The sequence below is a fragment of the Euphorbia lathyris genome, chromosome 4, assembly GCF_963576675.1.
Source record: "Euphorbia lathyris chromosome 4, ddEupLath1.1, whole genome shotgun sequence".
NCBI lineage: Eukaryota > Viridiplantae > Streptophyta > Magnoliopsida > Malpighiales > Euphorbiaceae > Euphorbia > Euphorbia lathyris.
In genome coordinates, this window is record NC_088913.1 from 53,780,203 (window position 1) to 53,841,150 (window position 60,948).

General features: G+C 37.9%; 2 protein-coding genes and 1 long non-coding RNA gene across 3 annotated transcripts; 1 reads left to right on the forward strand and 2 right to left on the reverse strand.

The window, feature by feature from the left end:
- The first annotated feature begins 4,430 nt into the window (after positions 1–4,430).
- Positions 4,431–6,077, forward strand: LOC136225823 (uncharacterized). Its single transcript, XR_010687333.1, has 3 exons — positions 4,431–4,695; positions 4,832–5,087; positions 5,772–6,077. It is a non-coding gene; the product is annotated as an uncharacterized lncRNA (long non-coding RNA).
- Positions 6,078–19,742: 13,665 nt separating this feature from the next.
- Positions 19,743–22,141, reverse strand: LOC136227604 (transcription factor SRM1). The gene is made up of 2 exons (XM_066016303.1): positions 21,692–22,141; positions 19,743–20,399 (listed from the first exon to the last, which is right to left on the reverse strand). Exons 1-2 carry the CDS (start codon positions 22,099–22,101, stop codon positions 20,060–20,062), a joined length of 750 nt encoding a protein of 249 aa, XP_065872375.1. The 5' UTR covers positions 22,102–22,141; the 3' UTR covers positions 19,743–20,059.
- A 29,656-nt stretch (positions 22,142–51,797) lies between these two features.
- On the reverse strand, positions 51,798–60,300 carry LOC136226561 (uncharacterized). Its single transcript, XM_066015124.1, has 4 exons — positions 60,065–60,300; positions 59,404–59,493; positions 52,950–53,217; positions 51,798–52,279 (listed from the first exon to the last, which is right to left on the reverse strand). The coding sequence occupies exons 1-4, from the start codon at positions 60,105–60,107 to the stop codon at positions 51,952–51,954; spliced, it is 729 nt and encodes a 242-aa protein (XP_065871196.1). The 5' UTR covers positions 60,108–60,300; the 3' UTR covers positions 51,798–51,951.
- Positions 60,301–60,948: the final 648 nt, after the last annotated feature.

Consider the following 60,948-nt stretch of genomic DNA (forward strand, 5'->3'; position numbering starts at 1 on the left):
ATAGAAAATCAACGTTTCGTTTAATCGCATGCTTATTCGAAGCAGGGATATTACCATTTAGGCACGAGTTTAAGCAAACGTGCATATCGGGCCATATTTCTTGTAGTTTTGGTAACGGTCGAAATGATCGAGTCATTAGTCAAACCCACAGTCTCGTCCATATGGCGCAATTATGTGGTTTAGCTTAATTTGGCTTTGTGATTTTAAACGGCATAATACCGGTTCGAGACACGTATTTAACGAAATTGGTTCATTTTCTTTAACTACCCTCGGGATGGATATACATCGTAGATACAGAATGACTTTGGTCGTTTATTTTTGCTTTTCTTTTATTTTCTTAGTCACTTTTGCGGACACGTCCATTTCTCTTAAGAACGACACAAGGCATAACGTAAGAGCTCGTCTTTTATTCGGAAGAGACGGGCCACGTTTGCGAAACTCTTTACGTTACAACGGGGTCATTCAAAACAGAAATGTTCTTCATTTTCGTTTCGTCATAATCTCGTTTTATCCCAACCTATTTAAAGAATGTGAATAACGGCTACTGTTAATATAGTCTTTTAAATCGAGATATAACTATCCTTAATACCAAACCAATTCATACTAATACGTGCTTACGTCATAACGTATTTCCTGAACATGTGCCTTCTTCGGGACACGGAAAGGGACCAAGCGGGTCGCACAAGTTCATTTATATGAGATGACTAAGTCGTCTTTAGTTCGAATCGTTTCAATGTTTTAGGGTAGTTTGTATATCGGTTTAAGAGTATATATTAACGTATCGTTTCATTTCCTTTACATATTTTAGGATTAGACACATATCATGGCAATTTGAAAACACGAACTGATTCATTTATCACATAAAAAATGGTAACGGGTAATCCTATGGCAACTTCTAAGGCTACTATATGCTGACACGGCTGATCGCGGGACCTCACAGGACCGCACAAATTCGCCCCTAACGAATGGATGGGGACCCTTTGGCGCCTTACTGTAAGGGGGAACTTACGCTAGCCTCTTTCGAGCGACGACTAGACTCTCGCTAGAGGTTTCGCGGAAATTACCCAAAAGGTTTGCAATAATGCTTATGAATGCATACGAAAAGAAATAATACGATCCGTCCCCGTTAAGGGCTTAATACACGCCTTCCAGAATCAAATTTCTCGCTTTCCCAGCAGAGTCGCCACTTGTTAGACGAGGTGTCGCGGCCTAATCTCCCGGGCGGACCGGGGGGTGGACACCTCATGGCGACGTAAGCGGTGATTGGCGCCGAAAGCAACCAATCGTGGAATCAAGCTGCTCGGCAGGATCGGAGCTCGGAGTATGGAAGAGTCGCCACCCATGAATGGGAAAATGAACACCGATCCCTTGCGGGAGACCGGTGAGGGTTCGGGAAACTTAGGTACGAGCCGAGAAGGCTAGCTACTTTCCAGAGAAAGGCTACTAGGCACCCCGACATCACCCGGTTATGAACCACCGGCCTCCTACTCAGCGTGTTAGGCGATAACGGACTAATCGCATATTTCTTTAAGTTTAAAATTCATTTGAAACCTTTTCTTTCTCGTTTTGAAAACCGTTTTGAGCATATATTATTGAAAGCCACTTTGGTAAAGAATCACCCATTTTGCATAAATTTATAAAGGAGAGAGGGGGAGAAGGGGAGAAGGGAGAATTAATTTATTTACAGTGTGTCTTATACCTCGATTCGTATGTTAACTCTACACTAAACTCGCTCCCCGAAAACGAGTTTATTTACATGGTTCGTACCTTAATCGTTGTTGGAACGATTTGGGTACGTTTCAAAACCCCGTTAATTTACATGGCATCTACTCGAATCGCCGTTGGAACGACTCGAGCGTTTGAAGACGTGGAATAAAGAGTTTTAACCCGAAAACATGGTTAAGCATATAAGTCAATTTATTTTGTACAAACCGTTTAAGAAAACGATTCAAAACTCTATTATTTATAATGAAAACAATTTTAATTACAAGGTTCGCCTAATCCGTCGTTGGAACGAATTAAGGTTTTAAAACGTGATGTTTTAAGAAATGGTTTAAAAATATCGAGAAAACGTTATTTACACTTTAGGAATGTCTAGTAAAGCTTTAATTTAAACAAACAACTTAAACTCTCTTTTTTGTGATTTAATTTCCCCTTTTTCACTCAATTAATCCTTACTTGAATATAATTACAACAACTAACAAATTAAATTCAACTTCACCCAACCAAACATGTTTAAAGAATATATACCTATAGGAAATCCAAATGGAGAATAAATATACATATTTATACATATATGTAAGAATAGTAAAAATGGTAATAATATATATATAGATTAAATGTAGGATAAGGAAAGTAGTAATACATATAATACCTTTTTATCCTAATTACAACTATGTAAAAATAAGGGAAACTATAAAAACTAAAAATAACATTTAATTTTCAAAATAGTTTTACCCTATGATAACTAATATAATTCAAATGCCAAAAAAAACTATATATATACATATACACTACTTTATAACATTAAATCCAAACGAATTAAATTTCAACATGAAATAAATAAATATATAGTACATAATAAATAGTTATAGGATAAAAAAAATAATTTTTATAAACATATTACACAATAATATACATTTATATACAAGTAGAAATGTCAAAAAAGTGGGGAAAGGATGGTAAAAATGGTGATTTTCGATTTCCAGCAGATTACCGACGGAAAATCCGTCGCCAATCTGCTGTTAGTGATAAAAAAGGTAGAATTACAGCAGCACTCCAAAACTTTCCAGATTCGTTCAAAAGCTTTAAATTAAATCTAATTCAATCGTTTTGGATCTCCGAACTACCAAAAATGGATCATAGTCTATAACGGAGTTTCCTAAAACGACGTTTTTATTTTAAAACGTTATTCGGAAATATCTTTTCAAAATTTATAATTACAACGTTTTTAATACCCGAACTAACTTTTAATCGAATCACGGTTCGTATTGGGATATTAAAACGAGGTTTTTTATTTTAAAACAAAACCGAATTTTTATTTAACACGGGATAAATAAATACGAAGGATTAAATAAAACATGATAAATAAATGAATAACTAAATAAATAAAATTATAACATAAAGATAAATAAAGAAAATAAAATAAATGAAATAAATAAAACGAGTCTAGTCCTCGGATAATACCTCAAGTTCGGTATTGACGGTTGAAGTCGGTTGATTCCACGAATCGTGCTTTTCCGGTGTTTTTGTATTTTTGGTAAAATTTTAACTTTTAGGAAATTTGGAATTTTTAGGAAAAAAATGTTTTTTCCCAAAAAAAAGATTTTCTCTTTCTAAAAATGTTTCGAGTGAGAAGCTCCTCCCAAAAAGTCATCCTTTCAATGCATGGGGATCCGTGCCTTATATAGGCAAACGGATCCCCGGAACTTTGGGCGACGCCCGAAGAAAATTGGGTGTCGCCCAAAGTCAGTTGGGCAAACGCACAACTTATGTTGGGCGAACGCCCAACATTAGTTCGGCGAACGCCCAACTATTGTTGGGCGTACGCCCAACTTCAGTTGGGCGCGCGCCCAACCAGCGTTGGGCGCGCGCGCCCAACTGACATTGGGCGTTCGCCCGACAATCGCCGGGCGTCCGCCCAACGTCGCTGGGCGCTCGCCCAGCGGCTGCCGAGCGCGCCCGCCCAGCGGCCGTCGGGCGTGCGCCCGCGCCCCACGGTCGTCGAGCGCGCGCCCCGTGCTGCCGGGCATGCGCTCCCAACGGATGTCGAGCGTGCGCCCCACGCTGCCGGGCACGCGTCCTATTGTCGTCGGACATGCGTCGGCTGCCGCTAGGCGCTCGCACCACGTCGCTGAGCACTCGCGAGCCGTCCACTTGACGACCGCGACTCGCATTAATTTTTCTTTTCTTATTAAATATTTTTGTTTTAAAACTTCCGGAATCAACCGCTTCGACCGTCTTGTTTACAGGTTTTCGTCACAGGTCCTCCGACTCGGTGTCTACAGCAGGTAGGGGCGGGTTACGTGCTGCGGGATCGGTTGTTTCTGTTCATTTTCAGGGATGAACACGAGTTGCAGGTTGGTGCCACCTTCCAATGGTATAGTCAAGTGCAACATGGATGCGGCTATATTTGCCCAAGTTCCTTTATTATTAATTAAAGGAATGTTATTTCTTTAGTTAAATATGGATTTTTATTTTTATTTGAATATGTTATCTAGTTATAAAATACTAACGATTGTTATGTTGTAAACCCTCAGTTAAGTGATTAATTTAATAATAGTAAAACCAGTGGGCTAATTATTATTTAGCATTATAAACATTGAAAAAAATTATTCTTAAAATTAAAATAAAAAATGAAAAAGATAGATAAAATAAAAACAAGATAAAAATAGAAGTTTTTAACAAATTCAGAATTACAATTAAAAGCATGAGGCGCAGCCTACAAAATCTATTCCAACAGGCCCATAAAATCGAAATACAGCAAACTCAAATACATGCTACAAAAATACAGCAAGTCTAAATACAAAATACATAGTAACAACACATATAAGTAGCAATACATAAAACAAATACATTTCTTGGCCACCAAGTCTGCTGGCTCTCTATAAATAGAGAGCCAAAACAGACAGAAAAAAGGGGCAGCATGGTCCTCCATCTTCAACTCCTCATTTCGTGTCCTTCAGCTTCATCAAGGTTTGAGTTTCTCCATTTTTAAATTCCTTCTTTTCCTTCTGTATATTTCCTCATTTTCTTCTTGTCGTAATCTCCTTTTCTTCCTCATCTTCGCCATCTTCTTACTACTCTGTTATCTTCACCATCTTCAAGCCAGATTCTAGTTTGAAGGAGTTCTGTCTTGCTTTTTCAGCCAGGTTCTGATACTGTTTCTGGACAGACAAAAGCATGCCAGAAATTGCAATTAACATCAGCGATAGTGAAGGGAGGACCAACGTGAATGAGAGAAGATTAGGTTTTGTTCAATCGACTACTATTGAAAGTGAAGGGCTGTAGTGTTAGGTTTAAGCTAAACTTGAGATGGATCAAGTTTTGGGGTGGACTTCTTGATGAAAGCCCAATCCAGAATAGAGGTAAAAAAAGGGTTTTTTTACATCAATATCATAATTGATTACAAAATTACAACAAAATCATATTATCAAATTTAATTTTCAATATATCATTTTTTCTATATATACCAAATAAAATATACTTTTACATCTAATTTAAATAGTTTAAATCCCAATTCATAAATTCCAAGCTTTTGATAATATATTCTAGACCTCTAATTTATAAACTTTAATTTTTAAAAATAATGATTTTATTAATTTGATATAATTCAAAATTATGACTTGAGATAATTTTAAATAGCTTTTCAAAAATGAATTTCTATGTAAATTTCTCTAAAAAAACAACGTTCTCCTTTAATCCTTTATTATACCTTATTTTTGTTTTTTTGTTGCTTTCCCATTTTTTTTTTAAATTTGCGCAATGCGCTTACATTAAAGAAGAAAGAAAAATCCCCACCAGACCCGGATGTGATTCGAACCCATGACCTCCCAAGGCATAGGTAAGCTCTCAACAACTAGGCTAAGAGCTTCACCACTTGTTGCTTTCCCATTTAATTTCGGTTGACATGAATTGATAAGTATAATGAAGACAAATATTATTTTTTTTTTTTTTTTTTTTTTGATAAAATGCCATATATCATTCCATTAGCTTAATAATACAAATACAGCACGAAAAAAAAAGAGGAATAAAACCTACATCCCATACAGGCAAAGACCCACAAAGGGAAGAGAAGACTACAACGAGCAATACATAGACTACAAAGAGCAATAAAAACCAGAAAAAATACAAATACAACAAACATGGAAGTCATATCCTTCTCATAAGTCGAATCCCGTTGAAAAACCGTTGTAATCCATACTCCATCCTCTAGGCTCTTCCGGACGTTCGGATCTAAGTCCTTTCTGTTTGTGCATCCACGCAGATCTATAGATCTACGGACAAGATAAACCTTTTCCGCTCTTACAAAGACCGAAAAAAGAATAAAAGAAAGAAATATAGCTCACAAGAGTAGATCTGACGGAAAAAGAAGTTCAAGAAGGGATAAAGACTTCAAACTAATAAGAAAGGAAAACAAACTCACACTATAGAAAAAATAAAACATAGGGGAGGAGGAAGAAGGAATTCCTTCTTCCTCCTCAACTATATAGAAGTAACCTTGAACTTTGTTGTTAGATCTGTGCAAGAACGAATATTTGCCAAGGAAAAGGAAATGAAAGAGGGGTCAGATGCAGGGACAAAGGGGGAGAGGGGCGGTGGGGGGTTTACAGGAAAGGAAGAGACTAGAGAGATGAAGACAAATATTATGAAATAATGTTTCAAGTGTCTTTGTAATCACGTGATTAGATTTGGAGTTTCCTTTTTATATAGAACAATCAATTACATTTATAAAGTATAGAATTATGGTATAAAAACTTTGAATTGAACATGAATATAAACATCAGCTAATCTTATATTCATGTTATAAGGATATAAATTCAAAGCGACTTAATTTATGTGTCTATGTTATAGAAATATAAATTAAATGCTACCAAATTAATAAAAATATTTTAAGAATTCGTAGTTCTATGTTATAGAAATACGAATTAAATTTTACCAAAATAAAAATGAAAAGGAAATTGAACGAGTTAATTCGTAGTTCTATGTGATAGAAATATGGATTAGTCGTCAACAAGTTAATAATAATAATATAAAAAATTGAACGAGTTAATTCATAGCTCTATGTTATATAAATATGGATTAGCCGTCACCAAGTTAATAAAAAAAAAAGAAAATTAACCGAGATAGTTCGTAGGTCTATGTTATAGAAATACGAATTGGACGTCACCCAAATTAATAAAAGGCAATCGAACGAGTTAATTCATAGCTCTATGTCATAGAAATATGAATTAACCGTCACCAAATTAATGGAAAAAAGTGAACGAAATGGTTCGTAGTTCTATGTTATAGGAATATGAATTAAAATGTTACTAAGTCGATAAAAATTAGACGAGTTGATTTGTACGTAGTTCTATGTTACAGAGATGTGAATTGAACGTTACTCAAATTATTAAAATTAAAAGGGTACAACTAATGATCCTATGTTACATAAATATTAAATACCTACAACATTAAAATCATGTAACCAAATTATGCAATATATTATAAAAAATATATATATAAAATAAAATACAAATGAAATCTGGATAAACCAAATAAGACAAAATCACGTCTTTTAATGCCAATATTTGGGCGAGGTAAGGTGATTAATTAAGTTTTTCTTCCCTACACGTAACCGACAAATGAACCTAAAATCTCTATTTCACAGACCACTTTATCCTTTAAAATTCAAACATTTTCGCTATCTAATCACGCCTTAATTCTGATTGATGGCAGCTCTAAAAAATAGTTGTAATTAGAAAAAACTATTAACCGATTTAGCCTCCGGCGTTCGTGCCTGAAAAATCCAGTTGTGAAACTTATAATTGATCTGCATCTCTGCCCACGGGACGAACTTCCTCTTCTACTACCTCAGGCTCTTACAACTTTGTGGGAGCTTCAATGGATGGAATTGCGGTTATTACCTCTAGTGAGTTCTAACTGATTTTTGGACTTGTCCCTGTCTTTAAAAAGATAAGAACAATCCCAAAAGATAAGAACGACCCAAAAAAATATGTATAGTAAATAGCAAGGCTTCGGGAAAGGCCCCAAAAGAATGAAAAATTAAACATTCCTTTTAACTTTTCAATTTTTAGGAGTGCCTGTCTCGACTTCTGCTTATTCTATTGAACCTGCGGTGAGTAATATAGAGCATATTGCTACTATTTCGATGTCTTATTTTGTACCTCTTGGCCCTCATGGAGTATAGTTTGCACATGAGCCTACTTTTTTTTGTGGTAAAGCCTTCTATGCCTGATGAGGAAGTGGCCGCAGAAGTGGAAGTTTCTCTGAACGATAAAGAGCATGTAAATAGCAAGGCTACGGGAAAGGCCCCAAATCTGATGCTACAAGGTTGTTCTTATTTTTTTTAGGGTCGTTCTTATTTTTTGGGGGCGTTTCTCGAAGCCTTGCTATTTAGATGCTCTTTATCCTTCAGAGAAACTTCCACTTCTGTGGCCACATCCTCATCAGGCATAGAAGGTTGTACCAAAAAAGAAGCAGGCTCACGTGCAAACTGTACTCCATGAGGGTCAGGAGGTGCAAAATAAGAAATCGAAATAGCAGCAATAGGCTCAATATTACCCATCGCAGGCTCGATAGAGTAAGCAGAAATCGAGGCAGGCACTCCTAAAAAATGAAAAGTTAAAGGAATGTTTAACTTTTCATTCTTTTGGGGACCTTTCCCTAAGTCTTGCTATTTACTATACATATTTTTTAGGGTCGTTCTTATCTTTTGGGGCTGTTCTTATCTTTTTAAGAATGGGAAATCAAAAAATTAGTTTGAAACTCACTAGAGGTAGGAGCCGCAATTCCAACCATTGAAACTCCCACAAAGTTGGAAGAGCCTGAGGTAGCAGAAGAGGAAGTTCGTCCTGTGGACAAAGATGCAACAGATCAATTATAAGCAGCCTGCTTCGCCTCCTCAATAGCTTTCTGCTCAGCCAATTGGCGAGCTAGTAATGTTGTCGAGAGAGTACTGATGATGTTAGAGCCTGCAAACATAAGAATCAATGAATTAAAATAAAAAGAAGACATCAATACACACATGCGAGCAACTTATCGTGTTCCCTCTTTATAAACTATGTCCCGAGATCTTTGAGCATGAAAGGCATGTTCTCAGCCATAGAAGTCAACAACTTCTCTTGGAGGAAAGTAAATGCCAAGCTTGGTTCGGTAAGTATGTATGTGTTTCTCCTGAGGAGAAATGGAGCCAACTCATAAAAAGTATCCTTTTCATAGTAGCAGGGTTCCAAGAGGTGCCGAAAAGGAATCCCTCGGGATATAGAGCCCCATCCAAAAGCTTTCCTCCATCTTTTAATAGGAAGACTAGAACAAAGAGGGCTTGAAGTTCTTGTTACTAGAAGGCCTATCAGAAACAGAAGAGAGATGGTTTGATGGAGCCTTTGATATCCATAACGCTTCATCCTTTTTTCTAACTGAATGAGTCCAAAATGACAGAACAAAGGTCCAGTCAGATCAAAGTTCAAATCCTCACATATTTTGACCAGCCTAAGTAAATCTAGCCATCCATTAAGAACTCCAAAATGACTGTGTTTGCAAATCAGGTAAACCAAAACTTTTTATATACTTTATCCTTGACGTTAAGAGTGAAATTGTGAAATAAATTTTGGAGTGCTCCTATTATGTTATTTTTGCTATGAGACGATGATTGAAAAATGTTAACGTGTGTTGTCGATTTTCAATTCCATTTTAGTTGATTATGTTATGTTTTTCTAGATATGATTGCAATTAAATTCAAATAATAGATTATAATTATTTACGTACATAATTTTTTTTTTGAAACATTTACGTACATAATATTTAACAATTAAGATCTAAAATTATTGTAATTAAAATATATTTAGGACAAGAAGCCCCTTAAATGGGATATTATAATTGAAATATATTCTAGATTGAAGGCCTTTTTAAACCGGAGGCTCCTGGCAGGCTTCTTCTAGAGCCGACTATATAATTGTGTATATTAAATACATGGATAAGGTACTAAAATGAGCCTATGGTTTTTAGGAAAGTATCAATTTAGGCTTCACGTACAAAATAGGATTAACGTTTTAAAAAAAGTACCAATTTAGACATCGACAACGGAACATGACACATCATTCATATTACTCAGTTAAGTTCTATCAATTATACGTGGAGAGAGAAATAAGAACTTAACAGAGTAATATGAATGACGTGTCACGTTTCGTTGTCGAGGCCTAAATTTGTACCCTTTTTATTTTGTAGGTGAAACCTAAATGAATACTTCCCCAAAAATCATAGACCTATTTTGGTTGATACCTTATCTCTTAAATATATAAAATATTCTATCATTTTATTCCCTTATATTTTTATTATCATTTATATATATATATATAGTTCTATGTCTATTTTGGAATTTTTTTTTAAATAGTTTTCATTCATTTTGTTTAAAAATAATTTCTACACTACTATCTTAATAAATCAATTACTTAATACTACTAGAGAGACTATAATTATGTCGAAAATTATAAAAAAAAAACATAAAATCGGAAAACTAGTTGTTTAATTATTAATACATAATGACATTTCAAATTTTATTTTATTTAATTTTGATTATTAACTCAAATATAAGAACTAAAGAGTTGAGAAAAAATAAAAAATTAGTTTTGAAAAACATAAAAAAAAAATTTAAAGTAAAAATATAAGAATTTATAAACGTGATAGGTAAAAATATAGAAATTTTATAATTACTTATACTATTTTTTAATTGATACAAAATTATAGAGTTTTTTTTTTTTGATACAAATTTATAGAGTTCCTTTGTGTTTAATTATAATAAATGCATATAATTTGGGTTCAAAGAAATAGTTATGCACTTATGTTAACGTTTTCACACGGAATAATTATGTACAGGAATATAGTTAATTAAGAATATTGTTCAGACAAGAAAAAAAAGCCAGTAATCTAACGATTAATAATTAAATTAAACTTGTGTATATATTAAAAATAAGCTAGTATATATATATATATATATATATATATATATATATCATACCTAAAAATAAATAATTTATTAGTTCTTATTTTTTTTTACATAACACATTATTTAGTCTTTATATTTTTAAAATACATTGTTTAATTCTTAACTTTTATTATGTTCTATTCAAAAGTTTAATCGTACAAATACTTGAATAATTAAATAGTTTAGTCCCGCTATAAGAGACTAAACTATTGAATAGAACAAAAATTGAAATCTAAACAATGTGTTATTCAAATACGATAACTATTGAATTGGTTTCTTGTTTTCGATTTGGAATCAATTTAACCAACAAGAACCTAAAAAACGTGTTAAGAGTTTGGACAAACATCATATAACTTATCAATTACAACAAAAGAGGTTAAATACTATAACAAAATCAAATTAATTACGAAAAAAAGTGAATATTCTTATTAGGAATATAAATAAATGGAATTAGATCATTATTTGGTATAAATCAAAATAATGTAGTTACAAATTCAATTAAAATGCTTAAAAAAATCAATTAAAAAAAAGAATGGATTAAAGCATTAATTGCATGAAGATCCTCTTCTATCTTTTTTTACGTAAATCCTAATTTGTCAAAAAAAAAAATACCAATAATAAAAATATATGGTAATGTGAAATTGAATTAAAAAAGAAAAGTGAATATTCTATTTAGGAAAGTGAATATTTAGGAAAAAAAAGAAGAAGGAATTAAAGCATTAATTGCTATAAATCCTTGAAAAACTTTCCATCCTATTATTAAAAAAAAAAATCTAAAACTCTTGGAATGTAAAATTTAAAACACAATACAGTAAAAAAAAAAAAGTTTGTTTCCTATATTGCGCATGAAGATCCTCTTCTACGCAAATCCTCTAAAACTCTTGGAAAGTAAAATTCAAAACAGAAGAAATAGATTTTGATTAACAGAAGAAATAGATTTAAAAGTTTGTAGGCTCAGATTCCCCTTTTCTCAGAGAAGAAAAAGCAACAAAAACGACCATGGCTGCTATACGGGACGATCAACTCCGTATTACCCCGCCATTGAAATCGATTCGTTCCTTTTTACAGTCTGATTTCGAAAATTGAAAAGAATCATCACTGCCAATAAATCGAAAAAGATCTAGGGGAATCAGATTGTAAGGCGGTTTATTTGAAATAGATAATGAATCCGCAGCAGTTCAGGGAGGGGCGGCAACCACCCTATAAAAACTCCCTTCCGCCTCCCTGAGCAAGGCCTCATATTCCTAACTCTAATCATAAAAAATGTAAAAAGAACAAGTATAACAGCCATGTACCGTAAGAACATAGAGTCGATCGAGCTTCTGTCTTCTAGTCGGAAGCTTTTCATTCCCTTTGCTGCCGGGAAAAAGCTTCCAGTTTAGCCATTCAAGCTTCCACCTGTTCTTCTAAGGAGGGAGGGAGTGAGTGAGTGAGTCTAATCAAAGCCTCCATTTTATAGTCGCAAGATTTTCTTTACTTCCCCTTCATTACCCTTTTCTGCCCATAACAAGGTCTGTTCACACAAGGGTATTTTAGTCATTCAAATTTCCAGCTCTCTATTTGGTAATTGGGGATTTGTCCGACCACCCAAGAGGATAAAAATCAAATTCTGTTCATGCTCCTTCAACTTTCATTTTCTTTTTTCTTTTTTTTTTGACAACATTTTCTTTTCTTTATACTCTTTAAACCTTCAAATCCCACATCAAATTCTTTTTACCTTTATTATTCACTAACATAACATCAAACTTACTTATAAAAATTAATATCCTTAATATACAAAGGTCCACGAAGCAATTTTTTTTGAATCACAATTTTATGAAACGTTGCTCTAACCAAACAATACCCAATTAACATTTTTTTTAATCAAATATCCAATTAACATTAAAATCAACAAATTTAACAATTAAAATTATTTCAACTATCATTTTCATCCTTCCACAATGGCTTAATCTGTTATTAAACCCTTGGTCTATTCAAAAAAAAAAATTTAATTTGGTCTCTAATCTATTATTCAGTCAAATTTGACTACTTAACTATCTAAATTGGTGAAATTTCATCCAATTTAGATACAAACTTGACAAAACTGTTATCATTTCTCATATATATTGATATTTTGACACATGAATTTGATACGTCACATGTCTTATTTGACACATAAACTCTCCCATGTGAAGATAATTAATTAGATTAAAAATAAAAACAAATCCCTAAACTAAAATTTATCAAATTTAAGTGTCAAAATATTTTCACGTATAAATAGAATAACAATTATGTTAAGTCTCCGTTCAAATTGGCTGAAATTACACCAATTGGGATCGGTTAGGGGCCAAACGTGGCCAAATAATAGATTAAGAGCCAAATAATAAATTTTTGGATAGTTCGGACCCAAATAATGGTTTAAGCCTTCTACAATTGAGGATTACCCGCTCTTTCAGTCGTTAAAAGTTAATTGAGTTTCTTACTTAGACCTCTTGCGTTTTCTTTTCTTCTCGAAATGATCTGTTCGTGGGTCGGGTTGGGCTATGCTCAAGCTAGGCCCAACGGGCTTTCGACGAAAAATGCCCAATTCAACCTGCTGTTAATTTAAGTGGGATCGGGTCGTGTTAGGTTTGGATTTAAAAATAAAATCTCAAACTCAGCCCATAAATCCCTTTAACAAAGAATCTATATTGTTTAATAGTAAAAAATAAAAATATATACTTACAAATAAATATCTAATATATAAATATATATACTTAAAAATAAATATTTAATATATAAATATATAAAATTTAATAAGTAATACCAATATGGCGGGCCAGGCCAGCTCGAACCGTGTTATCTTTTTCAAATTCCAACCTCACCCAAAAAAATGCAGGTTTCTCTGAGCTTGATCCTAATATCAAATTTTCTCGTTGAAGACCAATCAGGGGATGCGGGCTTAAATAGGCTAGACTAGTACTTGGTCCCATGAGCAACTCTATTAACTAGTTACAAACAACTTGTCAAAATGCCAAGAACAATGTCTATCACTTTGATATAATAACCTTAAAATACGTAATTGACCCTCCATGTAATTCTTAACAATTATGACCAACCTTTACACTACTCACGTTCTTAAATATGCAACTATTGTAATTCAAGGTAACTTTCAACATTAAACCTATAAATAACTTATCATTTTTTTGATCACCCATAGACCCCGTCCAGGTAAGTATAAATAACTTATCATTTAGTATTACAGGAGTTGGATCTTTTTTAGAGAGAGCAAAGTCTATATGTTATTTGACTTTAGCATCAGAATGCGTGTTTGAAGAACACTGTCCAAGAACATCATAGTTGTCTTCAACTTAGACCATAAGGATATTACTCTCACGATTTACCTTCGCCATAAAAAGTTCAACGATTGCCCAAGACTATTAATCTATGTAGGGGCGTATCCAGTAATTTATAGGTAGTTTTAGTACTTCAAACAAAATTTACAAATCTAAAATTTATAAGTATATTACTTAATTTTTAAGCGGATCAAGAATAACCAAATAAATATCAAAACTTTTGGGGAATATAAAAAGAAAGAAGCAGTTACTTATATTATGGTAAAAAAAGTACAAATTTAGTCACATGCATATTGAAAAGAACAGAATTTAAACCCTATATATGTACAAAATATTGCAATTTTTAGTTTAACATTAGTAGATTGGTCATTATTAAACCTCATTAATAAAATGTGAGTTTTTTTTATCTACCCATTAACCTCTAGCTGTAACGACCCGGTTCGGAGTGGGTGGCGCCAGGGTAAGAAGGCCTGAGCAAGGAGCGGCCCTAAGGGATGGCGATGGGGGCAGGAATGAACTGAATCCCATATCGAAAATGGAGAGGGAGTGATTGGGGCTTATTAGTAAGATGTGAATCCAATACATGTAGACGCGTTTTAAAAGCCGTGAGGCCCAATGTGTTGGAATTGGGCCAGAGCGGACAATATCTACATGGTATTGGACCAGGGTGTTACAATTGGTATCAGAGCCGACTCTCCACGTACGATGTGTGGTTCGGGGACGAACCAGGCGGAAGCTGGTGGGCCTGTAACAACCCGGTCCGGAGTGGGTGGCGCCGGGGTAAGAAGGCCTGAGCAAGGAGCGGCCCTAAGGGATGGCGATGGGGGCAGGAATGAACTGAATCCCACATCGAAAATGGAGAGGGAGTGATTGGGGCTTATTAGTAAGATGTGAATCCAATACATGTAGACGCGTTTTAAAAGCCGTGAGGCCCAATGTGTTGGAATTGGGCCAGAGCGGACAATATTTACATGGTATTGGACCAGGGTGTTACACTAGCATTTTGATAACTCGATAAAGCTTGAAATTCCATATCTTCTGTTAATGAAAAAACTCATATTCCATTGACAAGGATTGAGATTGCACAATCTCATAAGTATTAAGTTTAAAATTGTACTGTTTTATTCTTAAAAGTTAAATTTTCTTTCATCAAATAAGCATATGGCTAAATTAATAATTTATTCCTATTATTACTAATAGTGAAATTGTTAAAAAATTTGGAAGTCTCAGTTATGTGATTATTATGAAGAAAAGACAATGTGTGTTATCATTGTCTACTTTTGACTTTACTTTAACAAGTTATTTTTATTACACTAGTTAAATAACTATCCAATCAACTGTTCAAATTTTCTGTTAAATAATATGAATTTAATAGTTCTTCTAAGAAAAATAAATTAATATTATACTATTTAGAATAGATTTATACTTCTCCAAATTAATATCATCAATTTGGAACTTACTCATTTTTTTTATCAAAATTTTTTTGGTTACTAAAATTTGAAGAAATTTGTGATTATTCTAGGAAGCTAAGCTGGATCGTAAATAATGCTTAATATGTCCATGATTTCTCCACCAGACTTAGTTTCCTTTCTTGATTGTAATCGGGTACGATCCTAAAGAACAGATATTGTTCAAGATATCTAGGTCGTTTTTTTAATTACACATGATTTAGCTTCGATGGTGATGATTTAATCTTACACACCATGTACATATTTATATACATTATGATCTTAAATAATTAGAGACTCGTGTACATATAATATATTATGATCTTAAATAATTAGTTTTTTTATTGAACGCGGGGAGGGGGAGACTCGGAAGTAGGACATCCCAACTAGGTTGGCACCCCCTAACAACCATGAGACCTTGACCCAAACATTATTCAAAAGGAAGAGAAAAAAATCGTACAGAAAAAGGACATAATAAAACAGAAGATGAAAATAAAGCTGCTATATAAAGCGGTAAAACAGACAACCATGAGCATTGGCCTGTACCAAGTCTAAACAGCACGGTGGAGAAGTGTCCCACCAGATTTCCGAAGAGCTCGTCCTTCCTATGTTGGCTAATTTGTCCGCCACTTGGTTTCCTTCTCGGAAGACATGACAGGTGAGCAAATCGAGGCAATCCAACCAATCTGTTCGCAAAATCCAAGGGAACTGTCTCGTGCGGGAGCGTAACAATGTAACTACGAAGGTTGAATCACTCTCAATCCATAATTTGTGCCATCCTCTCGAATAGGCATGCCAAATTGCGGCAATGGCAGCCTGGAGTTCTGCTATGTGAGGGAGTGAGAGATCAGAAGGAAATGCAAAAGCTCCAATCGGCCGACCCTCTGAGTCCTGAAAAACTCCTCTACAGCATACCGCGTCCAAAATGGAAGCATCAGTGTTGACTTTAATCCATCACTGGGGAGGAGGTTGCCATCAAACTAGAAGAATATGAGGAGCCTTTGGAGTCTTGGTTTTAACGCAAGGGAGTTGAGGGTCAGTCGTTCTACCACTGAATTCCACACCGTTCCTTTTCCGAAATCTTAAATAATTAGTTGAAAGACATATTTAATATACATTATGATCTTAAATAATTAGAGACTCCATGTAATATAATATATTATGATCTTAAATAATTAGTTGAAACATAAATATATGCTAAAAGTAAAGCCTTCATTGCTAAAAAAAAATTCCCAAGTATAAAATGAAGTTCCAATTCAAATCAGTAAATTAAATAGATATAATTAAGCGCTTGATTAATTATTTTAAAGGATATATTAAACCCCAGACAGGAGAGGCTTTAGGAGGAGGTCGTATAGGCGGCCGCCTAGAGCCTCCCAGTTAGGAGGGCATCTCATGAAAAAAAAAACATTTAATTTTTTTTTTATAAAACTTAAAATTAATTTCATTTATAATATAATAACACAAATTATTATTTTTTTTGTTGGTCATCATCTTTTAACAACAATAACATAATAAAGGTTTCCAAAATTTATTTTACAACTTTTCTATTAACATTAATAGGGATACGTTACAAATTTAGCTATATGGTTATTGGAGAAAATAAATTCAGCATCTGCTTACAAAATAGTATAATTTTAAAGTCAAGATACACCAGACAATACTATTTCAATGTCATTAATAGAGGATGCGTTCTTTCGGTAACAGAAAGCCTTATTGGATAGTCAAAATGTTAGAGGTTATAGAATAGTTATAACATGAAATTGCAAATGAAACAAAAAAAAAATCAACTTTCATTAATGATGCTTGAAATTGGATTATTTTGTACATAAGGGTTAGATCAATTTTCACCTAATAACCATATGGATAAATTTGTACATAGTCTAACAATAATATATCAATTAATTGTTTTGTTCTTTGTAAATTGCCAAAAAATTTTGATCTTCAATTGGTTTTTTTTGTTGAATAAAAAATTAATTATATTTCATATTATTAGATTTAAATTTTGTTGAGTATGGGAGCTGTCAAGGGCCATAACCGGCTCTGAACAATAGCCAGGAGTGCGACCGCCTAGGACCTAAACCAAAATGACCCAAAATTGTTTTTTTATTATATATATATAGTAATTTGTTTTAAATGTAGTTATAATACTCATTCATATCTAGAAAATAATCAAATGGTATGATATTTTAGATCTAAAATAGACTCTAATTTCTATTTTAGATTTTTAAGTACAATCTTTTATTAAGAGCTTTTTTTTTTTTTTTTTTACTTAAAACCCATAAAAATGTTAGGATCTAAAATACTGGATTGGCCTCTAAAAATTAAAAGGGAAAAGTAGAAAATATAGAATAGTAAAAACATGCTGATAACCTTATTCATGACTTAAAAGAAAAATATGAAATTAAAAAATAAAGAACCAAAATTTTCGCTAATAACAAAAACTTTCCTTTTTCTTTAACAAGGGAATTTCCTCTAATTTAATTTCCTTTGGATTAGCATAGTCTTATCTTTTTTTTGGTAGGAATTAGCATAGTCTTATCTAATTTTCCTTTCCTTGTATATTTTTTTTAATGCAAAACTTATCAATTTAATTTCAACAAATAAAGAGGTTAAATATTATACTAATTCTGATATTACATCAAAATCATATTAATAATTATGAAAAAAGTAAATATTCTTTTTAGGAAATAAATACAAGAAATTAGGAGAAGAAAAAGGAATTAGAGCATTAATTACTATAAATCAAAATAGTTAAATATTCAATTAAAATAAAAAAACTTCCTTTCCTATTGCATGAAGATCCTCTTTTATCTTCTTCTAAGCAAATCCATTTTATAATCTCTAAAACACTCAAAAGTAAAATTCAAAAAACAAAATAGATTAGAAAGGGAGGCTTAGATTCCCCTCTCTCAAACAAGAAAAACAAGCCAGTATATATATATACATATATATTTATGGGTAAATAATTTATTAGTCCTTATATTTTTACATAACACACTATTTAGTTTTTATATTTTGAAAATATATTATTTAATCTTTAATTTTTATTATTTCCTATCCAAAAAGTTTAGTCATACACATACTTAAATAATTAAATAGTTTAATCCCACCATAGGAGAGTAAACTATTGAATAGAACTATTTCGAAAAAAACTATTGAATAGAACAAAAATTAAAATCTAAACAACGTATAATACGTAAAAATATTGAATTTGGTTTCTTGTTTTAGATTTAGAATCAAGGCCATAAAAAATGGTTTAAGAGTTTGTACCAACATTACATAACTTATCAATTACAAACGTTAAATACTATACTAATTCTGATGTAATACAGCAAAATCATAAAATTAATTACGAAAAGAAAAAATCGTTACTCAGCAGATTTATCCTGGTTCGGCCTCTAGCTCCTCAGAATGCCTTTGTCTGAGCTTTAATTCACTAAAGCACTCTTTCACGGATAGAGCACAAACCTTTATACAATAGACATAGCCTCTCTAAAGTACTTTGCTTTAACAATTTCACTCAACTATCTATCTCTCAGTTATTATTTATAACCGAAGCAAACAACAGAGCTCTAAATATTATGAACAAAAAATAATTCTAATGTAGAACATAATGAAGATCTAAATCTTTTTTTGGACGAAGACAAATATTACAATGATTGTGTATCATAAATATTGTTCTAAAAATACTTGAAAGTTTTTTATCTCTTTTGCAACTTATAATTAGTCACTTGGTATTTATAGTAGAGACTGCACAGAAGTTCGCGTTTGGAGGGAAACGACTCCTTTTAACATCAGCTTCCCACTTCTCTGTCATTTAATCCAAAAGTTTTCCCTTGCAAAAAGGATGTGCTCTTCTTTTTTGAGCTGCGTTTCTGTTTTTGATCCTCTACTGTATTCAATGAGTCTTTTGTAGAGGATCCAAATCTCAAATCCGCCACATTGAATACAGTAGAGGATCAATGGCTGGTCAAGAGGATGATCAGCCACATTGGAACCGATAATTTAAACTAGATTCTACACGGCATCTACCAATCTGGGATCTATTTTGTTCGTTGATTGTTATATAATATAAACATGTTCTAAATTAATCATTGAAGAATTTATAAAGTTTTAAAATATAATACAAAAATTAATAAAACAATCTATACAAAAGGTTTTTTTTTTTTTTTTGTAAAAAGATAATAACAAGCTAAAGCAGCTTCAAAAATCAGAAACAAACACCCGTATGGTCTACTCCAACTAGTTCAAAAAGATTAACTTGGAACAATAACAGATTCGGAATAGTAGTTATATTTCATGATCATAACTCAGCAGGATTAAATTTAAGCACACAAACAAAAGCAAGCCTTGCAAAGGCCATCCATCCAATAACATGGAGCCTATGTAGCTGAACCTCAAAGATATAAAGTTTTCAATTGCTATATAATTGTATATATTCATTCCTAAAATTTCTATCTATCATTACTCTGCTACCAAACCTACTTCACTAATGACTCTGCAGCTAAAAAGAACAATAATACTAATAGGCTGTACAATTTGACTTGAATGGCTGCATCTGCATGTTATGTATATACAGATATTTTGTTATCTCACATTGGGGGGAAGTTATAGTTTTGATACTGCATTGAAACTCCTTGATTAGGCAGATGGCTTACCATAGTCATCTCTTCCAAACTAGTCTGTTGCTGAACTTGAGTTCCATGTTGCGGGATCCAACTTTGATCAACAGGCAGGGAAACAGGGTTGCTCTCCACACTTGTAATGTCGTGAATGCTTGACCTTTTCCTTTCTTTCTTCACGGAATTCTGCCGAAGAAAGTACTTCTGGGCATGGCTAGCTACCTGTGTTGGAGTTCTTGTCACCACCACATTCCTCGAAATGCTTCTCCAGTCCCCTTTCCCGAAACTTCTCAGTCCGATCAAAAACAACCTGCAATAATATCACAACTAAGTCAACTACAAATTATACATTTCAAAACCAACACTAATTTATCATGTTTGCTTTGAAACTACCACATGATTGGCTATGTGTTCAGAATATTCACAGGTGATAATGCAAATAGCAAGCAAGAACTAGAACCAAAGTGAGTGATTGAAAATCATATTTCAAAAGTTGCTCAAATACTCACGCGAATATACCCTTGACTAGTGAAGTGATTTAATGAGCAGAACATTTAATTTTTTCTACACTAAGTAATTTTAAACCATAAAGAAATAGTTGTATAGTAGGAAATTTACAGTCAAGAGAAGCTGTACCCTATTTCATGGGACACCGAAAAAGTGAATTTGCAGAGATAGTGATCTAATGACGAGTAAAAATCAACGTTATATGCATGGCTTACTCAACTTGAAAGCCAACAGCAGTAAAATCTCAGGAAAACAGAAGAAACCTGTCTTTAGAGTGAATATGTCTGAATCATTGATACAAACTCTGAACATCCTACACATTTACTAAACTTACAGAGACGTGAATTTCAAAAAATTGAATCTAAATGGCAAGCTATATATATACATCTAAGCCTTGGGATTATTTTAATGTCCACCTGAAAACCACCAATCCTATTAAGATCCAACCACTAATTTTTTTACCAAGAAATAACTCAAAAAACATTCAATATGGGTTCCAAGTTCCAAATAAATTCACACTTTCAAAATGTCAGTCATTAAAAATAGCCAATCAACTGGTGCGGTTGCAAATTACAATAATATGAATTCTTCCATTTCTAGGGAATGAACCTCTTTAATTACAGGTTCAATCATTGTAGGAAACAAAGGAAACTAACAATAAATGCTAATATAAGGAGTTAAGGACCATTTGCCATCATTTCCAGAAATTCAAAATTTCTTAAACAGGGATAGCGATATCAACAAACAAAACATTACTAATGAATTTCTAATTTCTTCGAGGGATGAGGGGAGACAAAAGTCTATCCAGGCGAGAGATCAAATAAAATTAGTAAATGAACTTCAAAATTCTTTCACGAGCTGTACTCTGAATACAACCCAAAATTCTTTCAGCTTATCAGTAAATCAACACAGCAAACAGCAATTGGATTGACAAACAAAAAATTCTATGGAAACAAATAAATTAGAAGAATCAATTTTCAAATCAAATAGATTTCAGCAAACCAAGAAGCCCGCACAAAATTCAAAAAAACTCCCAACAATTTCAAAAAAAGCAAATAAGCTGAAAAGGAACAATTATAAAAGTAGGGAGTTTACCTGTGTTCTTCCTCAGTCCATGGAGTTCCTTTCTTTCTTTCAGCCTCAGAATGTTTGGTTTTGGCAGCGAAAGAAATCTCATTGGACAAGGGCGCAGTAGAATCCCAAGTGGACCCTAATAAATCATCGTTATAGATGGGCAACTCAACTCGACCGGAATCAATCTCCTCAATATCATGGATTAAATCATGGTAATGGTCCATTACTTGAGGAATCGACTTGCCAACATGATGAGCAACAAGCTGCCAGCGATCAGGTAAATCATCGGAAAATATAACGAGAGCCCTTTCAAAGGTCTTGTCTTCAAGGCGAGTCCAGCAAGCGGTCATCGGATAGGATAGGATAGGATAGGAAGGAGTCTTGATACAATGTTTTGCGGTAGTAATCGCTTTCTTGAAGATTTTGGTCATGGGTTTGATGGGGGAATTTGAGGAGGTTTTTATATTATACTAGGAAAGAAAGGGCATGGATGTAATTAAGCATAATTTAGTTGGAAGGAAAGGAGAGAGAAAGAGATTTTGAAAATAAATTTAGTAAGGGCAGGGCAGGACTTGTTTTGGTTTGTTTTGGACTTTTGCTACACAACAACAACGAAACAGCGAAGCTGAGTTTCATTTTGACACGATTTTGCTTTTATTGGCGGCTTCGTCGCTTCAAATGTTTTCTTTTAACTAATTATGTGTTCTTTTATATTTCATTTATTTTAGTTTGTTAATTATTCGCCAAAACCCAATATTCAAAATCAATTACCATTTTTTTTTTCAACTAAATAAAAATTGAGTTAGGGTTTGTAAACTGTCTTTTGCTAATTGATATTAAATAGGAAAGTGTTTACTGTTTGGTTAAAATTTAAGAGAAACTGCTGATTAATATTTTAATAGAAATCAGCAAGAAAACACTGCTTATTCAGTTTGCCTTTTAACGTTTATTTTTTTCTGCCTTATAAAACCAATCACGTAAAACCCTCAACTTCTCCTTGTAGTCTCTCAATGTAAACCTCCATTATCAAAACAGGTTATTATCATTTCCAGGTTTAGGTTTTGTTTTTGTTTTTGTTTTTTCTTTTTTCTTTTTCTCTTCTTATAATGTAATAAAATTTTGTTTTGGCCTAATGCTTCCCCAACCCTCTTAACTTGTCCAAATTAGTCATTTTACCCCTCAACTCATCTAATGTTCTATTTACCCCCTTAACTCTATAAAAGTGGTATTTCTCACCCCCTCAACTTGTCCATTTATCCCCCAACTCATAGAATGTTCTATTTACCTCCTTAACTCCATAAAGGTGGTATTTTTCACCTCTTGTAATCCGTTATCAAAGCCTAAATTGATAACTTTTTTTAAACGCTAAACCTATATTTATGTTATTTTATAAGTGCAACCTAAATTAATAAATCAGTGGTCTATTTTGGTACAATATCCCTACATATAATGTATTTAACTTGTTTATATTAATGTTCTTGTTATTTGTATTTTTTTATTCGTTCTTTCTCTTTTCAACTTTTTTACTACTATAAAGGGATAAGAAATACTATTTTTATGGAGTTAAGAGGGTAAATAAGATCATAAGTGGTGAGAAATACCACTTTTATGAAGTTAAAGGGGTAAATAGGATATTCGATGAGTTGAGAAGGGGTAAAATGATAAATTTGGACAAGTTAAGGGGTGAGAAATACCATTTTTATGGAGTTAATGAGGTAAATAACACATTCGATGAGTTAGAGAGGTAAAATGACCAATTTGAACAAGTTAAGGGGGCTGGAAAAGCATTAAACCTTTTGTTTTCTAATTTGCTTCTTTTTTAACTGAATTATTTTCAACAGTGAATTTTGTTTTTTTCTGCTATCTTATGGTTTTATTTAACAAATACTATAACATTTTTTTTTATAACAGTTAGATTTCAATATACATATATTTTTTTCCGAAAAGATTTCAATATACATATGTTTATGAAAAATTAAAGTTATTTATAAATTTTTATTATTATTGTAATTTGTATTTAATAATTTAAATTATTTTTATTTATTTTAGAATTAAATTTACATATTATTATTTATTGATTAATTTAAAACATGTACATATTAGTCATTTTACATACTGATTCGGAAGATCACTCAGGCCCAATAAGCCCAACCGGCCCAAGGGCTAAAGAGCGAGAAGCCTCAAAGGCCCAATGCAACTCACTATAAATAGAAGGAACCAAGAAAGGCAAAGGGATCGGGTAACATACTATCTATCTCATTTTCAATAGATTAACAATACTCTCGAGCGACTAACTATCTTGATCGTCGGAGTGTTCCCAGGGACCGCTCCCCGCACAGAGATGACCCCCAAAAGCTCGGAACTCCCCGAAGAGAGCTCGGATCACTGTTTCGCATATCCTAATTATTTGGTGCGGTGAGTGTGGAATACAAGTGACCTCGGAGCCTCCAGCGAGATGCAAACGCCGACTGGGTCCGCCCCAATGGAAGCGCCGGAAGTTGGAGCAACTAGTTCTATGACGAACGTGGAACGATTCGCACCGGTCATCCCTATTTCCCCCAGAAACCTGGCACCACTGATGGAGGAGGTAAGCCCGGAAGAAGAGGAAACTTACAATACCGCACAGCTCCTTAGTGCGATACAAGGTTTTCAAACCACTCAAGCTGTTCATACGGCGGCTCAGATGAAGATCATAGAACAACAGAGAAGCTTGCAGGAGGAAAACGCCAAAATCTGGCAATACCTCAAAGCAGCAGCGGAGACACAAAGAGAAGGCGTGTCCCTGGGGTAGTCCTTAGGACCCGAGATACCCACGGGGAGAGGGGCCGGTGCCGCCACAGCCGGAGGAAGCGGCATACCCCAGGAAGAGACAACGGTCGCGAATAATGAAGACACTTTAGAACTGAAGATCCAGCGTTTCTTAGACAAGAGAGCCCTCGGAGGCGTCATAGGAGGAAGTATCACCTCCAGCAAGACGCCGTTAGTACAAAGAATTATCGAGACAAGGTTCCCACGAGACTGGAAGGCTCCTCGCCTATCACAATATTCGGGAACCGAAGACCCGAACGACCACGTGGCCTCCTTCATGAGCACTATCAACATATATTCAAAAGATGAGGACATCATGTGCAAAGTTTTTCCCACCACACTCTCATCCAGTGCCCAAGAGTGGTATCGAGGACTGGCTCCCGAATCAATTGACTTGTTCGACCTACTAAAGGACCTTTTCCTCTCCAGTTTCGCCGCGGCAGCGAAGGTAAGAAAGATCAGCTCGAACCTCAACGGGCTCAAGCAGCGGGCAACCGAGCCACTGCGCAACTTTCTTTCTAGGTTCCACCACATGGCCTCTCAAGTCAAGGGCCTCAACCTAGAGGTAGCTCATGATGCCCTAGCAAAGGGAACCTCGTGCGAGCCCCTAAAGCAAAAGTGCTTCAGAAAGATGCCGCGATCCTTCGATGAGCTTATGACCATAGCACAGACGTTCGTCCGATATGACGACTGCGATCGGCCGACAGGGTACGAGGAATCGGAAAGGGACAAGGCCAGAGGAGATGTGCGCAAAGAGGAAAAGAGCATACCGACCGCAGAAGCACGAGACGAAGGCCGGGCACGCAGGGAGGCCCCCATACCTTTCCCAGCGCGGGTCAAGCGGGAAAACCTTGAGCGCAGGGGGGACCGATCCCGTGGAAAGGAAGTACATTATGCTGCTCAAAACCAGCCCCGCCGTTACGCACACCTGACTCCACCGGCGGACAAAAGGAAGACCCGTGTCGAGAAGGAATACTGCAAATACAACAAATCCTCTGGACACTCCACGGAAAACTGCTATCAGCTACAAAAAGAAATCGAGCGGATCACAGAGCAAGGTGCGCCACCAAAAACCATCAAGCAGAGGGAACAAAGCCCGAAGCAACGCGACACCGGCCGAACAGATGAGGCAAAGCGACCAAGATTCCATGGAAAAATCCATGTCATAAGAGAGGAAGTGTCGGCACTCTGTCTGCATCCGGAGAACTCCCGAAAGAGGAAAGCAGCTGATCAGACCCTAACGCTATAGCCACCACTCCGGACCAGCCATTCGGAGGCCCTCGTGGTCACTATCAACATCGTCGGCTTTAAGATGCATCGGGTACTAGTGGACACAGGAAGCTCGGTTAACCTGCTTACCTGGAGAGCGCTCCGCGCTATGAAGAATACTCACACGACCCTGCGTGTCGGAACTTTTCCCCTGGTTGGTTTGTCAGAAATAGAAGTCCCCGTGAAGAGAGTCATCTCTCTGTCAACAATCTTTGTCGAAAGCGACCAACAAGTAGAGGACACCGCTGAATGGGTGGTAGTGGACATCCCCTTGGCCTATAACGTCATTATCAGAAGACCTCTGCTGGCTAGCCTCAAAGCTACAATTGATATCTCCGACCTATGCTTAACTTTACCGCGTCGAAGCGGCAGAATCACCATCCAAGGAGATCGTATCCTGGCCAAGAAACTGCAATGGGAGGGGACTCAACCTCGGATGGCACTCTACCTTGAGGATCGTCTGATGGATATGAGGGGGTACAATCCTACGCCGATTGAGCCGGTCAGCGACTGCCCCGTCGGGGAGAACAAGACACTAAAGATTGGGACCAAGCTTCCACCTCCTCTGGCCAGCGAGATAAAGGCCGTCCTAGCGGATCATTCAGACGTATTCGCATGGTGCACCGAAGACATCACAGGAGTCTCACCTGAATAAGCAACTCACAAATTAAACATCGACCCTTCCGTCGAACCCATAAAGCAGAAGAAACGGGTACAGGCGAAGGACAAGCAAGCTGCCGTCAAGGCAGAGATCGAGAAGCTATTAGCTGTAAAGTTTATTCGTGAGGTCCACTATCCGGATTGGCTTTCTAATGTTGTACTTGTAAAGAAAGCCAGCGGAAAGTACCGCATGTGTGTAGATTTTACGGATGTTAATAAAGCATACCCCAAGGATTCCTACCCGCTGCCCAACATAGATCAGCTTCTAGACCAGACAGCCGGTCGCAAAATCTTATCCCAGTTTGATGCCATCGCTGGTTTTCAGCAAATCCCTATGGACGAAAAGACCTCCTTCATAACGCATGAAGGCACGTATTGCTACAACGTGATGCCTTTCGGGTTGAAGAATGCAGGAGCAACATATCAGCGACTAATAGACAAGATGTTCGCTCACCTCATCGGCAAAACGGTACAAGTATACATCGACGACATGGTCGTCCTGAGCACTAATGAGAGCGACCACCCGCGTGACTTGGCGGAGGTGTTTAAGATTTTTAGGGATTACAACCTCAAGCTGAACCCGAAGAAATGTTTCTTCGGTATTTGTAGCGGTAAGTTCCTTGGTTGTGTGGTTTCGGAAAAGGGTATCGAGCCTAATCCCACAAAGATCGAGGCGATCTTAGAAATGGAAGCACCACACAATTTACAGGGAGTTCAGAGGCTCAACGGGAGGGTTATCGCCTTGGGACGATTCATTTCCTGCTCGACACAGCGTTGTTTGCCTTTTTACAAACCAATCAAGAAGGAGCATCCCTTTAAATGGTCTACGGACTGCCAGGCGGCATTCAACGCCATTAAAACTTTCCTCGCCATGCTGCCACTGCTATCAGTACCAAAGCAGGGACGGGACATCCAACTGTACTTCATTATCGCTGATGAAACTGTGGCAGTGGTTTTAACTCAAGAAGAGGGTACGGAGCTCTATCCGATTTACTTTTTGAGCAAGGTCCTGAAGGGTGCAAAAGTCCGATACTCCGAGGTTGAGAAGGCTCTATTCGCGATAACGCAAGCATCCGAGCGACTTCGGCCATATTTACAAGCACATACGGTTGTGGTCAAAACCAATTATCCTCTCAAGAAGGCAGTCCAGAAACCGGAAGTCTCCGGTCGAATCACCAACTAGTCGGTTCGACTGTCGCAGTTTGACATATGTTTTGAACCCCGCACGGCAATCAAAGCTCAAGTGCTGGCCGATTTCATTATCGAATTCACCGGGTCATCTACTAGCGACCTCATAATGGCAAAAACTCACAATAGCGACCTATGGACCATGAGTGTGGACGGATCCTGCGGCCCGAGACGGGCAGGCGCAGGCATTGCCATTCAGGGACCTAATAACCTCCAACTACGGTACGCCGTCCGACTCGACTTTCCAACCACGAACAATCAAGCAGAATATGAGGCCCTGATCGCGGCTCTTCGGTTAGCCAAAACAATGGTAACCGGACACATGACAATGTATTCAGACTCCAAACTCATCGTCAGCCACGTCAGCGGTACTTACAGAGCAAAAGACCCGACGATGTGTCAATACTTATCCTTCGCCAAATCCCTGCTCGAGGATCTCAAGAACAAAGGAGTAACCTTTATCCTTACGCTCGTACCGCGAGAAGAGAATGAAGAGGCAGATGCCATTGCCGCTCTCGCAGCAGGTGAGCAGTCCCGTGACCCGCACACCCTTATAGAAACTGCTGCGGCCCCAGCCATCAACACAGAATGCTCGTTGCAGATCGACACGGCAGATGCAGCAGCAAGTGGCTGGAGAAGTCCGATAATCAAATATCTAGAAGATGGAACACTGCCGGAGGATCGGACGTAGGCATCCCTCGTGGTTCGGCGTTCCTAGCGGTATGCAATGCACGACGGCCTACTCTATTGAAAGTCCTCCAAACACCTTTGGTTGCGTTGCATATCCGAGGAGGAGGGAGATCACTGTCTAAAAGAGATACATCAGGGCGTTTGCATCTCGCATCAGGGCGCTCGGTCCATTGCAAAGAAGGCCTGATTACAGGGACTTTACTGGCAGACCATGGACCCAGGTGCAGTCAGTCTAGTGCACAGATGCCAAGCATGTCAAGTCCACGCAAATACTCATCACGCGCCGGCGGCTTCCCTCAAGGGCATCGTCACACCCTAGCCTTTCGCAGTATGGGGAGTTGATCTACTTGGCCCTTTTCCAATTGCCTTGGCACAAAAACGCTTCATAGTAGCCGCAGTCGATCATTTCACAAAATGGATTGAGGCGGAGGCTATCGCCAAGATAACCACCGACAATGTTATAAGCTTCCTGAAATGAACAATAATATACTGATTTGGAGTCCCTCATTCATTTATCACAGACAACGGGCGACAATTTAACTGCACTCAATTTCGCGATTTCTACAACGAATGGGGCATAAGAGGTCGTTACACCTCGGTTGCGCATCCTCAGAGCAACGGGCTCACTGAAGTAAGCAACCGCACGATCCTGTGCGGTATAAAAGAACACCTCTTTGACAAGGGACAAACATGGCCCGACCACATTCCAGCGGTATTATGGTCATATCGCATAACCCCGCACTCCGGCACAGGGCGAACCCCTTTTTTCTTAACCTACGGAGCGGAGGCAATAACACCCTCCGAGATCATCCTTCGATCTCCTCGACGGATAATTTTCGAACAAGTTGACAACGACGCAAAGCTTGCTGAGGCCGGAGAGCGATTGGAGGAACATCGCCTTAACGCACTGCTCCATATCACGGCCCATAAGCAAAACTTGGCATGATATCACAACAAGCGGGTACGACCCCGCACTTTCCAAGTACGGGAGCTAGTGCTCTGAGATGCAGCCGCCGCTCAATCTCTACTCGCCAAAGGAAAGCTAGGGCAGACATGGGAAGGGCCCTATGTAGTCGACACGGTCCTACACAACAGGGCCTACAAAATTGCTTCCCTGGACGGGACGGTTTTTGACTATAGCTGGAACATCCAGACACTGAAGAAATATTATCAATAAGCTCCTGTAACCTGCATCATGAATAAAAATACATGTTTACAGAACAAAACGTTGTTCCAAGGCTTCTCGATCATCTCGAAACGCCTCTTCGCAAATCGTGTAGACAACCCCATGTTGTTACCGATGAACCAGAACGCGAGCTACCCAATGCGGTCCTCGCAACGAATAACTCAAAACGTTGTTCCAAGGCTTCTCGATCATCTCGAAACGCCTCTTCGCAAATCGCGTAGACAACCCCATGTTGTTACCGATTAACCAGAATGCGAGCTACCCAATTCGGTCCTCGCAACGAATAACTCAAAACGTTGTTCCAAGGCTTCTCGATCATCTCGAAATGCCTCTTTGCAAATCGCGTAGACAACCCCATGTTGTTATCGATTAACCAGAACGCGAGCTACCCAATGTGGTCCTCGCACCGAATAACTCAAAACGTTGTTCCAAGGCTTCTCGATCATCTCGAAACGCCTCTTCGCAAATCGCATAAACAACCTCATGTTGTTACCGATTAACTGGAATGCGAGCTACCCACGGACGTCCTCGCAACGAATAACTCAAAACGTTATTCCTAGGCTTCTCGATCATCTCGAACGCCTCTTGGAAAATCGCGTAAACAACCCAATGTTGTTACCGAGCTACCCGACGAGGTCCTCGGCACGAATAACCCAAAACTTTATTTCAAATAGCATCTCGACCGCCCCATGAAAATGCGGGATCAAGCCGATGTTTCTTTCCGAATAGAAATTGATAAACGAGTATACATTTGGAAAAACAAGCAAGAGGAATCGTAAAATTCATGAAATCATAAGTCGTTACAACACATCAAAGGAAAGCACAAATACAGAAATTTAAGAACACATTCATGCGAGCTGCACATTTATACGGTCTGGGTTGGGGATAGCCTCGTCATCCATCAAGTCATGATACACTGCTCGCCAGTCAACACATTCATCAGTATTATGACCATTCTGCCTATGATACAAACATGCCTTGCCAACATGGGTCACGCGGTGGTTAGGGTTAGCCGGAACCGGTCCAAGACAGCCTTCCCTAGCAAACTCGAGAAACACCACGCTTCGAGGCTTCAAAGGATCGACAAACGTCGGACCATATGGACGAGTCGGTGAAGCATGACGCCCCACTCGTCGATACTCCGTTTCATGAGGAAGATTAGTTACCCTCTCCAGCTCGTCGGCAAGAAGTCTCTTAATCCAAGAAGGATGAGGATTTAAAACAGGAGCAACTGTCTCATCAGGATTAAGGTAGTCAATCCCTTCTTGCGACCAGATTTTCTTCTCAGTTGAAGAAAACGCACTTACAGCTACCTCGCAGGAATCCATCACCGACCCAGTATAAGGCATGGAGCTCTCACTTTCCATAGTCCTTTTTTGAGAGCTTGTACTCCGCCTCATCCACACCGGGGAGGCATATCGCACCTTTTTGTCCAAATCATGATCATCCTTCGGCGGACAATACACATAAGGGTGAGGCATCGCTGAGATCGCTTTCTGCACCTCAAGTACCTTAGCGGAATCTACAATATCCCGAAGCGACATCGCACGAAATTTGGGGTAAACAAGCACCTAGAAATACAAACGAGCAAAGCAAGAAGCACACCCCATGATGAAGAACACGAACAAAAACCGACTCCTATTTATAGCAAGAATGGACAAGACATGACAAATACATCACACAACCTCAGATCAAATCAACATACAAGATAGATGATGTTTAAAAATAGCTGCCAAAAGATCACAAAAGATTCAAACCGTACGAAAAATTATTACATCTTTGAACCAAAAAGCACACAAAAAAGGAGCAGGCTATCTCCATCTACCACTATTTTTTCTTAAATCGGCCACAAAACTCAACGGCTTTCGCCTGGGCAGCTTTATCGTACACATCGGGCGAGAATATGACCTCCGGAGGAACCTCATATCTGGTAGAGTGAGCAGCGGCAATAAGCATCATTCGGTCCATTTTTATCAGTTTGTCCTCGCGCTGTCCCGCGAAGGCACGCAGATCAGCAGCTTCCTTCCGAGCCACCTCAAGTTCCCGCTTGAGCCTCTCGTTCTCCTCGGACAACAGAACAGCTTGCCTAGCTCTCTCCTCGACCTTCTCCTTCACTCGACGAGTCCATAAGATGGCCACCTTAATCAAAACCTTGTGAGAACGGAGCTCCTCAGCATCGCGTGCCAACCTCTTTGACAGCTCCACTCGGCCCCCTTTCTCCACTTTCAGCTGCTCGGTTAGCACTGTGATCTCGCCCTCACGACGTTCCAATAACTCTCCGGCGGTAACTAACTTTCCATTCGCCACTTCTAGCTCGTTCACAGCATTCCGCAAACCTTGCTCCATGTCCCGAAACAGTTGCTCATCGTTAACACACATGTCAAAAGCCGTGTTAGCATTTTGAATGGCCTGCATAGAATTACACAAGTCAGGGTACGGTCATTAAAAACAAACCTAAACAAGAATATCAGGAGAACTTACCACACCAAGCGTCGACAGAGTTTCCACACCCAGGTTCATTTTAAACACGCCTTCCATTCGGTGAGCTTCCCCGAGCACCCTAGCAACACGAGCCATCGCACGCGCCAGCTCCGACGATGCCATATCAGAGTGCACCGACAAACCCATAACATATTCCCAAAACTTGGCGATTTTTATATCCATTCTTTTTACCATCTCTGGGTGATCACCCACCCGATCCATCATATCCGCTGAAAGCTCGGCCTCGCCATCAGTACACGCTCGTTTAGAGCCCTCACTTGCCCCAACAACATCGTCACCAGCGCACATCTTTTCACCCTCAGCTCCAGCAACTGACTTGCCTTTATCTTTCTTACGCTTTCGAGTAAGCACCCCCTACATCTGGGTCTCGCCCTTTTCCTATTCGGCAGTAATCACATCCGCACCTTCCGCAGTCTCCTTCTCCTCACTTTCCAGCACGGGCATACCTTGCGGTATGACAGCAGACACATCAGTATCCTCGTGCGTAGCGAGCACCCCGCCCATGCTCTGAACCACTTGGTTCGTATCTTCAAGAGAAGAGAAAGAGGCCAAGGAACCCGATGCACCGGCAAACGCTTCCTCAGCGGTCTCCAGGCCAACAGCAAACTCATTCGGGTCAAAGTCCATACTCACGCGAGGATCACCTAGACCTGCATAAGAAGCAAAATGATCAATATATTTCCAACGAACACACAAGACACATGCAAAATAAAACCCACAACCCGGACCCCTCACCTATGACAGCGACATTCACGGTTATCGCCTCTAGCTTTGCCAGCTCTCCGGCTGAAAAGTTGTACCCACGTTTCCCCTTCTCAAAATCTACTGGCGACCAGCCAGATAGCTGAGCCATTCGCCACTGGTTCCAGATATAATACCATGCGATGAGAAAATGACCAACGAGCTCACCCACATCCTTCTTACGTTCTTTGTCCGACGACAGCCCCTTTAAGTACTTCACGAGATGCTCCTCAGATGGCAACATTGGGCGGGATTTTAGCCACCGACTAGAATCCATGGGATCCTCATTCCATACCACCCGAAAGGGGAAATCACCGTCCAACTTCCGCACCAGGAAATAGCGATGCCTATATTCGGGAACCTTATCTTTCAACCCGCCAAGCACCTTAAACTTTTGGTGCGAGAAAGTCACGTGTTGTGTTCGGAGTCCCTTGTGTTGAAACACCTTTCCACAAGATTTTGATTTGACAAAATCATCCATGATTAAGAGACAATTAAATTTAAGTGCTTTAATTTAATTGTACTAATCCGTTTGTTCAATGTTGAGTATAAATATAAATAAAGATAAATATAAAAAGTAAGACAGGACGAAGTCGGCATGAGATGAACAAAACAAGCTAAGTGGAATGAAGGTCAGTATAGAAGCCTAAAGTATCAAGCTGGGTGGAATCAAACTTAGCATCAAAAGGCTAAGACATAAAAGCCCAACAAAGAGAAGCGAAATAAAGCTCAGCATAAGAAGCCGCAATAACAATTGTCTTACGAAGCTGAGCTGACTAAAAATATACTTAGCTTGGAAATTGACAAAGACAATGAACAAAGCTGAGTGAATCCTCAGGACAGCATGAAAAGAGTTGCTTGCAAGACGACAAAGATTGCCGACCCTCTGCGCCAATAATTGAAACCTTTGAATTACGTAAAAGACACATTCCGAGATGTATGGGTCAATGGATTATTGGTAAAAGACAACTGGCACAAAAAGACAAGTCTGCAAGATAATGATAAAACTGGCATCTGAAGAAATCAGAGGAAAAGGATTGGCCTGAGAATTCTGAAGCTGACCAGAGGCTGTCTCCTAAAAGAGCCGTTTTAACATTAACGGCTACATCATTTCAAAATGATCCGATTCCAGATTTTCCCCTATATAAAGACAATCAAAATCCCTGGATCATTGCCGATGCACAAAAACAAAAGTACAAGAGAGAAAAGATACAAAAGCACTTAGATACAAAAAGAGATCTTACACCCATCTTTCATTCTTTGTGTAAATGCTAGAGTAATTACTTGCAATCTCCTAAAGTGTTCTTTATTTAAAAGGAACAAGTGTTTATCAATTGTAACATTGAGAGCGTTGTGCTGAGTGTTTGGTTGTAAGCATTCAGTGGTAGAGAAATCTAGGTGCTGGGTTGTAGCACTTAGTAGGAGTTGAGTAGACGGATAGAGGAAGGTACTCTTGCATATTCAACTGCCTTGTAATCGGTTTGTGCTCTATCTTTAAAGAGCTCAGTATTGGATTCTAAAAGCCCGGAGGACTCTGGGGACTGGACGTAGGCGGAGAGGCCGAACCAGGATAAGTAATACTGAGTAATCTCTAACCCTCTCTCAATATATATATATTTGCATGTGTTGTGTGAGAAGTGTACTCAGCATATAAAATTGTTTAAAGTTGACTCTGAGTAATTTCAAGTGCTGAGTTAGAAGCTGACCTCCAAGAGCGTCAATATCTAACTTACAAGTAAAACAGCCTTGGTCAATATCAGGCCAAAGCTGTCTTGTAACATATCTAGCCAAGCTGACCAAAAGCTGAGTTGACAAACTCACCAAATAACTAAGTCAGCACATTAATTAAACGAAAAAAGTTATATTAGTTCCTAACCCCCCCCCCCCCCCCTTGGAACTAATCACATGGGACCAACACCTTGTTCGGACGAAAGAACTCACGAAACACCAGTCCAGTGGCTCGAAATCCAGCCGACCGGCACAGCGAGTAGAACGCCACCATCATCCTCCACCCGTTTGGATGAATCTGACCAGGACACAAATCGTACTCCTTCAATACCTCCATAAAAAAGGGAAGAAGAGGTAGCCGCATCCCTGATTCCAATTGCTCCTTGTACACCACTAGCTCATTAGCACCATCCGTATGATGAGCACGATCGTCTTCTTCAAGCGCAACCAACTCGTATGGCTGCCCTAATTGGCACACTGCAGAGATGGCGGCTAAGTCCGCAGACACTATAATACTATACGCATCATCCACTGAAAAAGACTCCGGTCTCTTCGGGCGCTGCGCCCTCTCAAAGCGTTTGCCATCGACACTAGTAACACTCGACGACCGCGTCCACACCCTCTCACGCATTTCTTCATAAATCAAAGCTAAGAGTCGATCTTCGGTAATCACACCCTCCGGTACAACCACAGTCACGTCAAGAACGCCGGCAGCAACTCCTCCTAACGGCCGCTCAACACTAGGTAGCGCACACACGATGGTGGTTTTCTTCTTTTTTCAACAGCGGCACCACTCTCCCCTTCCGTCTCTGCTCGTCTTTTTCTTTTCGCAGAACGCGTTCGCGAGGTGTCACGAAGCGTAAAATCACCCGGTGTCACTGGCGGCAGTCGTTTTAAGGCTCCTTGAGAAGAACCATCTGACATACTCTCCCTCCCAAGATAAACAAACGAAATAACAACGAAAGGAAAAAGCTAAAAAAGAGGTACAACTGACCTCAACAACGTCACGACAACAATGAGAACCTACCCTCAAACGACCGCCGCAAACAGATAAACCCGGTACTCAGCAAATTCTGACAACCGACGGAACACTGACCGCAATGCCAGTAAGGAAGCAAGAGCTCCAAAGAAAGAAGTGGATTAAGAAGACACACCGAGAGAGAATTTGCAAAAGGAAGACGAAAATGAAACCCCTTTCCTACATTTTATATCAAAAACGGAGGCGCCGGCAAAACACGGTATCCAACGATACTTTACGGCGCGTGCAGAAGCATTAATGTACAAGCAATTAATTCTGCGTTAAAAACTAGAAGCGCATGCTGAGATTTGAAGGGTCTTTCTTTCTCACAAAGCGAGCAGCATTTCTAAAGCTGCCCACCGCTCACTGGGCGAACAAAAGCTCCCAGATTCCCAACTACACCTCGCATGCAATACTCGATATACCTAGCCGGGGGGGCTACATGATTCGGAAGATCACTCGGGCCCAATAAGCCCAACCGGCCCAAGGGCTAAAGAGTGAGAAGCCTCAAAGGCCTAAGGCAACTCACTATAAATAGAAGGAACCAAGAGAGATAAATGGATCGGGTAACATACTCTCTATCTCATTTTCAATAGATTAACAATACTCTCGAGCGACTAACTATCTTGATCGTCGGAATGTTCCCAGGGACCGCTCCCCGCACAGAGACGACCCCCAAAAGCTTGGAACTCCCCGAAGAGAGCTCGGATCACTGTTCCGCATATCCTAATTACATACTAATAATAATAGGTAATTGTAATTTTATCAAACACTAATAATCAAACAGCAAATAGGAACATGTGAAACAAACGGTCCTAAAATATTAATTGAGTATTCATTGAAAATCATTTCGCAGTTTTAGACTCTGTTTCCCAAATCCATTTTGAACTAACATAGATATTTTACAATCCAATTCAAATAGTCATAGTTTTTTTATTTTAAGAATAAAAACTTAGTTAATGATTTTTTTTTGCTTAATTCAATAACCGAAATGATATTTAATATCCTAATTTATTTCGAAGTTTTTCAGCCCCCTAAACAGGCGGTCTTGATGCAGGCCAACTATTTCTTAAAAATGGACAGAAAGTGTTTGCTGTTAGGTTAGGTTCGTAAAAATGGAATGGAGAGTGTTTGCTTGAGGTTGATTGCAAAGGTTAAAGATGAAGTTGCAAGCTCACCGTTTCATAAAAACAAACCCCAACTCCATTGATTTTTTTTTTTTTTTTGTCAAAGTCAATGCAATAATAATAGTCTAGAAAATGGTAAATTACACATATGACCACTGAATTTTTTTTAATAGTATAGGCACTGAATTTTAAAACTTAACATAAATGTCATTCAACTTTACTTTTTTTTAATACATGTGGCCACTCAAAACCTCAAAACGACTGTAGACGGTTTCAAACTAATGAAATTTTAAGCAATTTTAATTTTTGAAAATTTTCGTTTTAAGGTCATTTGGATGTTGTTAGGTTAGAAGAGAAAGAAAACACTAAAAATAATGATTTTAAAAAATAAAAAATATGGTTTTATAGTAAATGAAATATTTAAACCCACCTCATTCAAAGTCTCGTTCCGCCACTAGTTATGCCTTAATTATTTTTCCCTTATCTCTTATATATATAATATAATATAATAGATAAAAAAAATCAACTTGAAAAGGTTTACAACAAAGTGAAACACATCAGTAAATTTTGGTGTAAAAAAATCTAAAAATCTATATTTTCTATCTATATAAAATAAACTCCACAAGCTTTATAAGATATTGACACATCAATAAATTTTGATGGGTAAGAAATTTAATAATTTATTATCTAGCAGCATTTGTCATTTCCCTACTGACAAACATAACAATAATATTAATTTTAGTAATAAAAAATTAAAAAGTGAGTACGAAGAATATAGTAGAAAATGACACATATTTAATGGTTAAATCATGCAGGTACTCACGTAAGCCTCAAATAAGATAGAAAGATCAAAGGAGGGGCCGAAATCTGGCTAATCTGCTCTAATGCGAGGATCAGTTTGAAGATAAACACAATAGCAAATCAAAGTTAAAATATAAACTTAGTGAATATGAATAAAGTGTGTACCTTCGAGAATGTCTTATTCTATTTATATTACTATCGAACATGGAGAGAATCACTACAACATGTTGTGCTACCTGTCATCTATTGATAGGCAATGTCCTAAAAGGTGAACACTAGCAATGTGTAAGTAAATTAATATATCCACATGGATTGATGAACAATATAATACTCATTGGGTCGAACAGTCAATTTAAAGGGTTTCTTAGTTTGATTATTTTGATGTTTGAATAGGTCTAATCTTTTTAAGGCAGACTATGAAATAATTTAAATAAAAAGAGAACCATTTGATGAACTAATCACGAAATAATCAGATATATATGGAACACGTAGAACACGGCTAGAACAAGCATTTCACAGTCATTTACTTATTCAAATACTAAAATATCTTTCTGTAAAATTCACCCGAGTCATATCTCATGTCTTCCCAGGATCCATTAATCACTTACCAACCAAGTCTCTTTGCATGGCCTCATGATTACGAATAAGAACAAGGAAACAGATTTCTAAGGATCACCTTTAGTAATTAGGTCTTTCATGTCTTCATCCTAGCATAATTAAATAATTTTAATTAATGAGATTTCTACTTCTTAATCTAAGTCTTCTTGCAATTAATTAAATTTTATATGAACAGGCCAGTTTCATCCATTGAGTTATAGATTAACTAATCTTTTACTAATTATTATGTATTTTAGAACAAAGCAGCACGACACATTGAACCACCAGTTCTTAGCTAGTTTGCCTAAAATGAACTAACTACCTATCCATGGCCAAGGCTGAAACTGGTGGATTTATGAGGAGTGAGAGATGTGCACCGTCACTCTGAGTAAGAGGAAGTGAAGGTTGTGGAGGAGAAGAGTGAAAAAGAGATGATGAAAAAAAACATTTGGTCATCATATAGACTAAAAGGTTCGATTTGATAAGCACATATCCCCAAAACCAAAGGTGGACGAGTAGGCATAGCCAAGTTGGTTTATATTTGAGGTTGAAAATTAACATCTGGAGGAGGATGAGAAATGATCAAGTTCAAGGTTAGGAGGTTGAAAAACATCTCAACTTTATGCACTTGCAATGCCATATCAACCAATTCAAATCAATTAGGTAAATGTTCCATTGAAAAAACTTCAATAAATATAAATGGATAAGTTTTTTTTTCTATTTGAAAAATAGTTAAATCCTACTAATAACTTATACCATAATGTATCATATATCCATACACGAATATCCGTATATATAAGGTGGATACAGATTTTGAAAGCTCAAATGTTAATTTGTATTTCAAGAGCTTTTATTTTTTGTGCAGACAGAGAGGCAGGACCACCCTCCTCTGAAATGGTTTCTAGAAGTCAGAGATACTTTGACACTCCTAAATCTCTTAGCTTCGTCCAACGTGTATAACATAGACACGTCATCATTAAAGGATCTCCAAGATTCAATCTCTTGATGATTTAACTTAATTAGAGGCTGATAGTATTTTATGGAAATGAAAAGGCAGGATCACCCTCCTCTGAGATGGTTTCCAGAAGTCAGAGGTGCTCTGGAACTCTTAAATCCTCTGGTTCGGTCCAATGTGTATAATATAAACACATATTGTCATCCGTTAATATTTCATCATTACAGAGTCACTAGATTCAAACTCTTGATCATTTGATTTAATCAGAGACTCTGGTAGTATTTTATGGAAACAGTGAGGCATGACCATCCCTGTTTCTATGATATGGTTTCCAGAAACCAGAGGTGCTCCTATCTCTTAGCTCTGCCATCCAACCTGTATAACATAGACCCATCTTGTTATGGGTTAACATTTCATCATTAAATAGTTACCAAAATTCAAGCTGATTTAATTAGAGACTCTTGACAGTGTATTGAAGAACCATTTGAATAAAAAGTTTAGAGATTTTATTATATTCTTGAATGAGGAATGAGATACTAACAGTTTTTTTCTTTAAGAAGTGGAAAAAAAAAGTAGAAAGTTAAAATCCACAATAAAAGAAAGTTGATACCTGTTTGAGCAGAAGAAAAAGGACGAGGAAATGTGTTTATGAGTGAGGACGATGTAGTGGTGGATTTTTTTATTCGGAGAACCCAAGTGTGGGACAGAGGGAAGGTCTCATCTTGGCTGGTTGAGGAGGGCGCCAAGGCATTTTGGAAATTGATTCCCCCGGATCGAACTACCGGTGATCATACGATATGGCATTACTCAAAAAATGGTGTATACATATGCAAGTCGGGCTATCATGCGCTGATGGGAGACAGACAATAGGGTCCGATTTAGTCCGGGTGGATACGGGTACCCATACTGGTGAGCCCTTATTGTGAATAATGTCCCTAAGATGAACCAGAACACAACACTATCTAAAGGTAGAGAAGAGGTTGGAATGGGATCCAAAGCTAGAAGAGTATGCAAAACAAACATAAAGAAAAGTGCAAGCCAATGGGGCCTTACATTACAATGATAATATATATAGCTGGAGTGGAGTGGAGGAACAGGATACATGTGGGTTTGTTCATGACAAACAAGATAGATAGGTACTTTGTTATATTAGTTTCATATGTGTTCAAACTATTTTAATAAGATATTCATATATTCAATTTGTCTTTCACTAATTATATTACACCTTTCCCCTTTTCAATAAATTAAATAACAATACAGAGAGCCAAAAGGTTGCTTATAGAGAGAGAAAAAGTTGCTTTTGTGTTTCTAATGCTTTGAATTATTAGTAGGAAAAAGTTAAAAAAATATATAAAAAAAAAAAAAACTTTGTGTGGTTTTCTGCTTAAGTTCATTTGTCTTTTCATTTTAAAAATGAGAGTTTTAGATGTTTGGTTAACGATCTCTTATTTATTTATTTTTTCTATACATGAAAAGTAACTTTTTATAAAAGCAGATAATTTTTGTTTTTTGGAAAAACAACTTTTTTTTACCAGTAAACAACAACAATAAACATATAATACACCAAATGAATCTGTAGTTCTATAGTTTAAAAGTATACAAATAATGGTCTCAGATTTATAAAGTTTGCAGTTAAAGGATATGTCAATCAATTTTCACTACAAGAAAATCAATAGTCGGGAATCGAAAATTCAAGTCGCAATTCGGTCCCTAAATGCATTTATTGACCGAATGCCATTAGTTACGGACGAAATACATTCGGTCTGTAACTACCTGGTCGGTAAGGTGTTAGAGACGTTTTCTCATTTAAGTCGAGAACGTTGCGACTGAAATGCATGGTCGTAAAAATGTCGCTAAACCCTAAAATGCAGTCATTACTATGTTTCGGATCCTTCTCTTAGTGACGGAATTTATTATTTCACGAATAATTCTGTCGCTAGCTGAATGTTTCTTTAAGTAATTAATTTGCAAAAGAACAAAAAAATTAAATTTGGATTGAAGAGAGTTGTTTTCCAATAAAGTAAATAGCTAAAACATAAAAATATATCATCCATAATTAAAAAAAATACCTATAATGCAAAGAGACTACAACAAGACTTGGTATTAAAAAAAAAAAAAATTGGAACGAATTACCAATGCCATTCACATTTTTGAGAATTACTATTTAAAAATTAATAGTAGAGTTCCAGAGAATATTAGAATAATAGGTTATAAATTATGGTTTTTCTAGTTATGTGAAAACGTAGAAATTGAAAAGTTTTTTTTTTTTTTGAATCAAAAAATTAATGAATTAATCAATGTGCCTTAATTGGCAAGTGTTCAACAAATCAATAGAAACGAAACTCGGTAAAGAATAAAAGAATGTGGGACAAGTAATAAAACGAGAAGACTGTGCAATAGCATGAGCCAATCCGTTAGCTTGTCGCCTGATCCAAATGACTGAGTAATGGTCATTTACTGTTAAGATTGCCCGACATTGAGCAATGATGTCTCCTAGCTCTGAATCATACGCTTTGTTTCCGTTGACCGCTTCGACAATCTGTTTAGCGTCTGATTCAAAGACAACTTCCTTGAGGTTATGGCTTACTGTCCATTGCATTGCCTGAAGGAGAGCGGTTGCTTCACATTCCTGCACCGTTGGACAGCATGATAATTTTTCCGCCCTCCCCATGACAAAATTGCCACCAGAATCGCGGACAGCAGCTCCACATCCCGCCATTTCCGTGTTGCTGAATTTTGCAATGCAGCACGAATAAACTCCAGGATCTGGCGGGTGCCAACTACTGCATTTGCGGGGGTTCTCTCGCCTTTCTCTGCTTGCTGCGTCGACCGTCTGCTTAAGGGATTGAGCCCGCGCCCAATCGCTCAACGTACAGGCAGCGATCCAATCGACTTTGACCGGTTCCGTTACCTCCTGGTTCCAAAGCCTATTGTTTCGGGCTTTCCATAGGCTCCATAGCCGCATCATGAAGGTCGCCCCCAAGTTCGGCGATAGCGAATTTAAAACCCTGCATAACCAGACAGATAGGTTAGTTGCCTCCTCTGAAGCCGCTGATATCTTCTCCAGTAAACCCGCTAGCTGCCATACTTGTCTCGAGGGGCCGCATTCAATAAACACATGCCACGCATCCTCCCATGGGCCATTAGAGACCACGCAATTACTAATAGTTTGAATCCCTCTCTGTTGGAGTTTAACGCGGGCAGGAAGGCAGCCTCTTGCTAGTTGCCATGCGAAATACCAGACTTTATGAGGAACCTCTGCATACCAGACCCTCTTCCACGCACCACTTATATGATGCCTTTCGGAACCTTCCATCGTTCCCGCTAACCGGTACGCACTCTTGACAGAATATCTCCCCGAGGGGTGAGCCGACCATACAATACTATCTTTTGTGAGTGCATTACTGTTGAAACACCTTTCTACATAATTTTGATTTGACAAAATTGTTTAAGTATAAATTAAAATACATATTCTAAACACACTAAGTTTAAATGCTTTGATTTATTCTACTAATGTGTTTGTTCAATGTTGAGTATAAATGTTATAAGTCATAAGGATTGGAAGGCCCAAGCCCAATACGGAAGCCAAGGCCCAAGTCAAACAACTCAGTACACTCGGCCCGCGTATATCAAGACGTTGCCGTTTTGTTCAAAACGCAACTCAGCAATCGGAAGGATCTAGAAGACCTTCGGAAACAACTTCAAGATGAAGCTACTGAGTAGTCTCGACAAAGCGTACAAGACAGCAGCTGGCAAAGGAAAACTTCCAGACAAAGTGTTTCCTCTTTTGGCAAAGTTCAGACGACACAGTATGCTGTCCAGTTGACTTTACCATAAAAGGAGAGACCATCTGCTGTGCTGACCGAGGACAGAAGATACACGATTGTGATTGGCCGAGAGCTCTGTGCAAGTCAGGATGACAACGACACATAGCCGTTTCCCTCCAACGGTTATTTCGAAATTCGAAATGACCGAATAACCAGACGTCTCTATAAATAGTGCCATCACAAGCTTCACAATACACAGAACTTGATCAAACCATTACGCTGACCAAATCTCTACAAGTTCTGCAAGCAAGAAGCAAAGCAAAATTCTTACACTACATTTTCATATCTGTGTAAAAGTCTAGAGTGATTGTAAATCGTCTAAAGTGTCTTAGCACATCTTTGTATTAGGACAAAAACACTTATCATTTCTAGAGATAGAAAGGAGAGGCTGAGTACTCGGTTTTAAGTACTCAGCGGAGAGATTAGGATTGAGTAGAAGTATAGAGGAAGGTACTCTTGTCATACTCAATTGCTGATATTGTAAAAGGTTTGAGGCTCTACCTTTAAAGAGCTTAGTAGAGGATTTGAAATCTCGGACGTGTTCCGGGGACAGGACGTAGGCTTAGAAGAAGCTGAACCTGGATAAATCTGCTGAGTGAAGTATTTCTAAACCTTTGACTCCTTATTTATATTGCTTGCTTAAACAATCAAAATTGACCAAGTCAAGAGGTCAAGTTGAGTTGTGCGCATTAAAACGTAAGAGCTCAGGAATAGACTCTAAGTGCTATCTCCTGACTCAAGCTAAGAAACTGACCTAGTCACCTGTTGACTAAGCCAGTATCTTGTTGTTTACTCAGCGCCGCTGTTCAAACCTTTTCTTTAGTAAAAGAAGTCTGCCTAAATTGCGAAAAAGTTTAAATAGTTCCTAACCCCCCCCCCCTTGGAACTATACTTGCAACTAAATAAGGGACCAACAATTACGACCCGGAAGCCTGTTCATCTCCCGAATATCTCTTTCAGTGAACAATTCTTCTAAAAGTTCAAAGTCCCATTCGCGTGAATTCGGAATGAATAAATCATATACCTTTAAATTTTCTAGTCCCTCAATCATCGGTGTTTGAACAAACCCGCAATCTTCATCCCGTAGCCAACGATCCCTCCATACATTCACACTGCTCCCATCTCCAATTTTCCATCTGACTCCCTCCTTGACTATTAACTGAGAACTCCAAATGCTTCGCCATATGAAACTGGGTGAATGCCTTAACACGGCTCCCATAAAGTCCCCTTTTGGGTAATATTTATCTTTGTAAATTCTGCTGACTAGCGAAGATGGATTGGAGAACAGTCGCCACCCCTGTTTTCCCAACATAGCAAGGTTAAACGCAGTGAAATTTTTGAAATTAAGGCCCCCAAACAGCTTTGGGGCGCATAAGCGGTCCCATGACATCCAATTGATCCCCCTTTCACCCGACTTCTTATTCCCCCACCAAAAATAGTTTAACATTTTATGAAGTTCATCAGCAGTAGAAACAGGGAGAAGGAAGACACTCATAAAGTAAATAGGGATAGTTTGGCCAGCCACTCTAATAAGGGTAGCCTTACCTGCTTTAGACACACCTTTTCCTCTCCATCTTTGTAAACGTTGCCAAAGCCTGTCCCTGAAGTGAGCAAAAATGGCCTTTTTAGTCCTTCCTACCAAGGACGGAAGGCCCAGGTATCTTCCAGTGTTCAATGTCTGTGAAATCCCGAGGATTGCTGAAATCCCAGTAGCCAATTCAAGAGCAGTGTTGCGGCTGAACATGATTCCGGATTTTGAGAGATTGATAGCCTGACCTGAAGCCTTTTCATAAGTACTGAGGAGCTCCTTCAGAGTCCTGGCTTCCGCAATATTGGCCTGACAGAAAAGGAATGCGTCATCGGCAAACAGAAGGTGCGTAATAGCTGGAGTGCCCCTAGCAACCCGACATCCATGAAGATGACCCCGAATTTCTGCCTTTCATAACAAAGCCGTCAATCCCTCCACACAGATAAGGAATAGATACGGGGATAAGGGGTCTCCCTGCCTTAGACCTCTCTTGGGGATAATAGGACCAATAAGTGCATCATTAACCTTAACCATGTACTGCACTGATGTCACACATAACATGATTAATTTAATCCACTTGTCGTCAAAACCCATTGTGGTCATCATACCCTGTAAGTAATTCCAGTCCACCCTGTCATAGGCTTTGCTCATATCAACTTTAACTGCCACATCCCCTTTCTTTTTACTACAATTCCCATTAATATTGTGGATAACTTCAAATGCGATCAGGACATTATCATGAATAGACCTCCCTTTTATGAAAGCTGACTGGTTATCAGAAATTAAGGAAGGAAGGATAGATTTGAGTCTAGTAGCCAGAACCTTGGATATAATCTTAAAAATGACGTTGCAAAGCGTGATAGGCCTAAGTTCTATCATATCAGTGGGGTTTTCAATCTTAGGGATTAGGGTAATGACGGTATTATTAATCCCAGGAGGGAACGTACCTTGTTCAAGCCATAGTGATCCTGCAGTAAAGATCTCATCACCAATCAAATCCCAAAAATGCTGATAGAAGCCCGGCTTAAAGCCGTCTGGCCCCGGGGCTTTTTCAGGATGCATCTCAAATAAAGCACGACGAAACTCTTCTTTGGTAAATGGCTGAACAAGGCTTCTATTATCTCTATCAGATACTCGACACTGAACACTATCCACCACCTCTCGCCAGTCACTGTTGCTTTCTGAAAAGAGATTCTGAAAGTAAGATTGAGCTACTTCTCCTATGCTTGTCGTGTCATACACCCAATCCCCGGATTCATTTCGTAATCTGCTGATGCGGTTCTGCTTCCGTCTACCGTTTGCAAAAGAATGATAGAACCGGGTGTTATTGTCTCCCTCCTGGAGCCACATCACTTTAGACCGCTGGCGCCAGTGATCCTCCTCCTGCAAGAGTAGACGCACAAGCTCGGATCTAGTACTTTCATATAGGTCAGCGTCTCTTACTCCTCCGCCATATCTCAAACTCTCCATACGTGCCTGAAGATTTGTGATAGTGTTGCGCATTTCAGCGTTCCTGTCCCGACCCCAGTTCCCCAAATCCCCATCCAACTGCTGTAATTTTGTTGTAATAGGGGCTGATCCAGTATTAACCCAGGCCGAAGAAACCAGCTCTTTGAAATTCTCCTCCCTCAGCCATTTTTGTTCAAAGCGGAACTGCCAAGGGGCCTTCGAAATCGTACTCTCTGTAATGAGAAGGATAGATGAGTGGTCAGACTTCGGTGCTATAGAGTTATGGCTGGAGTGATTAGGAAACAATGCTGCCCATGAATCAGTACATAGACAACGGTCAAGCTTTTCCTGAACCTCATTGAATTTTCCTCTACGCCGAATCCAAGTATAAGGGTAGCCAATTAGGGGTATATCCTGAAGGTTGCAATGAGCCAAAGTATCCCTGAAACCCCTATAACACCAATTTGGATGCTCAATAAGGCCCTTTTTATCACTATGATATATCAAATCATTGAAGTCGCCCAAGATTGCCCAAGGGAGTGAAGAGGCGGCAGCAAGGTTCCTCAGAATACTCCAAGAAACCTTTTGTCTAACTCTCTCCGGACACCCGTAAAACCCAGTCAAACGCCAATCCCCTCTTTGTAGATCGTGGATAGTCAAGTCAATATGATTTGAAGAGAAAGAAACCAAGGAACAGCTGATGTTCTTCCTCCAAAACACACAAACTCCCCCACTGCGACCAATGCTATCAACCGAGAAACCCCCTTCAAAGCCAATTTTGTTGCGAAGAAAATCAATCCGAGTCTGACCTACTAGCGTTTCAAATAAGAATATAATATCAGGCCTTTGAGCTCTAATCAGCTCACACAGAATCGGAACTGCCTTGGCGTTGCCCAGGCCCTGACAGTTCCAGCTAAGTATCTTCATGCTGGTGGGCAGGCGCCCGCGCCTGCCAAATTGGATTGGTGTGTCTGAAGCTCAAGCTGAACATTTGGATCAATTTGTTCCTGATCAACGATATCATTAGCCGAGTTTCCTTCACTAGAGCCTGAGGTTTGATCCACTTCCATAGACTGTACCACTATTTCTTTCGCTTTCAGCACTGACCGAGATGCTTCCGGTGTTTCAGCTCCCCTTCTTCTTTTCCTTTCATCGATTACCTCAATCCCTACTTCCGGCTGTTTCCCTTTCTGAACCGTCTCCCTTATTGTTCCTTGCTCAAAGATGCTAGTCCCAAAGTTCCGGGCTAGGTGTCGAAGATTCTGTCTCGGAATTGAGTGGGGTGGATTAGTCTAGTTCTGCTCATTCACTGTCATAGTTGGAGTTTGTTGGGAATTCTTAGATGCCCCCTCTTCTTCTCTCAACCAGCGCTCGCCCCCTAACAGATTCATATGCCTGGCTGGTGCCCTGAGCGAAACATCCTAGTTCCTGATCAGCTCCTCTTCCGAGCTTTGAAAGAAAATTTCACAATGTCTATCTAAGTGGCCTATAAGACCACATATGAAACAGAAGGTTGGAAGCTTCTCATAGCGAAACTTCACTGTAATCCATTCCCCTCCAGCTCGTCTAACTTTCTTTTCCTTTGGCAGAGGCTTCCTTATATCAATCCGAACTTTCATTCTGGCAAAGCCATGATCATAATTCCGTTTGTTTTTCTCGTCGGAAGCCACATATTCTCCCACAAAATTGCCCAGCGCTTGTACCACTACTTCAGATGATAGGTTTGCTGGAAGCCCGTGAGCCTGGACCCAGAAATTCACATGAGTCATCGGCGCTTCGGATGGAATTTCCCCCTCTTGTAATGCATGTAATATCAGCAGATGATTGTCAAAAGTCCAAGGTCCGTTCTCGGTAAACCACTTCAGATCAAAAGGATGAAAAAAACGAAACAGAAGAAGTTTTCCTCCAAGTTCTGAAATCGCCATACCTTTGCCTGGCCTCCACAGGCTAGCCATCCGGTGTTTGAAAATCTCGAAGTTGAAGTTCCTGTCCGTCACCAACGAGCCGACCAGACAGAATTTGTAATCGATTGAATTAACTCCTTCTGCCTCCCTGAACTCGAAACCATCTTCTACTATTGTTAAATTCTGAAATTGGCCTTCCATCTTGGTTTTGCGAAAACAACACCGGTAAGACAAGACGCCTTCACCGTGGTGGGGGCGGCGAACCGGAGTCGGAGTAAAGAGAATAGTGAACCCTAGAATTCCAGCGGCGGCGATAAAAGCTCTCAAAAGGAGCAAGCTCTCAGCAGGAGCAGTATTATTATAATTGAAAAGTTTTTTTAATCACAATAAAATTGACTAATTGAAAAATTAAAAACTTAGAAAATTATTAGTCATCCGGATATAATTGTAAATCTATTTAGAATTTATTTCGGTTGGTTCAGTTAATTCGGTAATTTTTTTTATAAAAAAACCGAACCGATTGAAATTACCAAAATATTATGACTAAAACCGAACCAAATAGACCGAAAAACTGAATTTTATCATTTCGGTCAATTATTTTGGTCCAGTTCGATTTTTAAACACCCCTAAAAACAACAACAAAAAATGGAATAATACGAACACACTTGAAAACAAAAAACAATTAAAGATAATAAAAAAATGTCAAACAATATGCGAGATGAAGAAATAGTAAAAAAAATTACTAAGTAAAAAGGGTGCTTACGAAAAATGGTTTTAAAAAAAAAACACTTGTGCTTCAAAAAAAAAAAAACACTTGTAAAAATAAATGTTACATTCTGATTTTTTTTAATTATTATTGTTATTTAGTTTAATGGGTAAATTGGTTTATAGTTATTGTAATTAGTACGAAAACATTTTAGATTTTTTTTGAATGAAAGAATGAATATATTGAATCAAAGAATTAATCAAATGCCAAAAGGCTTACAAATGACGGGGGAATAAAATTAGTTAAAACCAGTTCCGGGGACATCGAGCCAAGTCTGGCTGCTTCGTCCGCAACTTTGTTTGCTGATCTTCTCGCGAAACGGAAAGAACAGCAAGGGATCGATGATGCAAGATCACGGCAATCTTCCATTACGAGGCCAAAAGTTGAGAAGTCTTCCTCCAGGGGCTGGTTTAACGCACCCTTCGACACAAATTATCCCATCTCCACGTTCCTTTATCCAACTCAAGGCTTCTCTACACGAGATGGCCTCTGCCACTGCTGATGTAACTTGTCCCAGTATTCTCCTGAACCTGGTTGCGATGAAGCCGCCGCTGCTATTTCTGATAACAGCACCAACTCCAAAGAATTCATCCTCAAGGCGGACAGAGGCGTCGAAATTTACCTTGAGGCCATACAGTGGAGGTGTCCATCTAGTTGCGGCTGTAAGGACAACAGTTCCCCTCACAACTGCTTCAAATTTCTGAGCTGCACGCCATTCATCGAGTATTTCCGCTGCACGGTTAGCAATTTCACACGGACATTTTGCATGTCGGTTCCATACCAACTGGTTCCTCCAGTACCAAATGTGCCATAGTAAAGTGATCCACCGCCCCGCTGTATCGGCCGAGCATTTATGAAGTGCCGGTGACCACCAGTTGCTAAAGTCGGTACCGAAACGATCGCGGAATTGTGACAGAAGGGAGGCATTCCAAATTTGGATTGTTACAGGGCATTGAAGTAGTAGGTGCGATAAAGATTCATCCTGCGCTTGACAAAAAGGACAGCAAAGGTCGATATTAACACGACGGTTGTGAAGAGATACTTTTGTTCGAATTATATTCCAGGCTACGCGCCATAGGAAATTTTTAACCTTCGGAAAGCAAGACGTTTCCCATAGCTGTTTCCATGGAGCCCCTTGGACCTCCAAAGGAAGCCTTGGATGAGCTTCAGATAACTGGAAATATGCAGATTTCACATTGTATATATCTTTCTTCTCCCTCCGCCAACATATCTGATCCTTTCTGTCATAAGAAGAGATAGGAATTTGCAATATGCAAAGTCGATCCTCAACCGAGAAGGAGGAGTCGAGTAGTTCAATGTTCCACTGACCTTCGTGGATAAATCTATCAACTCTCCATTCTCTGTCAAAATCGTGTTGTGGTTCCGCCGGGATACCATTCGCTGAACACAACCACTTGTCTTGCCAGACCCGAGTGTCTTTTCTGTTTCCGATTCTCATAACATTTTAAATATTTAATATTTAAGCAATTTATTAAGTAAAAGTAATAATGTTTGGAGATAAATTTTAGAAAATAATAATAAAAAAAATTAACATCTTTTATATCGAGATAAATTTTAGAAAATTAGAGAAAATAATTTTAAAGACCTAATATACAAATAACCCTCTGAACTTGTCCAAATGTTGCAACTGCCCCCTCCAACTTTCAATTGTAACAACTTACCCCTTAAACTTGTCCAATTGTAAAACATAACCCCAAATTGGAAATTTTTTTACACCGTACTTGAAGCAACTGTAAAAACGTTTCTTCGGATTCGTATCACGCCAAAGATCTGATTATCACACTCCACGAGAGTTGCAGCTTTTGTATTTCACGTGTTTCTTCAATTGCAGTCCATGTAAGCAATTTGGGGTTATGTTTTACAATTGGACAAGTTTGAGGGGTATGTTGTTACAATTGAAAGTTGGAGGGGGCAGTTGCAATATTTGGACAAGTTCATGGGGTTATTTGTGTATTAGGCCAATTTTAAAAGATGATAAGATGTTATATAAAACTCCCTTGAGATGAATTAGTACGGAGAGAGCTTTCTCAAAAATTGAGAGAAAAAATAGACTTTTAGACTCCATTTGTTTGCTGAAAAATATTATGCATAAAAATATTTTTCTGATTTTCGTTGGCTTAGGAAAATAAATCAATGAAAAATTTTAAGTTAATCAATAAAAATTTATATGAAGAAAATGAAGAAAATATTTTACCCGTAAAATATTTTCCTAAATTTTTGGAACATTCATTCTTTACCATTTTAAAAACAGTAGTCACTCACCATTTTCCAGTATTGTAGTTAAATTCCGAAAAATATTTTATTTTTTAACACAATTTTTCGTTATTCAATATTTTTCAAAACACAATTTTTTCCGGTAAACAAACAAGGTGTTAGTGATTTGAATATGAATTAAGAGACTCTTGAAGTTGAATTTTACCACAAGCTCCTCGAAAGTTAAAGTTTAACCAATGAATCTAAGAAGCCTAACAAATGTATCTCTTAGAGATGCTCGGTGTTTGGTATTTGATAGGATAGAGATAACGATAAATGTTGGGATATGGATAAAGATGAAAGATTTAAGAATTATTATTTCATGTTTGTTTTGTTGGATACAGATAAAATAATACATTTTATTATATTACCCCATTTAAACTGCATAACATGATTTGAAAGATACGATTGATATTTTCATGTCATTAAAATTGTAGGAACGTATCTCACCTCTTTATACCACACTCTTAGGTACAAGATTTGAGGGATGATATTCTTATTCCTCTCTTATCTACATATTATATCTCCATAACATATGTTTTTATCTACATATTATATCTCCATAACATAGAACAAACATAGAATAAATAACTTTGAATTTTTTATTCATATCCCACCACATTTATCTCTTGTAACAAATAGACTCAAATAGGTTCACAAAAGTAAAAAAAAAAAAAATATAATAATAAGATAAAGGAGACAACTTTTATGTTACTCCATCCTTTTCATATTACAAACATAGAATGTGACTTAATATTTATTGATTTCATTATTTATTTATTATATGATAAGTATTGTATATGCTATAAAACGTGGGTTTATAAAAATTAATTAAAATAATAAGCTTATCATATAATAAATAAATAATGGAATCAATGAATAATGAAAAATGAACAAGTCTTGTTTTTAATATTCTTAATTTTTATGCAACTATCCTAAAAAACATGTAATATGAAACAACTGAGGAAGTATCACATTTTATGTATATTCCTCCTAAAACAATGACAGAATTAAAGTCAAAATTTTAATCAATTTAAACTTCAACCTGGGTTAAATGGTTGAAAAATTAAAATTATTTTGTCATCAAATTATTTGTATACCCGAAGATAGATTGGGAAGATTGTTCTGTTTATACCTGGTGGCATAATCATATTGTTAATAAAATTGTGAAACATTTTCATTCATTACTGAGTCAAGCTCTCTCCTTTATATCAGCATTACATTGCCAAACGATGGATAATCTTTACAACATGAAATGTTTATTCAGTCAGAATCTGAGTCATGCCTTCTCTTCTTGTCTTTCTTGTGTTTTTTTCTATCATCGGAATTGTTGTCTTTCTTGTGTTTTTTTCTATCATCAGAATTGTGAGATCGTCGCTTCTCACGCCTTTCATGCTTCTCAAGATGTTTCCTCTCCTTTTCATGTTTCTTTTCCTCATGCTTCCTCTTCTTTCTGTTGGTTTCATCCTCTGATTCACGATCTTCCGAGTTCTTTACTAATGAATCAGGCTCATCTTTCTTCACCACCTCCACCGAAACCTCTTTATTATCAGAAGGAATAGTAGTCGGGTCCTCCCATGGACGGGGTGCTCTGTGGTAAAAAAAACAAACAAACCATAAATATCAAGACAGTGCTGGTAAAGCACAGAGAAAGAATGCAAGAGAAGCTTGAAGAGTACTATGACCCTAAGCAATATGGGCAATAAGAATTGCAGAAGACGCTAAGATTATCAATTCAAGGATTTGATATAAATGATTCTGAGGCAGAGCTTAAGAGCTCAATTCCACTTGGGATGAAGTCCCTAGAGAATCTTTGTGGAAATAAGGCTTTCAATTGACAAGAGAATTAGATGCAGATGTGTTGCTGGCAACTACCTAAGGTTTTAGCTAATTCAAGCTGACATTAGGGCCGATGATCAAAGCAGTATTCTTAGTGTTGAACCAATTTTACTAGTCTAGGACTACAGACAGCAGAACAAATTATGCACCTGCAATGTTCACATTCACTGCATGATTTCAGAAGCAAACTGATGCATGAACTCATACGTGTTTTCAATTCCTATATTTTTTAAAAGTTATAATTTCCCAATATTCGTTTCAGAGCAACATAGCTGGCAGTATAGTGTTGCTCTGCCCTTTGTGTGTATAAGTTATCATGTAGCTGACATATTCTCATAATCTATCAAGTATCATGCAAGTTAAAATATTATACTAGATGAGAGTAATCCTAGTGCACCATTAATGCACATAACATAACTTACTTTGAGAAACCAATGCCATGGACATGTGTTGCTTCTGCATGCCCAGCTCCCAAATCCTCTGCTGTAGAACCTCGCTTCACAAGTTCGGAGAAATCATGTTTATCAAGCCTATTTCCTTGAGGCCGGTTAGCACGCTTTGGAGCTAAGCCAAGTGCCTCCCTCATAGCCTGCTCCTCCTCTTCCTTAACTCTTTGTATCTCTTCTTTTAAGGCGTCAGTATTTGAACCCTCAGATTTTTTGTCCCTAACATACCAGTGCAGATCTTTCCCTGTAGATAAAGAAACATTTTCTCATGCTTTTATTTATAGGCATAGGCATGACTCAAGTTTTTCTAGTACTAGACCAAAAGAAAAAATTTACAGTAGCCATACGACAACAATACTTGTATACATATACACTTCAAGTTGCATTTTCAGGCCCAGATTTATGGAAAACAGATGCATAATAAAATGGCAAACAAGCATATGAATGACTTCCCTCATTGATCTGTTCAACATAAATCTCCATGAAAGCTTTCAATTCTGTCTCTCTAGAGAAAAAAAATGAACATAGTGGTATTTAAAACAAAACCATTCTCTTATTGTTGTGGATACCATAGTGGGAAGGCAGTAGTGCTGACGTCGTGATGAGAAATTAGAATTCGCTAGCTTCCCGGACTTTCTTTATTTACCAATTTTCGTATTTCCTATTTCAGTTTTATTTTTAGCAGTATTTCATTTTTAAGTAGGTGCCTTATCTAGTTTTCCTATATTGGAACTCTTTCCTTTGTACTATCCTATGTCTCTTGTAAGAGACGGATTTTCAACAACAATGGACATATGCTTCAGTCAAAAGAAGAAAAGTTTCAGGAAGTTAGCTGATCTCTCCCAAATCACCATTGACTTTTCCATATGGCCTTATCAGAGAACCGGAGCAAGGAAATCAAACTGATTTTCTGGTGAACAAACATGTGACAAAATTCTATTCGCGGACCATAACAATATGGTATCAGACCAAGTCGTCATGGGAGAGATTGAACAATTGACAGCTGGGGTTCTTGACCTAGAATGTAACTTTACTAACTTTGTTGTATCATACAACGAGATTGAGGACATCAAGGAATTGCAGCATTTTATACAATCACTTCTAGGGCAAGGATAACAGAAATGAAGGATAGGCAAGTAATAATGGTTCACCAACCACCTGTCTTCAACAGAAACATCTGGAGATAAATCAGCTCCTATGCAAAGCGCAACACTCATCCCTAAGTTCAGCAGGTTGCATTGTTCCATTAACGGTAAAACGTTGTTGCCGTGTGACTTGAGGTCACGGGTTCGAGTCTTAGGAGCGGCCTCTTGCCAATTAAATTGGCAAGGGAAGGCTTGCCCCCAATACACCCTTGTGGTGGGACCCCTCCCGGGACCCTCGCTCAGCGGGGACGCGTAATGCGACCGGACTGCCTTTAATGGAACAGGGGATCCTCTAGGATGGTTATTATACCTGTGTGAACAATTCTTCATCAACCAACGGACTGAAGAAAGAGATATGGGGGTGCTAAGCGGCAATCCACATGGCAGACGAGGCACAGCTCTGATTTTACTGATTGGAGCAAGAAGAACTTGGGCATGGATGGAACAAATTTAAAAATTATTACCTCCTCTCATTAGCAATCCTTTGGGCGAATGAATTATTTTAAATAAACAGGCACTGTTGAGGAATACTAATCAGTTCCAAAACCTTTTAGCGAGGGCCATTTCGGTCAGACAGATCAACAAGTGGTGTGGAGATGCACAATCCACCTAACTTAGTCGCTGCAATGAATTTGGCTAGGGCTTTTGAACGGAAGATCCAACTCAGTCGGGATAATTTCAGTGTTGGACATCCTATAACATAGGCAGCTCCAAAACTGTCAGCAACCTCTGACATCATGGACAGCTCCAAAACCCCAGTTACTGGCTGAGAACAAAAATCTGAAATTGGTAACACTTCCAAATCTGCAAGTAGCATGTCAAGTAGAGTATATACACCACCAATCGAACGGTTGTCTTGAGCTAAAATGGCATAACAAAGAGCAAAAGAACAGTGATTTAATTGTGATGATTTGTACTCTGTTGAGCATAAATGTAAAAAGTTTTTCTGTCTTCTAATAGATGACCTGAAGCAAGAGGAAGAGACCGATCTTCCCTAACCAAAAATTTCACACCATGCCATAACAAGCATAAGGAATTTTCAAGCCATGCAACTACAGCAATGGTGGCTGGGTAATCAATATTGACCTTATTAAATTCGGGAAGTACACACAATTTTGAAAGCAAGCCAGCTTCTCTTTAATTACAAGTATTAATGACAATCAAGCCAAGATTACAGGTAACTGTGGCTAACAGTGAAAAGGTCCGCCGTCCATGGACTTGTGAACAAATTCACATTCAAATCAATTTTCAAACTGTTCTTATTGATTTGTTTATGTTGTCACTTGACGGTTTTGACATGGGAGTTAAAAGGCTGCGAACACTGACCTAATGTTATGAGACTTTGAGTCCCTAACAATGACTTCCCATATGAATGGGAAACAATGGAAAGGGGCAGTCCTCAGAAACTAAGCTAGGAATTAATTTGTTGCAGGATACAACCTCCATGGAAAGGCTACTAGTTGATTTTCCAAATGCATTCCAAGAACCAAAGGGCCTTCCTCCTGCCCGAGACTGTGACCACCAAATCACCTTACTGTAAGGAACCAAACTTGTTGTGGTCCAATCCTGTTGAGATGACGGAAAAGCGTACCACTTGACCTAGTCATTCCCCTTTTTCTTGTCCAGATTTATTGGTATCTAAGCAGGATGGTACTTGGAGATTTTGTATTGATTATCGGGAACTTAACCACCAAACTGCTAAGGATAAATTTTATATACCGATTGTGGATGAGTTGCTTAATGAGCTTCATGGGGCCCAACATTTTTCTAAATTAGATCTTCAATCAGGACATCACGAACACTTTGAGTTTTTAGTTATGTCGTTTGGTCTCACCAATGCTTCCCTCCACATTCCACTCACTACTGAATAAGGTATTATTTCAATCCCATCTTTGTCAGTTCATTTTTTTGTTTTTGTTTTTCTATGATACTCGGTATACAGTAAAACATAGGTAAAACATGTACATCATCTTAAAATGGTCTGCGAGCTTCTTCACTCGCACAAGTTTTTTTTAAGCGTTCCAAATGCTTTTTTGGTGAAAAGCAAATTACTTATCTAGTTCATATCAAATTCGGAAAAGGGGTGTATGTCGATGATTCAAAATTCGGATGATAATACAAGAGTGGCCAGTTCCTCATTCGCCAAAAGCTCTACAAGGGTTCCTTAGATTGACATGATATTATCAGAAGTTCGTGAAGGACTACGACATTATGGCTGCCCATTTCATCACCTTATTGATGAAAAATGCTTTTCAATGGGATCTTGTAGCTGAATCAGCTTTTGCAGCCTTGAAAGATGCCCTTTCTACTACTCTTGTTTTAGCGCTGCCCAACTTTGAGCTTGAATTAGTTGCTAAATGTGATGCCTCTGGATTGGCAGTTGCCACCGTCTTGCAACAACAAGGGCACCCAATTGCTTTTTTTTTGCCGAAAATTAGCTGATTTACCGTCCTATAAAAGGGAATTGATTGGAGTTGCTAGTATTATTCAACATTGAAGACCATAATAGATCACTACAACTTCAAATATCTTCTGGAGCCACAGCTAGCCACCTCAACAACATCGGGTTAGCACACTCCTAGGGTATGATTTTTCAGGGTGGATACTGAGCTACTTAAAAATCAAACCATGTTGTTATGCCTTATCAAGTAAATAAAGAAGAAGAAACTTTTCCCCTTTGTGGCAGTTCAAGTCCTCAGTTAGCTTAGATGATGTAAAACAATTGGTGACAGAAGCACCAATATAGCAGGAAGTTGCTCAGAAAATTTAGGTTGCCTCAACGAACTCAAGTTTGGCTTTTAAAGAAGGATTGGTTTCGTACAAGGGTCCAATTTACCTACCATGGGATTCTCCTTTGATTTCATTCATCATTGTTGAGATCCTATTTAACTCATGATGGAATACAAAAGACTCCATCATGTGCAAGCTGATTTTCACTGGCAAGGGCTAAAAACTTCTATTTGGGAATTTATTCAAAATTGCTCAATTTGTCACAGAATAAATGGGAGAATTTACACCCAACGGCCTCCTTCAACCCCTTCCGTTTCCAACACATGTATGGGCTGATATTTCCATGGACTTCATCGATGGCCTGTCTAAGGTGGATGGAAATACTAATATTTTTGTCGTGGGGGGTCGATTTTCGAAATATAAGCATTCTATACCGCTTTCACACCCACACAAGGCAACAACAGTTGCCCATGTTTTCTTCACTCATATTTTTACTTGTGATTTCTGGACAGGGTTATTTCGATTGCGTGGCACTACCTTGGATTTTTCCTCTACTGATCATCACAATCAGATGGGCAGACTAAGGTCATTAACCGTAATATTGAAATGTATCTTCAATGTTTTGTGTGGGACCAACCACGAAGATAGATTGATCGGTTGCCTTGGGCTAAATATTGTTACAATACTGATCATCTTCCCTAAGAATGACACCATTTCATTTTCTACATGGTCATGATCCTCCATGTTTGCTTTCTTATGACACTGGTTCATCTCGGATTGAGGAGGTTGATTGTTCCTTACAAGAAAGAGATAACCTTTGGCTGATGTACAAATCCGATTAAAGCAAGCTCAACTGGGGATGAAGCAAATTTATGGTCGTTACCATCTGGAGGAGTATTTTGAGACTGGACAGTTTGTTTAGTTGAAACTCCAGCCTTATCAACAACGATCTATGGGCAAACGGCTTGCTCCTAATTTAGCTCCAAAGTTCTATAGGCCATACAAGGTATTACTGCATATTGGAATATTAGCTTACAAGCTAGAACTCCCTGAGAACATTAGAATCCATAATCACATTTCCTTGCTTAAGAAATTTACAGGCATTACTTCGAGGAACAATCCTATTTTACTTTTCTTAAAGCAAGGTAAAGTTATTCCGCAGCCTACATTTGTTGTTCATTCTTGTTTTAATTGCGGTGTTGTTGAAGTTCCGGTTGAATTGGCTGGTTTGTCATCACATGATGCTACTTGGGTTCCTTTAACTGAATTTCCCGAGTCTTGCCCTAAATTTGAACTTGAAGACAAGCTATTTGTGCAGGAGGAGAGTAATGTTGTGGATGCCTTAGTGAGAAGGCAGTACCGCCGAAGCCGTTGATGAGAAATTAGAATCTGCAAACCGCTAGAACTTTCTTTATTTACCATTTTTTGTATTTCCTATTTCAGTGTTATTTTAAGCAGTCTTTTATTTAAGTAGGTCCCTTAGCTAGTTTTACTATATTGGAACTGTGTACTCTTTCATGTCTCTTATAAGAGAAGGTATTTTAATAATAATAATAGGCATGCTTTTACGATCCAAAGAACAGTTCAATGAGTTAGGTGATCTCCCACAAATCACCAATGAGTTCTCCAAAATAGGTTTATCGAAAAACAGAAGGAACAAGGGCAATCAAGCAGATTTTCCAATTAAAAGACATGTGACGAGATCCTATTTGCAAGCCCATGATACTAATGCCTTCAGTAGTATACTAACCGAAATTATAGGCTTGCAACAAATTGTTTCTTTTCTTGTGGTACCTATCTGGTTCTGGGCTTTAACATTCAAGATTTGGAGAGGTTTCAAGATACTCTAAAAAAAATCCACCATAAATTTAAAACTATTTTCTTTTAATATCGTACAAAGTTTCAACTATGACCTCGCTTATGCATTCATTAAGAATTTAGACAGTTCCTGATGACCTATGTATATTAAGATAAACATGGTCTCACTTTCCCAGAGTTTAATATTGTCCATAATACTTGTCAAGAGCTTGCATAGATGGTTCAATATATTAGGACTGAAGAAAAAAAATGATGAGAAGAACAGTAGATGCATGCTGCTATATATGTAGTATTTTTATCTCAGCTCATAAAATTGTTGAAAAATAATTATAAATAAAAACTCCAAACGTTGCAGCACCAAATAGAATAATGAAAAGATCACTGTACTGTCGCAGCGGACAATCACCCCCATGCTGATATCGCTTGTCTTAATTTTATTTTTGCTATCCCAAGAAAAAACCAAGGAAAATGAAATACAAAAGAAGAAGAAGAAGAAACATGAAGCAATCAATACATATTGAAATTATAGTTGCCAAACAATACAAACTATAGTTGTATATTATTATGTAAAAAGATTATTGGATGATACTAATTAAATAAAATAATATCTATAATGCTGCTAAATATGCAAACCAGATATATAAGCCACGAAATCACAGAGTGCACCAAGGAAAAACATAATACACACTTCCCACGTTGAAACTGTGAACATCAATTTGAGCATAAGAAGAGCATACCTTTCTGCCATCTTCCAACAGAAGCCTTAAGACTGTGGCCTATATAATTCTCCCGATGTTTATCCACCTTAACATCATCCCAAGAAAATTCTGCACACATCAAAACATGTCATTATTGCAGTGACATATATTTAGTCATTAATCTAATTAGTTTAGCACAAAATACAATGGAATCTCATCACACATAAAACTTCGAGCAATTCAATTATGGTCGATGGCATGATGTAATCCAAAACATTCACATAAACCACCCAAATGCATAATTCAGACCCAAGATTTGAAACTTTGAAGTAACAATTCAAACAAATCCAGACACCACTATAATAAGTAATTGTGTTTTTGACGCAATAAAACTGAGACAATGCCCGAAAAAAAACCCTAATTGAATTGGCTAAAGAATTCTAAGAACTTAGACCTCATGAATCAGTTGCGATGAGCCAAGTTTCAGTGAATCAAATATCAAAATCTAACCGTAACGAGGTTAGGTTTTATATTATTCTTACTTTGGGTTTTCGTGTTCGGGTTTTTCAAATAACTAAGTAACTACGGTCGAGATCGTATGCAAGGGTAAAATCCCGTTTAAAGGAATCCAGAGAAAAAACACAATCAAGTTCCAATCAACTAGAAATCCAAACGTATTTTATGGAGAGCGAACACTTACGGTCACGGCCACCGCGAACGCCGCCTCTGGTCGGATGATACATAGTCCTCGTAACAGGTCGAACTGCTGAAAGAAGAAAATGATGAAATCTGGCCTTTTATCTAATTCGTCGCCGCAACTACAAATAGTTCCGCCACCTCCCAAACAAGGAAGGCTAGCTTGGGTGAAATTGTAGAACACACCACCTCCTGCTGTGTATGTGCTCAACAATTAAAATTTTAAAGAAAAAATAACTAATACATTCTAGCCACTCAAGTTGTCAAAAAAAAAAACAGCCGACTCATTTATTTGGAATGTTACAAATATTATAATATATTTGAGGGATTATTTATTTCAAATAAACAAATTCAACGAGTTAGTTTTAATATTTTGAAAAGTTTTTGGACAACTAAGGTTGGAATGTATTAGTCAAGAAAAAAAATTGGTAAGGGGAAAAAGGGAGGGTGGAGATGAGGCCATCCAACTAGCAGGACGGATACATTGGAACTAGGGGTTTAGTGTCATGGGACCAGTCGTCAGGACCTGTGTGGCGCTTACTTATCTTCCTCGAAGTAAGCCAGCCAAGAGAATTAGATCATTCTAACTGCAAGAATCACATGCAAAGGTTAGATAGAAACCACGTATAGGGAATATAGTAGCATACATACAATACCAACATATAGGCAACCATTACATTCATACACACGTATGGATAACATATAGGACACATAAGAAGGAACAATACACGGACGATGTTATTCATACATAAGGAGCAGTGTTACATCAGAGGTCCCATCTCATAGTAGTAGGGGGGCAAATACTAGAAATGGTAGAATGACGGCAACCTAGTGACAAGTCCAATGTGACAAGTCACTCCCCCTATAGTGTTTCTTATACCAAGTCAA

Excerpts from the sequence above, each read along its gene's own strand:
- LOC136227604 (XM_066016303.1), bottom strand. The coding sequence starts at position 22,101 with ATGACCAAAATCTTCAAGAAAGCGATTACTACCGCAAAACATTGTATC. Across the intron at positions 20,400-21,691 it reads TGGACTGAGGAAGAACACAG|GTTGTTTTTGATCGGACTGA; the intron begins GTAAACTCCCTA and ends ATATTATTGCAG.
- LOC136226561 (XM_066015124.1), bottom strand. The coding sequence starts at position 60,107 with ATGTATCATCCGACCAGAGGCGGCGTTCGCGGTGGCCGTGACC. Across the intron at positions 59,494-60,064 it reads CGTTCGCGGTGGCCGTGACC|AATTTTCTTGGGATGATGTT; the intron begins GTAAGTGTTCGC and ends TGATGTGTGCAG. Across the intron at positions 52,280-52,949 it reads CATGGCATTGGTTTCTCAAA|AGCACCCCGTCCATGGGAGG; the intron begins GTAAGTTATGTT and ends TTTTTACCACAG.